Genomic DNA, 72,089 nt, shown 5'->3' with positions numbered 1-72,089 from the left:
GACATCACACACATCCATGCCCGAGGCAGGATTCGAACCTGCGTCCGTAGCCGTCGCGTGGTTCCAGATTGTAGCGCCTAGAACCGCTCGGCCACTGCGGCCGGCAACTGTCGGTAGTAATTCATCGGTCATATGGAGACGTCAGTATAGATGACGCTTTGGGGGCTTTCCGAGAGAAATGCTATATGGAGTGGGGCATCAGGCTGCTCTCTCTCACTTTTCACTCGCCATAATTGACAACATAAACCCAATATTACTAAAGGAACGGAAGAATATTGTGGTCCTAGTGTCGAAGAATTAATTCGAGACGCATTTGTTGTGAAATCCAAGAGTCGAAAAAACGATCCCCTCTCGAATAAGCTTTTTCTTCGCTGAAACCACCACGTAGTGATAAGAATGAAAGATAAACAGAGAAATGCTGGGATGGTAATGGGCGTCAGAAGGAGCAATATTGTTATGCTACTCTGTCTGTACATCGAAGAATCAATGATCAACACAGACTCACAAGTGGGATAAAAGTTCAAGGAGGAAGTCAATCAATGATTCGCAGGTGACATAGATATCCACATTGAAAGTGGGAAAGAATTACACCATCTGTAGAATGAAAAGAAGAGTCTACAGAGCTCAGAAAATGGATTGCAAGCAAACTAATGAAAGGTGAAAGTATAGAGGAGCTTCAGATATGAAATTAGTGGCAAACGTTTCAAAATTAATGGAAAAGGGTGAGGGAGGGTGGCAGGAAGTTATGAAGATAGATGCAAATCAAGGTTCGCTTGTATCAAACACAGGCCTACATTTGAGAAAAATGTTTCTAAAATTTACGTCAGCATCATACCATAGTACGGAAGTCGTTCGAGGGCTGCGGGAAGACAGGAACAGAAGCTTTGGGAAGCATTGTTACATAATAATGGTATGGATTAGGTGGGTAATGCGAAGGTGCTGAATACGATTGTAGAGAAAGCTTTCCGCCCCAAGAGAAGAATAAAGGATAGGACACATGCAAGGGTATCGAGGAGTAATGAATTTCGTAATGGGGAAAATGAGAAGGATGGTTGGGTTGGAGTATGTCGAGAGGGATACGGAGATCGATTTTTGAATAGGGTAGGCAGGTTCTAATGGAGGTAGAAATGCTGTGGTTTACATAGATGAAACGTCTTTGCACAAAAGGAACTAGAGTGCGGAAGCATAAAAGAAATCAATTTGCAGAAGTACATCGAACTACCTCCAGACGTATTACAACAACAAAAAAATATAAAATTAGAAGGTTCGAGGAGATGTGCAGGTGTGCAATGTTCAACGCTCACAGCAAGAGGGACGTACAATGTGTACGTATCGTACTGCACACTGTACGGGAGATCAATACACGGCCGCTCTTTTCACGTATGAACATCGTTGTAAATTGAAAGATTGGTTCAGACGACGTCTATTTTGGCGATATCTGAGAACCTGTCATTCCATACAAAACGTCTGAGAACTAGTGAAGAGTTGTTTTGAAACATATCTTTGACACATTTGGTGGTACGTAGTTAATGCCGAAATCTTAATGTGTTACTACTTGGGGCCTTACTTGCACAGTAGAGGTATAATCAGTATTTGATGTACAAATATGTATTTGTGCCAACGCATGGTGATTTCACCGTATACGCCGTATCAGATATTAATTGAACTGTTTAGACTTAATATCATTCAAGGGGTCACAAAAATAAATTACTTCAAGCAGCTTTCTAGAGTTAAAAGACGAGCACAAACATACTCACTGTGAAAATTTATTTCCTCTGTAAATTTCCACACTAATCTACGACGGTAATCACGCATCCACCTGAGACATGGCACCTGAACTAGTTAAAGCTATAACGAAATTGTACCACAGAAGAACGAAGTATCGTGTTGCTGTAAATTTTTTTTGTATACCATGTACCTGTTACGTTCGCTGCGGCTAAATGAGTCATGCAGAAACAAAGTATTTTCTAGTATTAAGAAGAGATCGTACAAATTGTTTTCAACTTGACGTAACAAGAGCTGCAAGGTGTTTAGTTTTTGCATTTAATTTTTAAGTAGGTTAATTAAAAATGTTGACTCAAAGCAAACGTCGGTATTTCATTTCACGTATTTAATTTCATTCCTCGTATTTAAAACGAATTCAAAAAGCGTTGGAAAGAAATAGGAATCACGTGTATGAACAACACTAACTAGAAGAAAGGCAAGCTTTATGTGAAATGAGCTAAACATTAAGGAACGTCTGAAGTGATACAGACAACGATTTAAATGTATAGATGACATTATGGAAGGTCTTAAGTGTAGTAATTATTCGGAGGTGCGATAGGTGGAAGACGGTACGAAACCAGTGAATCCACTAATTATAAGCAAATAAGAAAAGTTTATTTTCGATTTTTTGCTGCGTCACATGTTTTGTGTATTATTTTTATTAAAAAATTCTTATAGTATACAATGCAATGCTTCTACTAATGGCTGTTAAAATAAGTGGATTTCTTTCACATGATTCTACAACGTTCCCTTAGTTCAGTTAAATTCGATGCAATGAACGACAGTTGTGAGTCCAGTCTTGGCATGTCAGTCACTAAATGCAATTCCCAAGCTTAAGGCCCAATCCTATACGCAGTTTTTTAATCTGTCCGAGAGTTTCGGAAACACGTAAATTCTTCTGTAGAATGAAAGATTGATTTTAGGAACATTTAAAATTGTTCACTAGGCCTATTTTTAATTTTTTAAGAAATGAGGTAGGTGTCTGACGTGATACATTAGATTAATATGTTTTGTAACTAACAGTGGATAGCGTAGTGGATTAGGTCTGAATAGCGATTCGGTGTTGTGACGATAGATAGCTGTATGTGAAATTCCAGTCGTCAATAATAATAATAATAAAAATAAAGAAGGACGCGGAAATAGATATAAAACTGTGGAAACTTAGTTTAGGAATGTGCTAACAACTTGACGATGTGCTAACAACTTCACGGCATAGACATACGAATGTATATGTCATCATCATAACATAACTGCTAACAGCCATTTAGTGTAGCAACAGCAAGCAGCCCCTTCAAAAATAACGAGGCACAACGGTGTGACAAACAGTGCACCTAAATACTCATTCCGAATTCTGCAGCTGTCAGTAAGGCCAAAACATTGTTTATCAGTTCCTCAGAATGATCAGATCTTAAAATTCAATACATCTTATGACAATTATGAAATTGTAATAACAAAAAAAACTCCTTAATGATGTATATAACATAGGAAATCCTCACATTAATATATACTAAATCTCTTTTTATTAAAAAGAGATTTTTTGAGGGTCAGGTCAGTGCCGTCAAATTTATAGTTTACACATATCAAAAAAAGTTCCGGAACCTCTACAGAAAATTGGAATAGATTCAACATAAACATCAGTTTGGGGAGCAAAATAACTGACGATGGTCGAAGTAGAGAGGATATAAAATGTAGACTGGCAATGGGAAGGAAAGCGTTTCTGAAGAAGAGAAGGGATTTAAATGTCAGGAGGTCGTTTCTGAAAGTATTTGTATGGAGTGTAGCCATGTATGGAAGTGAAACATGAACGATAAATAGTTTGGACAAGAAGAGAATAGAAGCTTTTGAAATGTGGTGCTACAGAAGAATGCTGAAGATTAGATGGGTACATCACATAACTAATGAGGAGGTATTGAATAGGATTGGGGAGAAGAGAAATTTGTGGCACAACTTGACTAGTAGAAGGGATCGGTTGGTAGGACACGTTCTGAGGCATCAAGGGATCACCAATTTAGTATTGGAGGGCAGCGTGGAGGGTAAAAATCGTAGAGTGAGACCAAGAGATGAATACACTAAGCAGATTCAGAAGGATTTAGGTTGCAGTAGTTACTGGGAGATGAAGCAGCTGGCACAGGATAGAGTAGCATGGAGAGCTGCATCAAACCAGTGTCAGGACTGAAGACCAAAACAACAACAACAACAAACATCAATTGCGTCATTTTTATTGCTCATGAAAACCACACATTGCATGTTGTACCACCATACTGCGAGACCTTCAGAGGTGGTGCTCCAGATTACTGCACACACTGGTACCTCTAATATACAGTAACACGTCCTCTTGCACTGATGCGTGCCTGCATTCGTCGTTGCATACTATCGACAAGTTCATTAAGGCACTGTTGGTCCAGATTGGCCAACTCCTCAATGGCGGTTCGGCGTAGATCCCTCAGAGTGGTTGGTGGGTCACGTCGTCCATAAACAGTCCGTTTCAATCTATACCAGCCAAGTCCGATAGGGTACATGTCTGGAGAACATACTGGCCACTCTAGTCGAGCGATGTCGTTATCCTGAAGGAAGTAATTCACAAGATATGTACGATGGGGCGCGAATTGTCATCCATGAAGATGAATGCCTCGCCAATATGCTGCCGATATGTTTGCATTATCGGTCTGAGGATGGCATTCACGTATAGTACAGCTGTTACAGCGCCTTGCAGGACCACCAGCGGCATACGTGAACCCCACATAATGCCATCCCAAAAACCGCAGGGAACCTCCACCTTGCTGCAAACACGTCTCTGACGACTGTCTGGTTGAAGGGATATGCGACACTCATCGTGAAGAGAATTTGATGCCACTCCTAAGAGGTCCATTCGGCATGTTGTTGTGCCCATCTGTACGACGCTGCATGGTGTCGTGTTTGCAAAGATGGACCTCGCTATGGACGTCGGAAATGAAGTGCATCCTGCAGCCTATTGAGCACGGTTTGAGTCGTAACACGACGTCCTTTGGCTGCACGAAAAGCATTATTCAACAAGGTGGCGTTGCTGTCATGGTTCCTCCGAGCCATAATCCGTAGGTAGCGGTCATCCACTGCTTTAGTAGCCCTAGGGAGGCCTGAGCGAAGTTCCTGTCACTCTGTATCTCCTCCATGTCCGGAAAACATCACTTTGGTTCACTCCGAGACACCTGTACACTTCACTTGTTGAGAGCCCTTTCTGACACACAGTAACAATGCTGACGCGGTCGAACCGCGGTATTGACCGTCTAGGCGTGGTTGAACTAGAGACAACATGAGCCGTGTATTCCTTCCTGGTGGAATGACTGGAACTGATCGGGTGTCGGTCCCTCTCCGTCTTATAGGCGATATTCATGCATGGTTGTTTACATCTTTGGGCAGGTTTAGAGACATCTCTGAAGAGTCAAAGGGTCTGTGTCTGTGGTACAATATCCACGGTCAACGTCTATATTTAGTTCTGGGAACCAGGCTGATGGAAAACTTTTTTTGATGTGTGTATAAAAATAACAGTACACTGATTCAAAGTATTTCTTGATCTAGGAGGTACCTTGTATCCGAATAGGAAATTCTCCAAACGTTCTCAGTAGGGTTGTGATCCTGGCGACCTTGCTGGAGAAGTTAGGGTTTGGCAAGCACGTATGCAAGCAGTAGAAAATTTCGCCATGTGAGAAAGGTCAATATCTTACTGAAATATATCTCCACGATTGCTTGCTATGAGGGGACGCAAAAAAGGGTTTAGATTATCATCGATGAAACGCTGTGCTGTAAGTGTACCACATATGACAACTAAAGGGGTTCTGCTACGAAATAAAATGGCACCGCACACCATCACCGTTGATTGTCGAGCCGTATAGTGGGTGACAGTCAGGCTGGGATCCCACCGATGTCCGACGCCCCTCCAGACACGTCTTAATTCTTCATAGAGAGATTCATCACTGAAGTCAATTCTCCTCCAGTCAGTTACATTCCAGGCAACGATGACCATCGGAGACGTGTCTGGAGACGCTCGGGACGGCAGTGGGGTATGAACCTGTCACCCGTCATACGGCCTGAAGACCCAGAGTGATGTTCACGGATGCCATTTCATTTTACAGCAGGGCCCCTTTGGTTGCTAGAAGCAACACTTTTACAGCGCGTCGACGATGTTCTCCGCCAAGTTTTGTTGTCCTAATTGGCGAAGCATCCACGGGTTTTCACTAAAGCCAACATAATTATCTTGAGAGATTCAACAGTTGTTCTGATATTTAAGATGAAGTTTATGTTGTGGTCTTCAGTCAAAAGGCTGGTTGAATGCAACCCTCGATGCTACTCTACCTTATGCAAGCCTCTTCATCTCCGAATAACAACTAGAATCTACAACCTTCTGAACATACTGTATTCATCTCTTGAACTCTCACTACAATTTTTACCTACCACACATCTCTCCAGTGATAAATTGGTACCCTTTGATGTCTCAGAATGTGTACAACCAACCGATCCCTTCTGCTAGTCAAGTTGTGTAACAAATTCGTCTTCTCTCCAGTTCTGTTCAGTATCTCCTCTTTAGTTAGGTGGTCCACTCATTTAACCTTCAGTATTCCACTGCAGCACCAAATACCGAAAACTTCTATTCTCTTCTTATCTGAATTGTTTATCGTTCATGTTTTACTTCCATAAATGGCTACACTCCATACAAATACTTCCAGGAAAGACTCAAATTTATACTCAATGTTAAGAAATTTCCCTTCTTCAGAAACGCTTTTCTTGCCATCATCAGTCTACATTTTATATCCTCTGTACTTCGAACATCGGTAATTTTGCTGCCCAAATAGCAAAACTCAAAAAATGTGTGTGAAATCTTATGGGACTTAACTGCTAAGGTCATCTGTCCCTAAGCTTACACACTACTTAACCTAAATTATCCCAAGGACAAACACAAACACCCATGGCCGAGGGAGGGCTCGAACCTCCGCTGGGATCAGTCACACAGTCCATGACTGCAGAGCAAAACTCATATACTACTTTAAGTGTCCCATTGCGTAATCTAATTCCCTCGACATTATCGGATTTAATTCCACTTCGTTCCATTAGCCTCGGTTTGTTTTGTTGTTCATCGTATATCCTCCTTTCAAGACACTGTACATCCCGTTCAACTGCTCTTCCCAAGTCCTTTGCTGTCTCTGACATTATTACAATGTCTTTAGTAAACCTCAAACTTTTTATTTCTTCTCCCTGGACTTTAATTCCTGCACGAATTTTTTCTTTTGTTTCATTTACTGCTTGCTCATGATACCGATTGAATAACATCTGGGATAGACTACAACCCTGTCTCATTTCCTTCCCAACCATTGCGTCCTTTTCTTGCCCCTCGGCTCTTACAACTGCCATCTGGTTTCCGTACAAATTGCAAAAAGCCCTTTTCCCCTCTATTTTGCCCTTGCCACATTCACAATTCGAAATATAGAATTCTAGTCAACACTGTCAAAAACTTTCTCTATGTCTACAAAAGCTATAAACGTAGGTTTACCTTTCCTTAACCTGTCTTCTACTAGAAGTCATGTAGCTAATATTGTCTCGCGTGCTCCTACATTTCTCCAGAATCCAAACTGATTTTCCCCGAGGTCTGTTCCTAACAGTTTTTCAGTTTGTCTATAAAGAATTTGTGTTAGTGTTCTGCAATTGTGACTTATTAAACTGATAGCTCGGTAAGTTTCACATCCGTCAGCACCTGCTTTCTTTGGAATTGGTATTCTTATGTTATTCTTGAAGACTGACGGTATTTCATCTGTCTCCTACATCTTGATCACCAGATTGAAGAGTTTTGTCATGGGTGGCTCTCGCAAGCCTATCAGAAGTTCTAATGGAATGTTGTCTATTCCGAGGGCCTTGTTTTCACTTAGATCTTTCAGTGCTCTGTTAAAATCTTCATGTAGTATCATATCTCCCGTCTCATATTCATCTACGTCCTCAAGTACATATCCCTTGTATAGACCCTCTACATACTCCTTCCAACATTTTGCTGCCCCTTCTTTGCTTAGGACTGATTTTCCACCTGATCTCTTAATATTCATGGAGGTGGTTCTCTTTTCTCCAAAGGTCTCTTTCATTTTCCTTAGGCGGTACTTACCTTACCCCTAGTGATATTGCTTCTACATCCTTACATTTGTCCTCTAAGCATTTCTGCTTAGCCACTTTGCACTCCCTGTCTGTCTTATTTTTGAGACGTCTGTATTTCCTTTCGTCTGCTCCAGTGTACTGCAGTTTCGTATTTTCTCATCATTTAAATACTATATCTCTTGTGTCACCCAAGGATTTCTACTAACACTTGATTCTCTGCTGTATTCAGTATTTCATCTCTCAAAGATACCCGTTTTTCTTCTACTGCATTTCTTTCCCCTGTTCTTCTCACAATCATTCCCTAATGCTATCTCTGAGACTCTCTACAACCTCTGGTTCTTTCACTTTATCCAGGTGCCATGTCCTTAAGTTCCTACATTTTGCAGTTTCTTCCCTCTTAATCTACAGTTCATAACTAATAAATTGTGGTCAAGATCCACATCTGCCCCTGGAAATCGTGTTACAATTTAAAAACTGTTCCTAAATCTGTGAGTAACCGTTATATAATCAGTCTGGAACATTCCGTCTCTAGGTTTCTTCCACGTGTAGAACCTTCTTCAATGATTCTTAAACCAAGTGGTGTTAGCTATGATTCAATTATGTTATGTGTAAAATTCTACCAGGCCTTATCCTCTTACCTTCCTTTCCCCCAGTCTGTATTCACCTTTTCCTTCTCTTCCTTTTCCAACTATTCAATGCCAGTCCTCCATGACTATTAAATTTTCGTGTCCCTTAACTGTATGAATAATTTCTTTTATCTCATCAAATATTTCTTCAATCTCTTCATCAGCTGCAGAGTTAGTTGACGTATAAACTTGTACTACTGTGATGGGTGTGGGCTTCATCTCAATCTTGGCTACAATAATGCGTTCACTTTTCTGTTTGTAGTAACTTATTCGCGTTTCTGTTTTTTATTTGTTATTAAACCTACTCCTACATTACCCCTATTTGATTTTGTATTTATAATCCTATATTCACCTGACCAGAGGTCCTGCTCCTCCTGCCACAGAACTTAACTAATTCCCACTATATGTAACCTTTTTTTTAAAGTTTATGTCTTACCTGCCCGATTAAGGGATCTGACATTCCACGCTCCTATCCGTAGAGCGCCAGTTATGTTTCTCCTGATAATGACGTCCTCCTGAGTACCACCCGTAGATCTGAATGGGGGACTGGTTTACCTCTAGAATATTTTCCTCCAGATGATGTAATCATCATTTGACTATATATCAGAGCTGCATGCCCTCGGGAGAAATTACAGCTGAGTTTCCTCTGGCTTTCAGCCATTCGCAGAACCAGCACAGCAAGAGAATTTGCCTGATGCTACAAGGCCAGTTCAGTAAGTCATCCATTGTGTTGCCCCTGAAACTGTCGCTCTGCAGGAACCGCACACTTGTCTGGCCACTCAACAGGTAGCCCTCCGTTGTGGTTGCACCTATGGTACGGCTATCTATATCGCTGAGGCACGCAGCTCTCCCCACCAACGGCAAGATTCATGGTTCGCTGGAGGGATTTACGGTAATATTCAGTTATTATTCGGTGTAAATTACACATTTGACTTAAATTAATCGTTTCCATCACTCCATCTTGTCTATTCAGAACCACATATGAGAGAAGGTACTAATTAAAAGCTGCCAACTGAGAGGGGACAATAAATGAAAATTATCTTAAACATCTTGGGTTTACATCCCAACAAGCTAATACCATACGTGACAGATTTTAATGTTTGTCTTCGTGCTTGCCAAACCCTACTTTAGGCAGCAAGGTCTCCAGATCTCTTCCAAATTGCGAACGTTTGGAGCATTATGGGCATCCCAACAACCTTTGGATTCTGACCATTTACGCGTCAGTTGTACAGAATTTGGCACGATATCTCTCAGTTGGAGATCCAGCAACTCTGTCAATTAGTGCCAAGTCGAATAACAGCTTGCATAAGGGACGGAGAGGGAAAAACGAGTATTTGACTTGCTGAATTTGTGAAGTTCTTTTTCTTGAGTAAATCACCCAATTATTCTGAAACTGCTTTTTGTCTGTATATTGTATATGTGTGTCATACCTACAGACCTCCATCCCAGTGGGATAATTTTTTTGTGATGCGCCATTGTTTATCTTTTTTCATCTTACAGTGTATTATTATTAATCAAAAAAAATATTTTTTTGCTTAAATGAGGACACAGGTTTTTAGACAAAATTAGTGTATACGTTGATTAAAAATTATTTCATTTTGAAAGGCACCATGGTACCGGTACAAAAGTGGAAAGTATTAGATTTCAATCCGTCGCGTCAAACAGTTCAGGTACTTAGGTCTGTGTAATGCAAACAGCCAGGATATCCTTTCTTCAATGAGTGGCAGTCGCGCAAGCTATGCAAGAGAAACATCCGTGAAGTTTGGAAGATTGGGGAGAGAGAGAGGTACTGGCAGAACTGAAGCTGTGATGGCAGGTCATAAATCATGCCTAGACAGTTCATTCGGTATTTACCGGCAAAAGGCAAAGGTTCCAGGTATGAGCCCTTATCCGGCACACAGATTTAATTCGGCAGGAAGCGTCCACTCCATTGCAGACTGAAAATTGAATAGCATCGATAGAGAATGCTACTGGTAGCCACTGGAAATGCTAGCGTCAGAAGATAGTTAAGAATCAGTTTAGATGGTTTCATAAGTGACACAAGCCTTGAACAAACAAGCAGGGTTTTTATAAATTAGTTATACAACTTACAGAAATGTTTAATACAGTACTGAATGCAGCATATCTTCATATTTTGTTACCGTCCAACACAGTTAGCTCCCTACGCTACCTCTTGGTGGCATGAATCTGCTATTCCAACAGTATAACGGTGCAGAGCATACGCAGTATTGTTTATGGTTTCACGAATCCAGATCCATTATTACAGTTCAGTAACAGTTTAGGACTAAATATCGTAAGCCATCACCTCAAAGACAAGCTGTAATTAATTGGTACAAACGTTGCACCGAAACTGGATGTGTATGACGTAGAACGCCTGGTCAGGGTCCGCCTTCAGTTTCTGATGCAGCAATTGAACAAGTTCAGCAGTCTTCCATTCATAGTCCGGGTAAATCAATGATATGCATCAGCTAAGATTTGAATATTTATAATGTTACAGTTTCTCTTCTTCTGGGAAACGTTGCCACCATATATCAAGATTTGATTCATAGGATGTGGGAGGAATTTAATTGCAGATGAAATATTTGTCGTGATATATATATATATATATATATATTGACAAATGTATGGGAAATCATATCTGAGAACAGCTTGACCGATATGATTGACTTCATTTTGTTGTGTTTCTAATTGTCAGGACAAGGTTTGTGTGAAAGTAAATTATTGGAAAATCCACCGAAAAAATCGGAACTTGAAATCAGTTGTAAAACATCTTCACTTGAGAACTGCTCGACCGATTTGTTCGATTTTTTGTTGTGTTCAAAATAATGGGTAATAATGTAAATGAAAAGACAAACTGACAGTTATACATACAGTATAATATAGAAATACAAATGTAATACACAAAGGAGAAATGTTGTTACTGAAAATCTAAATTATATCTTGATCGATTTACTACAAATTTTTATTCGACACTGTAACTAACATTCAGACCGACAAAGTCAGATAGGCTATAAATTTATATAATACACGTAGTATATACATATGTATGTAATATATACAGGACAATGGTTTTACAATAAATCTTTAAAAGTTCATTGATAGGTGTCATGAATAATTTTGGTATATGAATTTTTTGTGTCTGAATCGATCGTGAGCGAGCAGCGATGCTGTAAGGTGTATCGCAGAAGCTAAGCTAACATCTTTGAGAGCAGACCACGTTTAACTTTGGTTGAGACAGGAGTCGAAGTTCAGGTGTGTTGGAATTAGGCTGACAATGCTAACCAGTGTTAGCGACGAATCTATGGAAATACTATGATTCAAATTTAATGTCTCAGTTTATCTTTTTGTCCATTCAACATGATTACTAAACTGATTTGTGAAGGAAGAAATCTAATGGAATGTCAGGTAAATACAGTAATTATGTTACTTTTTTCACTACTGCTGCGCCATTGAATTGACTTGGTTATTCTACTGAAAGTTGTTAGACGTAAGAGACAGGAAACTGTATTGTTTGGATCATTAGAAGGTCATCAAATTGAAAACCTGCCTTGAGCACTTGTTCTCTCTCTCTCTCTCATATATATATATATATATATATATATATATATATATATATAATTTATGCGCATATTTCATTTTCTTGCCAACCTTTCTCTTACAATTCTTTTTAATGGATGATGCAACTAAGTATGTTCGATTTTTCGGTTTGCAATTAACAGATAACTCTGCACTGTTCGAGTTTCTCTATGTAGATACAGTAATTTACAGCTTTAGCATATCGGCGTGCAAGACAGAGCAGTACCGCAACGCGTTACCCAGATTTGCGCAAAATTGAGATAAGGAGAAAAGATTATGATTTTTTTATTTGTTCAATCGGGGCCAACTTACGTTATTCAGATTTGTGATGAAATTTTGCAAGGCTGATTACTCTAGGTTTCTTGTCCAAGTTAATAATTCAGGCAGTTCATACCTTTCAAAATTCTGACAATATCAAATACTTCCCTTGTCATTTGACAGTTACTTTTTCAGTGCAGCTTGGCTTTCAAATTACCGCACTAGAAGTTTCATTACGACAATTCATTTATTAACACAGTTCAGGCATATAATGAGACACAGTATAATTCAGGCAATCTTTTTATTTGTTTGAAGATAACTTTCATCATGATCGATTTACTTGCAATCTTTAACGATACTCTAATGAACGTTCTGACAGATACATGATATATATTTTTTAAATATATTACATATTTAAACACAGATGTAATATATAAAGGGAAAATACTGTCAGCAAAAACCTAAAAATGATCTTGATAGATTCACTTCAGATTTTTACACGATACTCTAACTGAACTTTCAGACGGAAATGGACATGGCGAAGGAGGAGGAGGACAGAGAGAGGAGCTCGGAGGCAATGCACAGAGAGATGAGAGGAGGAAGAGATTTATGGTGCTACTGAACATTCAGACGGAAACGGACATATAGAGGGTGGAGGAGGAAATAGGTGGAGGAGAGAGGAGGGAAGAGGTTATACACAGAGAGATGGTTGAGGGAATGGAGGCGATGTACCAAGAAAGAGGGGGGGGGGGTGGATGAGAAGATGGGAAGAGAGAGGGGAAGGCAAAATATTTATAATGTATATGCAGTTCCCATAAATGTTTAGCAATTCCAAAACATTGCCGGTTTCAATAGTTCGTAATTAAAACTTGAAGATTTACTGCATTTAGTGCTGTAACAATCCTTTCTGTAAGTTATTTAGCTGTTTCGGATTTAAAGGCTATATTTGTATAAATAACTTATAAACGCCCTGTATTTTTACTACATGGATACTAAAATGAGTTCAGACGCGGAAGATACACCTTCAGGGTATTTAATTACTTGCATTTATGACAACCGTTCGTCCCAAAGAACCCCAGTGCCATCGGTAGAGAAACTGTAGTATGTGGAGTAAAAACTGAGATTGACAAAGGACTTGGAAGAATGTCGGTCGCACGCTGTCAAAGAGTCATTCCGGTATTCGTCTTAAGATATTTTAGGAAATCCGGGGAAAGTTCAGTCTGGATGGCAGGACGGATATTTGAATCTCTGTTCCCTACAGTATTAGCCCACGTTCTTTATCTAAAGCACGGTTTCCGCTGATGATACTATCGTTTCCATGGCAGACCTTATAGGAAATACTTACATTACCGGTCGGAAGTTTTCGATCAACCATGGAAAATGTTATGAATTTTATTTCAGTTTACAAACACATGGCCCAAACCAAACAGACCAACAAAATAAATATTTTCATGCTCCATCATTAAACGCTATACAATATGGTTTAGATTTTAGCCTCTTCTAAGTGTCCATCCTTTGCCATCAGAACATTTGCGAAAGCTCTTGGCAGGTACTGCAATCCAACCCGTCTGAAAATTATTCCACAGCCCTTCGACACCAAATGACCGCATTTTCTGCTCTCGCTGTCAACTTCAGCCAATAAAAGTGCAATGGATTCTAAGTTAGGTGAATGACTTGGCTAAATCATATTCATCAGTTCCCCACATTCCTCTTTTCTATTAACATATCCTCTGCACAATTTAGAAGCGTGTTTGGGACCGTTGCCCTGTTGAACAACAAACCCACGGTAAATTAGTCCATTGCCATATGGAACTGCAGTGTTGATCAGTATCCTGTGATATCCTTCCTTCTTTAATGTGCCATTAAACCTCGTAAACCGCCGACTTGACGAACCACAATGCTTCGCCACACCAAGACCAATCCTCCACGAAGACGTCGAACCAACATTCGACGAAGGCTTCCAGATCCTTCAATCTTAGGTCCCAACGTGAATAACACCTTGTACCGTTGCTCTACGCTCCAGTTATTAAGCTCTGTTCTCATCTCAATGGTTTTACCTTATTTTTCACCTAATAAATCTTTTTCGACCTCTATATATCCCTTTAAACCCTGGTCAAGGAGATGGCGTTGCACTGTTGAGACAGAGATTGGATCTGCTCCCGTATTACACTCCTGGAAATGGAAAAAAGAACACATTGACACCGGAGTGTCAGACCCACCATACTTGCTTCGGACACTGCGAGACGGCTGTACAAGCAATGATCACACGCACGGCACAGCGGACACACCAGGAACCGCGGTGTTGGCCGTCGAATGGCGCTAGCTGCGCAGCATTTGTGCACCGCCGCCGTCAGTGTCAGCCAGTTTGCCGTGGCATACGGAGCTCCATCGCAGTCTTTAACACTGGTAGCATGCCGCGACAGCGTGGACGTGAACCGTATGTGCAGTTGACGGACTTTGAGCGAGGGCGTATAGTGGGCATGCGGGAGGCCGGGTGGACGTACCGCCGAATTGCTCAACACGTGGGGCGTGAGGTCTCCACAGTACATCGATGTTGTCGCCAGTGGTCGGCGGAAGGTGCACGTGCCCGTCGACCTGGGACCGGACCGCAGCGACGCACGGATGCACGCCAAGACCGTAGGATCCTACGCAGTGCCGTAGGGGACCGCACCGCCACTTCCCAGCAAATTAGGGACACTGTTGCTCCTGGGGTATCGGCGAGGACCATTCGCAACCGTCTCCATGAAGCTGGGTTACGGCCCGCACACCGTTAGGCCGTCTTCCGCTCACGCCCCAACATCGTGCAGCCCGCCTCCAGTGGTGTCGCGACAGGCGTGAATGGAGGGACGAATGGAGACGTGTCGTCTTCAGCGATGAGAGTCGCTTCTGCCTTGGTGCCAATGATGGTCGTATGCGTGTTTGGCGCCGTGCAGGTGAGCGCCACAATCAGGACTGCATACGACCGAGGCACACAGGGCCAACACCCGGCATCATGGTGTGGGGAGCGATCTCCTACACTGGTCGTACACCACTGGTGATCGTCGAGGGGACACTGAATAGTGCACGGTACATCCAAACCGTCATCGAACCCATCGTTCTACCATTCCTAGACCGGCAAGGGAACTTGCTGTTCCAACAGGACAATGCACGTCCGCATGTATCCCGTGCTAGCCAACGTGCTCTAGAAGGTGTAAGTCAACTACCCTGGCCAGCAAGATCTCCGGATCTGTCCCCCATTGAGCACGTTTGGGACTGGATGAAGCGTCGTCTCACGTGGTCTGCACGTCCAGCACGAACGCTGGTCCAACTGAGGCGCCAGGTGGAAATGGCATGGCAAGCCGTTCCACAGGACTACATCCAGCATCTCTACGATCGTCTCCATGGGAGAATAGCAGCCTGCATTGCTGCGAAAGGTGGATATACACTGTACTAGTGCCGACATTGTGCATGCTCTGTTGCCTGTGTCTATGTGCCTGTGGTTCTGTCAATGTGATCATGTGATGTATCTGACCCCAGGAATGTGTCAATAAAGTTTCCCCTTCCTGGGACAATGAATTCACGGTGTTCTTATTTCAATTTCCAGGAGTGTATTTATTTTAATTGCAATACGAGTTCTCTCAATTTTACTCTGTACACATTTGGGCTGATCTTCCGTGTATGATATTACTCGGTATCTTCTAGATCGTGACACACTTGCAATGGCCCTAGTTTGCTTCAACCGCTGCCACATATACACCACTACAAATGACGCTACGCTAACTTTTGTTGCTATTGTCCTACTAGAATAGCAGTTCTCACGCTGGGCTACAAATACAGCAAATTTTATATTCCAATCTCCTGCTCCCGTCCCTTTAGAAGATAATATGGTATGAATGTGATGATGTATCCAGACCACTGCCAGATGCTTGCAGTGTGCTGTAAACTAGTGCGAACTAAATGCTCCATAGACAGCTGAAGGTATGAGGTCCATTGGAAAGGAACCGTCTTAGGTAGAGACACGTCAGTGTTGTCGTAGACACTCATCACTGTCCCTCTAGCCGAACAACTAGGCGCGTAGTCCTTACATGTATACTGTACCCTTGTTTTATTATCAGAAAGGAGATATGATAGAATATTTAAAACGAAATCCTCGTTTTGACCAGAAATCCATAGTTATGATAGGCGGTCGAAAACTTTTGACCGGTTGTGTACAGCGAGTAATTGCCAGTGTCGTGGATCTGAAACGGCTGTGCAGCCATTAATGAGTGGTCAAGACACCATCATTGCCTAGCCATTTCGTGGACTAAAGATGAATATCATAATACCTGAAATGGGGAAATCCCTTCGCTGTAGGCACTATATTATGTAATATGAACTCCATGTGGGGTCGCAAAAATAGCTATGGTTCACTTGTGGGATATCCACAGCTGGAACACCGTTCCGTACAGATACTGATGAAACTGGATTGTAAAATAGGTGAGAATCCACAGCTTCCATCTTGGCTTGGAAATTACTGAGTATTGTGATGGTTTGTTTCCTTGCGGAGAGAGGGATTGATGTTTAAGAGGCGCTATTCTAGAGTTGCGATTTGGCTGACCTTATTGCAGTAAACGACGCGACAGTTGCCAGGACAAGAGAACGGCCGCCGTCAAGTGTGCTAAACGATCTGTCGATAGCAGCCGGTGCTTCAGTTTTACGTAAGCTGCGCTACAGCGGTACCACCACCTTCCAGACAAGTTGCCTATCTCCAGCAGCTGATGTGAAGGGGCCATTGTAATATCCACCACTATATTTTATTCAGAATCATATTCGCAACAGCGTTATGTGTGGAATGCGAATGAACATTCTCGTGATATTAATAAAAAGACTTCACCATAATAAGATAACAAATAATTATTGTCAATAACATAATTTAATATTCTGTAAGAAACTATATCTCAAGCAATACCCTTGGAAAAAGATAATGAAATCTCCATATTTTGTTATCTATGATTCTTCTAGAATAATTCTTCTTGTTGTTTGAACTGTCGTACTCATCGGATGTGATTGATGTCTCGTAGCGCAGAGGTGCGTAACAAACTGTATTATGTTGTTAAGTAATAGATGAAAAATAAGAGTTTCTGTGTCACTGAAATGAATCCACTTTGTTTGGACATTTATTTTACTATGATTCTCGTCCTATATAAATGTTAAGTTTTCTGATCAGCTACAATGGAGCGCAGCCATTAGCGCTATTGATCTACAGCACTGTTATTTCGTAACAACTTTTATGAAATATTTTGACAGGAAAAGAGTCATTAGTGTTGTGTGCGTGTGGTACTGTGTGACAGAATTGTTCATTTTGCTTAAAGAAAAGTATTGCCACCTCGAATAACGGTAGCGATAAATTCGCGTTAATAATCTGTAACTAGTAAAGAGACTATTATACAACTGTACTGAAAATTACTAACAATCATTACTCTTGTTTAGTTCAGATTACTTATCATACATTTAACTTGTTTGCTGGTTATATATGATTACTTTTGTACATGAACTTAGTGCCGTTTAGACTGCTTGACAGACAACATTGCTTCAGGTTCCCAGGTGGATATTTCTTTAACAAAACAACGATCATTAGCCGGGAAAAGCAGTGTTAAACAAAATCTCATTTTACATGAATAATAAGTAAATAGTTTTATTGTAATCTTGCTGAAATTGTACAACAGGCAATCAAACCATACACGCCATATTGTGACGGCATGCTTGAAGAATTGCATGTGCTCTATAACTGTCGCCGAAAGAAGCGGAATATGTCATGGTGTTCACAAGTCGACAAATGTTTTACTGCTTTCACGTAAGAGGCATTTTTCGAGACACCGAAATTTCGCAGGATATGGATAAAAATTTATCGGTAAACTTGCTGGGCCAAATTCGGACAAAAATCCAAGCGTTTGATGACTGCCTCCATAATCGTCTAACAGCTATATCTGACTGTTGTGATACTGGCGAGACTGCTACTTTTAAACTGTTGGCCAGATTACATTATAGTGACGTCATCGGGGCCAACGAGACGTAAGGGCATTGCAACGAACTTGTGACGTCACATTAGTCGGCTTCTTCGTCACACTTCGCGAACGCTCGGCTCCGTACAGGGCCCACGGGTAGTATATATATATGTAACTGAAAAGGCACCCACTAAAAGTTTTTAATTTCTCGTGTGGTATCGAGAGCGTACATGAATTTAAATCAATAATCAACAATTATTAAACACCTCTGAAATAGTTTCTTGTTCCCCGCCGGAGAGGGCTGCTGACACTCATAAGTCCTGCAATGTCACGTGCTGTGACGTATGCGCCGCGGCATGTCTTTGTCATGGGCCTCGGACATCATGGAATTGGCGCGGACTGTGTTGACGCCCTGTAGGTCCACAGATTATTTGCATTCTATCCAGCGTTGCTTGCAGGGCCATCGCTCTCACAGAGGGGTCAGCTATGATAAGAGTTCCCCTGTGTGCACTCTTCCGTGTATTGATAAGTGTATAACCGGTTTCCCAAACAGTCAACGGATCAGACTGGTGTTTCCCCCAACCACGAAAATTAAGGAAAAGGCGTGAACTCTTAATGGTAGTCTCAGCCTGACAATGCCGGGGATTTGTAATAGGCAGTAGTGACGTGAGTCACTCTACAAGGACGGTATCCGAGAAGGATGTCAAATTGATTCCATATTTATAGACTTCCAGAGGGCTTTGATACCTTTCCTCATAATCAAACTGCATGTCTATCGAGTATCAAGAGTGGTACTACTGGATTCGTGATTTCGCGTCGGAAAGGTAAGAGTTCGTAGTAACCCGAGCAGAAGTCATCGAGTAAAGCGGAACTGATATCTGGCGTTCCCCAAGGAAGTGTTGTAGGCCCACTACGGTTCCTAATCTATATAAATAATCTAGGAGACAATTCTGGAGCCCTCTTAGATTATTTTCAGGTGACGCTGTCATTTACCGTCATCAGAAAATCAAAATCAATATCAAAATAATTAAGGACGATTTCTGAGGAGTATGAATAATGGCAGATGACTTTAAATAAGGGAATCGTCACCAACGTGAGTACTAACTGCAATCCGTTAAATTTCGCTTACACGATAAATGACATAAATGTAAAGGCCGTAAGTCGATCTTAATATTTGTACATTACGATAACGAACAACTTAAATTGGGACGATGAGAAAGACAAAGTTGTGGCGAAAGCAAGATAAACACCTAGTTTTACTGGCAGACCGCTTAAAACATGCAACAGTTCTACTAAAGAGACTGCCAACACTAGCTTGTCCGTACAAAGCTAGGGTACTGCTGTGCGATATAGGATCCTTACTGAGCAGGCCTAGTGCGAGATAAAGAAAAAGCCCAAAGAGGAGCACCTCATTTTGCATTTTCGCGAAAAAAGGGACACACTGTCACTGATATGATAACTGAGTTAGGGTGGAAATCATTAATAAAAAGGTGTTTCTCGTTGCCGCGTGCTCTTTTCACGATCTTTACATCATATAAGTCAGTACTCGGAGTGCGAAAATACCTTACCGACGCTAACCTTCATAGGGGTTAATTATCATCTTAGTAAAATAAGAGAATGGACAGCTAGCGCGCTTGCATCTAAGTGTTCATTTGTCCCAAGCGCCGCTCCAGAATGGAACGATACAGAAATAGAATAGAAACATGAATCCTCTGTCAGGCACTTAAGTATGCATTTATGTAGATGTAGGAGTAGATGAAGAAAGAGAACAGAGGAAGGCTTCTCGTAGCTTACCGCTCCATGGCGCTGCAAGCGACGTTCGATAGAGGCTAGGAAGTAAATGTCACCATTCGATTATGGCCGACTGTTCGATGACAGCTAGTACACACTAACCGTGAAGACGACGCTATTACGAGAAAGACTGTCGTAAACTGTGCTAGTACCATCGCCGAAGTCAACAAGCACACGAGCGAGCTATCAACGACGCCAGCGTCGTGCATCAGCAAGAGCTTACGGCGCGTACACGGAGCCGGGGTGGCTACAGACAGCAGCGTGCAGCGATGTGGGGCGTTTTGCGTCTGTCATTATGTACTGCAGCAGTACGATATAAGAGGTGCCAGCATTTTTGTGTAGGAAAGGGCTTGCGCCACGTCTATAGCTGTTCTGATCATCGTGATACGTGTCTTACCAAAACATGTGATTCATCTAGTCATGCATAATTTTTGGACTGGAAGAACTGATCTTTTTTCGTGTAAAGTCAGTTGTTTATTATCAGCTGTGTTGAACTGGTGGATATGTTGTTGAGTGTAAGGTGTGATTCAAAATGGGCGTCTGAACGTTTCGTGTTATCTGAAAGCAAGAGCTGTTGTATCAGTTATTTTGTATTTATCATCACGTCAGTTTTAGACGGAATTTGGCATCTAGGGTTACGGAAAGCTTCTTGGATAAGTCTATTTTTTGATTCAATAAAATTTTTCTGGGTATGTGACTGCACTGTCAATGTGTACAATTTCCGACGTTTCGGTCACTACTGCGACTGGCCGAAACAACGAAACAACGGACAATGCTGTCATAGACCCAGAAGTATTTTATTGACTGTGACAATAGTCGCAGAGGCCTACGGTTGTATTTTTAGTCTATTTTGTTGAAAATTAAAGGCAGCTAAATTAAACTTCTTACAGCCTTTAAATTTCTGCAGTTGACGGAAGCTGTCAAAAGTTCATAGTGCTTAAAAGGCACGACGATACTATGGTAAATTCTTTCTTCTATTAACTGTGTTCAGTCCAATCGTCGTTTATGAAATTGCAACCAAAGCTATTTGTCTATAATCTTAACAGTTTAATTTTTATAGTGTTTGAAGATTTTAATGTTTTTTAGAATTTTGCCATATGATGACATGATGGAGACAGTGGCTGTTCTTTGAAGATAACTTGAACAAATCTGCATTTGCAGCCCATATTGCTGAAGAAAACTATTCAGTGGGAAACATTGAGAACAACTAAAAATTTTACATCTAACAGAAAAAGGAGCCACTATGAATATATTGGAAGAAATAGAAATACACACACACAAAAACAATACCCCAGACTATATCCTTAATGAACAAACAGAGTTAGCTAACACCCCTTTCCTGTAAAATTTCCAAAAATTATTTTCCAACCTTATATTCCAACCAATATTAGTACGCATATCTGCAGATCAAGTGAAACGTCCCCTTAGAACAATTTCTGAATTACTGTCATGATGAACCTCTTACACTATTTGCTTTTCAAACAGCTGAGCAAAACTGAACGTACTCAAACATTCGCTAAAGTGACACACAATATTTTTAGCGCAACGGAATCTGACTTTCAATAATCCCTACAAAAGAATGGCCCTGACTAACATTAACCTATACGTTTCACAAATCACTTACCTCACAAAAATCTTCGTTACCAAGCCACTGCAATACAGCGAGCGCCACTACTGCCAGCTAAATAAAAGATTCAAACTACTGAAGGGACTAACTACTGATATGCATAGTTGGCAAATGAAAGATTTTGATAGAGAACAAACGATGTATTTAACTTAATAGTGTTCAAAAGTCATTATATATATATATATATATATATATATATATATATATATATATATATATATATATATATATTTATTTATTTACTGTCTCCGTCCAGATCATCCGCTCTCAAAACTCCGCCATCTCACTCCCCACATCCACCACTGCTGGCGGCTCACCTGCAACTGCGCAACGCTATGCGCTGTTAACATCCACCTGCCCAACGCTACAGTGGCGAGTATTACAACAATGCAAACTAGCCACAGACTGCACACAGCACAGCCAGTGTTTTCATGCAGAGCGCTACGTAACGTTGCCAATAAGAAAACATAAACAGCCTACTTACACAAGTACCAAATTTATATGTAACTATAATTCTCATGACGTTAAATGTAGTTAAATAATGTACTACTTTACATATACATTACTTAAAAAAACCAACTTTATAATTAATTAATGTAACAGCATCAACTCAAAAAAAATCAATGTCTCTGTACTAGTGTAAAAGGCATTTCAGTTGCGTGAGTGAATATATGATCCTTTCCAAACATAGGACATCTTCAAATGTAGCGATATATCATAGCATCTTTGATACTCATGTGTTTGTAAGCTCTTTGTATGTATCAAAAGATGTGGTGCGTCATAGAAATCTTCTCAATGACAAATCTTAAGTGTTCAGCGAGAAAAATTTACGTGTGCAACAATAAGAATGCAGTGGTAACGTATTCACATCTGTTTGGCGAATGTTATGAAAACAAACACTCCAGCCCGACATTTCAGGACAATTAATCTGTAAAAAACACACCAAATGTGATAAGGAAAGCGTATAAACCGTATGAAGATGAATCACAACGATTCGAAACCGGTAACGGTACCCTTGAATAAAGGAACTGACAGTAAATTTGTGGCTGCTTGCTGTCCCAACACGATCAACATTTATCTTTAATGTTTTTGTTGGTTTTAATGCTAGCGTATTCAGTAAACACCTTTATGAATTACACATATAACTAAATGACCACATCAAAATTTTGTATTTTCGAAAGACAACTGGGATCGTGAATAACTTACATGTAACTGTGGAAGCTGTGAACAGGCATTTTCTTGGAAAATAAATGTGTATTTTTCAGGAAATGTTATTCTTAGTGGGCAAATACACCAACTTCCTCTACTTCCTAATTAACCCGTCCTTTACCACTGCTCGACACATTTCCATGGAATACGGTATGTGTAAATTATAGCTTCATAAACATGAAAATTATGAAGTGTTCGTGCAGCAGGAGGGCCAACGTTTTTTATTTTATTGTTTAATTATAGAGCTGGGGTAGTATATTCGCTTCTTTTGACGAGTAGGATAAAAACTGTTGTTAAAACACGATGCATCGGATCCGTAGAAGAACATTGATTCAACACTGGGTCTAATGGCGATGCGGTTCAAAAACTATTCTTCGCAGTTTTGGATACTATCGCAAGTACTACTTAAATAAGATAGGACAAATAATAAATACAAATGTTAAGCATAAAGCGTATGCTCATCTATTGTTTGCTCTAAGTCGATCGCAAATACTCTTATAGATTCGTCTTCTTTCCGTTATGGAATTTGTAGTCCGTTGCTCAGAGTTATCTAATTTCATTGGACCGTATGAGCTGCGTTCGGAATTATTGTCTTCCGAGACTGAAACGTGGTAATATTTCCTTATGGCTCTTATATGTAGTTGATAAAAATGGGACATTTTGAGATATTTGCCATTGTCCTATTGATCGAAGTTCGAAAGTCTACGTAACGCGATGGAACTCATACATTTGTTTTTAATACGAACACGTGAACTTCATTATCTGCCTTCTTGTAGACCAGTAATTTGATAAATTACTAGTGCACAAGAGGCTCGGCGATTTTCAGGTCACCTCTAGACAACCGTTTCTTACCAACTTATCCATTCCTTGTGAGACAACTATGTTCTCTTTGCTGCCATAAAGGAAATGAGCCATTTATCCCATACGGATGTCTTCTGCTGTAACTCCAAGAGGGAAGCTAGGCCAGAGATGAAGTGGGCACATGTGGCTGATCGTCGCAGGGGTACAAGAAAACATTCGACACGAAGACCGCCTGCCCAAGCAAACTAATTAATTTCAAAACACGGTATGCTATTGCACAAATATTGCTAACGTCAGCTTAAAAATCAGTGGAGTTCATTAAAAATTATAGTGAAACGTGTGAAAAACTGCTTTCGCTCCAGAAGTCAGACGTCCTTCCACTTCAGAGGATGAGAGCACGACTCACCTTCGTCCTTCATCATTCCTGGGAATGCAGAGCAGACATCATTTTGAAATAACTAGACATATTCAGATGGGTATTGGTGACACATCACGTGAAGGAGTAGTAACAGTAAAATACCTAGGAATAATCATCTAAAGCAGCCTCACTCATTATTCATTGTTTTTCAGGCTGGTATAAAAAATTCAGTATTAAAGTGCAACCATGCTACTCGAACGCTCTGTTATTTATTTTCTGCAGCAGTTCAAATAACGCAGGACAAAAATACCAATGTAAGGATTCTTCTGTTGTCAGCTTGTCGCAGGGACGCAATGACTTGATTTGTCTTCTGGTTCATTTCGGCTCATGGAACATGATGTTTTGTTTAAATCATGGTTTCTGTCGCTCTTTATACACACTCTTTTCCACGAGAAATGAACAAGCTCCTATTTGACTGTACTTCTGATGGACCACGTCCTTGTTCCAAACATTTGCGCTTCTTAAAGTACCTGTAGAGTACCGATGCAAATGCACATTTTTTTTTGCAATATGTCATTATAACGACTGTCAATAATTTGTACGTTCTTAGGTCTATAACCAGTAACACTGTGCTCCCAGAACTTCCATCTAGGTAGCTGAATGAATGCAGACAGTCTTCACACACACAGTCACCATTTCTTTATTTTTTGGGTCACCTGTCCTCAGTCTGGTCGGATGCGGGCTACCTAGACTTCCTCTCCCGTGTTCGACTCCTCATACTGAAACGCTACAATTCTCATCAAAATTACCATGCATCATTTACATCGACACATGAAAGTACGAGTGGAAGATGACTGCCACTTTTATGTTGATTAACTAAATGTATCATGAGTGTGTCATGTCGATGACACAGTATTGAGTGTGCCATGCAAATTTTGCATTGGAGAGACGGCACCAAAAGCCTTCTGGAAGGAAGATGGGAAATGTAAGTGATTTATTTCAGTTTATTTCCTTTATTTCTCACATAATGTGCGACTGTGGTTGTATGAGTGTTTGGGTAGGTAGAATTAAACGCAACGTGGTGCCACTGGAAGGGAAAATAGAGCGAGAACTACAACGATGGTTTGATTTTCAAATGGCAACAAAAACTTCTCACTCCCCCGGAAACTTTATGTTACTCTGAGCATGACAAAGGCACTCCTTGCGTGACGAGGACGGTAAACATTAATGAAACTTCTCCCCACCTGCTGAGTTGCTTCGGAAGTCAGAGGTAGGCCCTTGTATGAGGGAGGACAAAAAGCAGGACCACCTGGTGCAGAATCAATGGCGTGTTCGAATTCTAACGAAAATTCCTCCCCAACCACTCCGTAGAGAGAGCTAGATTTTGACCTGAGAGACAGACGTAGGATGAGAGAGAGACAGAAAAACGTGTGTCTTATAAGGCCCTCGGCTGGTGTGTTTCAAATCCACCGGTCTTCTCTTCCCCATGTTCCTGTGGCCGAGCGCCATTATGGAAAAGACGGGGAAGACGAAGTGTGAGAGAGAGAGACGGACGCAGAGTTGTAAGCCTTGTAATGATTGGACGTTTCAAAATCTAATGGGCTTTACCCTCCCCCTTTCGAAGCGAAGTTAACTCTCACGAAAGGGCTGGGATGGCGAACGAGAGTGATAGGTATAGATTCAGATGAGAATAGAAAATCTTATGTCAGGTGGGGAAGATTAGTACTGGTCTCTTTCAAATTTAAAGAACTGTGATTTCCCCCACTCCTAAGAACCGCTTCATGACCAGACTGAGTTTTACTCACATGTTTCATTCAAAACTTGGATTCTATCAGGGTAGTCAGGATGTCTGTTTCCGCCAAGCCGTATTATTTCCTCCCACTCACCAGTGTTTGAGATAGTAGGCGGTAACTAGAAGAGAAGCACGACTCTCGATGTGAGTCTGTAAGTTACGTGAGAGAACAACCATTTTCCCTCTCTTACGTAACAACCTCGTCATTTCTTCCACACGTGAGTGTAATACAATTATCTACAAAATTAATATGTTAGAGCATGGGTGGCCACGAATTGGTCCCCGACTGTACCGTGGCAAGAGTACAGTAGCGCTCAGCCTGGGTGGTACATTTCCCCATCTGCCATGCCACGCTGTCTGATCACGAGGATAGAGAAGAACTGCGATCGCGCCGCATTTAAATGGCAACGCAGTCGCACTACATACCACTTGGTTTTATTTGATTTTATATTTCACAATTTCTCAACAACGTATATCAAAGACAAAATAAATTATCAGTATCGTTTAATCATTTTTGACACTGAAAATATAATACGATTTTTATGTGGTACAAATTGTCAGCATGCGGAGAGACGCAGACAATTTCACTCAGGCTGCAAACCTAATCGTGACTTATTAAGCTTCATAGTCGAAAAAAGTCTTTCACGCACGTATGATGGTCAAATTACTGTGGCACTTTGATGCGCATCAGCGAGACGTGGAAACTCTACCAGACGAAAGCAGTGTAGATGTTCCGGACAGTTTTAACGTTAAAGGGATTTGTTTTTAAAATGGAAATTACCTTTCAGATCAGTCAGTTTCATCTGACCAAGCACACAGGCGCCTTCAGATGAAACGGTCTCGAATACAGCTCCAAAACTTTTAGATGAATATCTTTATAATTCTTTCAAGGCCACAATGAATTCTACAAACCTCACGTTTTCTTTAACGCTAGTGAGCTTATGGAACTTGACTGTGTTTGTAAGAATGTGCCCCTTCCACAACTTGAATTCTTTTTAAATGCATTCCCATAAAATCATAAAGAAGTTGTTCCTCACCTCCCAGTGTCTTACTGTCGGCAGGGTGCAGTCAAATCCACTTAAGATGCAAAGTCTGCAATCCACTTTGGATATTTCAATTTTCGTTACTGCACCCCTTTTAAATCGAAAACTCATTCCAGGCATGCCCCTTGACTTAACGAATATACGGTGCAGTAATCTATGAAGTATCCATACTGTTTTTTCAGTCCATTAGGATACAATATCAACTGGAATAATGCGAGCGTCTTCAGACATTTTGCTGGTCGTACCACAGATTTCTTCACGTGCTGCATGCCAGAAAATTTAAGTCAAAGTGCTTTTACAGATCACTGTGGCCGAGGAGTTCTAGGCGCATCAGTCTGGAACCGCGCCATCGCTACGGTCACAGGTCATCTTCCGGTCTTACACATTTCTTTGTAGTAAATCATGTTCATTTTATGCTGACCTCATGCAAAGATGTCACGTGGATATAACGCAGCACATTACAAACGTCTGTCATCGCTAAAATATTTAAAAGCATATAGAACCTGGTCCAAAAGGCCAAGTCCACATACATATTGGTTTTTAACAATTAAAACAGGCTTGTTTTTAACGATTAAAACAGATCTCCCTTCAGTATTCTCATAACGAAAAAATTCAATCTCGGAATCACTGTCTCAGGACAGTTCGGAGATAAGGTCCGTGAGGTGGAATGAGAAGAGTCCATTCTGCACTTTTGTGCTTGGGAGCATAGCACCAGCAACAGTCAGGCTGGCGCCTAACTAACTGAGGGTGTTAACCCCTGCTAAGAAGCACTAAGAGCAGCTATCATTGACTAATGTAAATAAATTATGGAGTGGGAGAGTGGTGCTCGTCTGTGCATATCTGGAGGAGGCCTGACAGGCTGGAACATGAAACAGGACGGGCAGTGGGAGGCAGATGTTGCCTGAGCTCCAAACTCAAAATCCCTCCTCTTGATTAGCTATATTAATTTTTAGCGTGGAAGGGAGAGTGATGCCTTATTATAACGTATATGATTGGTCGGTACTCGCAAGGTCCACTGTCACTGACGATCAAAACCATTTATTATTCACATTCACAGAGAAAGAGTAAAAAATCAGATTGTGCCATGAGTGCTCAGTAGAGAACACCTTGATCCAAGGATGCAGGGCGACTTCGACACCAGGTACTGAGGGGAAGTAGTCTTCGATGGATGACAAATGACTTAGAATTTTGCTGCTGCCACAGCAGCCGCTCACTGCCCCTACTAGCTCTAAATATGGTAAGCAACGGCAGCTTCGTGAACTGAGTTGCAGGTGGCATGCGAAGCCTTCAAATTATTGTAAGGACTACCACTGCCAAGTATAAATGCGCTTATTAGAAACCACAGATTCAATATGCGCTCAATCAAGGTAGTAGAAGTGTATCTTTCTCTGGTTCGTTCTTCTAATTGATAAATAATCGGCAGTCACTGTGCAACTGTTTCTGCCACTTGTGAAATTTGATTTAATTTGAATCCTACAGGGCTTTGTAGTGACCACTTGTTTCGTTCAGGGATTAGATGAAGTCGCTATTTTTACCATCTTTGTGAGTTCCAGCATCTATGTTTCATGTATGTTTGGCCCCATCTGTTTAACTAATCCAGTTCGCTAAGTTATCCATTGTGCGACACCTGTAATTAAATTCACACGATCCCATGGAAAGCGGTCCGTTTACTGGTACCGTCACCCAGCGCAGGTCGTTCTGATATCCACGTTTACCTGTCGATTGCTCAGCTGTAACTTCAAAATATGATTGTAGCATTCACTCAAAATTTTCACAGTTATGTATTGTCCAAAGTGTTTCTCTTACTTCTCTACTCTCATACCACCCATGGAAGTTATTCCTTAACATATTATGTACTATCATCCTGTTCCTCCTCTTTATCAGTCTTTTCCATATTTTTTTCTCGCAGGGTTGCACCCGTGGTCTATAGCTAGCGTCTTTGGTTAGTAATCAAAACTTCCTCGGTCCTGTGTTTGAAATCTGTCTCCTCTTAAATTTTGGTTAATAATCAGAATTAGTGGCCGAAGACTTCCGGCATTAGAAATTACCCACATTCTGCCAAAGGCCTTGACAAAGAGAGCGGATGATCTGACAGGGTTTCAAGGAAATCTCTTGTCCTTGGGGAGGGAAACTGCCCCCAAAGGCGGAAGAATCAGCGATGATCAACGGCATGAGGATGGAAAAGGCAATGGAAACCACTGCATTAAGGACACATTATGTGTATTCACCGGACATGTACTTAAAAAAGTGTCATAATAATTTCTCCATGAGCAAAAGATAGCCCCCCATTCGTATCTCCGGGAGGGGACTGCCAAGGCGGGAAGGGGGGGGGGGGGAGTGACCGTGAGAAAAAGATTTGAATAACCAACGAAACGGTAACATTGTACGAGTCGGGACTTAGAATGTTACAGAAGCTAGAAAATCTGAAGAGAGACATGCAAAGGCTCAATCTAGATATGGTAGTGATCAGTGAAGTGAAATGGAAAGAACACAAGGATTTCTGGTCAGATGAGTGTAGGGTAGTGTCAACAGCAGCAGAAAATGGTGTAACAGGAGTAGGATTCGTTATGAATAGGAATGTAGGGCAGAGAGTGTGTTTCTCTGAACAGTTCAGATCAGTGGTAGGTTTGTTCTTATTAGGATCGACAGCAAACCAACATCGACAACGATAGTTCAAGTATACATGCCGACGTCGCAAACTAAAGATGAAGAGATAGACAAAGTAAATGAGGATATTGAACGGGTAATACAGTGCGTAAGGGGAGCGAAAATCTAATCGACATGAGGAACTGGATTGTAGTTTTAGGGGAAGGAGTGGAAGAAAAGGTTACAGGAGAATATGAGTGTGGGACAAGGAATCAGAAGAGGAGAAGGTCTACTTGGAAAAAGCCGAGTCATACGGGAAGGTTTCACTTACATTACGTCACGGTCAGAAAGATATTCCGATATCAGATACTGGATTATAAGGCGTACCCAAGAGCCAAAATACACTTGGATCACAACGAAACAGTGATGAAGAGTAGACTGAAGTTTAAGACGTACTTCCAGCATGCTGGAGTAACTTGGGTAAGCAACCTCTCTTAATAAATACAACGAAAAACCAGTACAAGTTCCAAATATTTTTTTTTTTCATTACAAGGATAGTTTAGGGCTAAGCCCCAATAACAAATCAACATAACAAAGTCGAAAATGGCATTTCCAAACATGTCAATAAAATGTGTAATATACATTCACAGTGCATATCCGTATGCACTGTGAATGTGAATTACACATTTTGTTGACGTCTTCGGAAATCCCACTTTCGATTTCGTTATGTTGATTTGAAAATCAGCCGCGGCCCGAAACTAGTCATCGAACAAAAAATAAAATATCTGCAACTTGGACTGATTTTTCGTTCTATTGGAGTCTACGAGATTAGTCAGGAAGAAGGAATACGCAAGGAAGTTGGTTAGTACTAAGAAATGTTGAGATGCACTTGAAGTCTTCTAAGGCTGTAGACACTGCAATAAGGAATGACACAGCAGGTTGGAGAGGAACGGACATCTCTAAAAAGAGTCATCACAGATGTTGGAAAGAAAAACGTAGGTACAAAGAAAAAACCATGAGCAGCAGAATAAATATTTCAGTCGATCGATGTAACAGGGAAGTACAAAAATGTTCAGGAAATTCAGGAATATAAAAATACAAGTCGTTGAGGAATGAAATCAATAGGCGAAATGGCTGCATGAAAAATGTGAACGAAATCTAAAAAGAAACGATTGTCGGAAGGACTGACTCAGTATGCAAGAGAGTCAAAATAACCGTAGATGAAATTAAAATCAAGGACGACAACATTAGTACAGCAACACGAATTCCACTGTTAAATGCAGAGGAGAGAGCGAATAGGTGGGAAGACTACAATGAAAACAGACTACTTTGAAAACCTCTATGAGGGAGAAGATTATTCTGATGTGATAGAAATCGATTTAGGAGAGATATGGGAGCCAGTGTTAGAAAATAAGAGAGCATTGGAGGACTTAAGATCAAATAAGGCAGAACGGATTGATAAGATTTCATCAGAATTTCTAAAACAATTGGGTGATGTGGTAACAAAATGACTAGTCATGTTGGTGAGTGGAATGTATGAGTCTGGCAACAGACCATCCGACTTTCGGAAAGTTATCATCCACACAATTCCGGGGACTATAAGAGCTGAAAAGTGCGAGAATTACCGCACAATCAGCTTAACAGTTTATGCATACGAGTTTCTGAAAAGAATTAGATACAGAATAATGGAAAAGAAAATTTAGGATGTGCTAGATAACAATCAGTTTGGCTTTAGAAAGGGTAAAGGCACTAGAGAAGCAATCCTGACGTCGCGGTTTATAATGTGAGCAAGACTAAAGAAAACTCAAGACACGTTCATAGGATATGTTGACCTGGAAAAAGCGTTCATCAAGGTTAAATGGTGTAACGAGTTCTAAATTCTGAGAAAAATAGAGGTAAGCTATAGGGAGAGACGGGTAATATGCAGGAGCCAAGAGGGAATAATAAGTGTGGACGACCAAGAACGAAGTGCTCGGATAAAAATGGTGTAAGACAGGAATGTAGTATTTCGCCCCTACTGTTCAATGTGTACATAGAAGATGCAATGTTGTAAATGAAAGTTTCAGAAGTGGAATTAAAATCCAATATGAAAGGATGTCAGTGATATGAATCGCTGATGAAATTCTATACTGAGTGACAGTGAAAAAGAATTACATAACCTGCTGAATAGGATGAAGGGTCTGATGAGTACAGAATATGGACTGAGAGTAAATCGAATAAAGAAGAAAGCAATGAGAATTAGCAGAAATGGGAACATCAGAGTTGATGATCATAAAGTAGATGAAATAAGGAAATCTTGTACCTTGGCAGGAAAATAACCATTGACGGAGACAGCAAGGGGGTATCAAAAGCAGTTTAGCACTGGCAGAAACGGCGTTCCGGGCCAAGAGAAGTCTGCTAGTATCACACATATGCCTTACTTTGAGGAAGAAATTTCTGAGGATGTACGTTTAGAGCACAGCAGTGTATGATAGTGAAACATGAACTGTGGGAAAATCAGAACCTAAGAGAATCGAACCATTTGACATGCGGCGCCACAGATGAATGTTTAAAATTATGTGGACTGATAAGGTAAGGAATGAGGTTCTGCACATAATCCGAGAGCAAAAGATTATCTGGAAAACACTGACAAAGTGAAGGGACAGGACGAAAGGACATCTGTTAGGACATGAGAGAATGACTTCCATGGTACTAGAGGGAGCGGTAGAGGACAAAAACTGTAGAGGAAGACAGAGATATGGAATACATACAGCAAATAATTGAGGACTTAGGTTGCAAGTGCTACTCCGAGATGGAAAGAATGGCACAGCTTTGTCTAGATCGATAAATCCTATGAATTTGTCTTCATTTTTCTAAAGACTTGCTTCCGTCATCAAGTGCAACGTCAGTACTGCATCACTCATGTCTTTGTTTCCGAAAGCCAAACTGATCATCGCTTAAAATATCCACAATTTTCATTACCATTCTTCCGTATATCGTAATTGCCAACAACGTAGGTGTATGAGCTGTTAAAATGATTGTGTGATAATTCTCGTACTTATTTACTTTTGCTTTCTTCGGAATTCCGTGCTTGATATTCCACCGAAGGCCTCTTCTCATTGCTTGTACACATCAACTTGAATAGTCGTTTATTTGCCATTTACGCAATGATTTTATGACGTTCGAAGGAATCTTATTTGACTACAAGTCTTCCAAAGCTCTGTCCGACTGTGACTTGTATTACTGTATTCGTGTCTGTTCCTGAGAGTTTTTGTACATGCTTATTTCGTCGATGAGTTGAAGTATTTATTTTGGTATCCACGGTTTCTTCGCAATTACGTACTTTATACCTGTGAGTCTGTGACCGACTTCTGTGACTGCCATTTTTAGAGATGTCCACTCCCCTTCAACTGAATTGCCTACTTTGGTCTTCCTCATCGTAATACCCACATCGTTAGCGAAAAAAATTAATATACCTGGTGTTTCAAGAAGAAAGAATAGGTTTCAATTATTTATCACAGACAAACTACAAAAGATAAAAACACATTGTGCATGTCACTTGATAGAGGAAGATTCAAACTTTTGACATAGCTGCGTTGTTGTTTGTTTGTAGCAACACGTGCACTACACCACAAGAGATACCATTTTGTGAGCTGGATTTTGCACGAAGTCAATCCACTGTTCGAGTGCAACGTGCATTCCGCTATCGATTCAGCAAGAATCTGCCTCTGCACAAGCAGATTTATGACTGGCATACAAAATTCTTGGAAGTTAGTTGAATATGCAAAGGAGGAGTGCTGGTCGGCAAAACACACGTCGGGCGTATCCAAGATGCGTCCACACGGAACCCTCGGAAGTCCACAAGACGGGCAGGCCAGGAACTTCAACTTCCTCAGACGATGGTACGTCGTCTTCTGAAACGATGCCTGCATACGAAGCCCTACAAGTGGCCGTTACTGCAGCAGTTGCATCTCGGCGACCGTAACAGAAGATACGAATTTCGCGTTCCATTTCTCCAGAATAAGGCAGAGGACACTTTCTCCAAAAATGGAGGGAATATATAAAATGGTTTTACGAGAGAAGTAGACTTCGAGACAATAACAGAAAAATAAAATGTAGGTGAAGATGATATGGCAAACATTTGTAAGACAAGAGAGTTAGACAGAGCACTGGCAGTCTATACGAGGCACCTGGAGTAGACTACATTCCCTCAGAATTATTGAGATCCTTAGGATAATCCGAGCACTTCGTCTTAGTCTTATACTCAATAAGCAAGATGTATGATAAAGGCGAAAAACTCTGAGGCATAAAGAAGACTGTAATAATTCCTATTCCAAAGAACGCGTATGATTACAGGTGCGAATATTATCGACCAGTTAGCTTAATAAACTTTGGTGGCAAAATACGTACCCAGATTATTTACAGAAGACTGGAAAGACTGGCACAACCTGATGTTTGGGCAGATCAGTTTCGATTCTGGAAAAATCTGGGAACTTTCGAAGAAATACTGGTCCTGTGATTTACCTTAGACTTTCAGTTGGAGAAATTCAAACCTATAGTATCTGTAGACTTGGAGAAAGACTTTTAGAGTTTGAATGGAATGCACCTTTTTAAATTCTGGCGGTAGCACAGATGAAATAAACGGAGAGAAATTTAATGTATGACTTGTGCGGTAAGCAGACTCTAGTTATATGAATCTAAACACATGAAAAGGAAGCTGCAGGTGAGAAGAGGTCAAGGCTTGAGTCCAGTAAGCAGGTTCAAATGAATCTAGGTTGCAGTAATCATGCAGAAATGAAGAGGTTCACAGAGGCTGGACCAGGGTGGAGAGCTGCGTCAAACCAGTGTTCAGACCAAACGTCACAACAACAACTTTTCCTGCGTAGTTTACTATCAACGTACCAAATGTTACAAGTGTATGTGCCAATATTTGTACTGACTCAGCGAAGTGTACTGAACAACATTAAATCGGTATTTACTTAATATGCGACCGAATAACAATAGCTGTTATTAGAAGCACGTTTGTCGGTCGGTCAGTACCCCGAAGCACGCATGGCCCAAGCAAGCTATTAATGTTTATATTCCCCTGGGCAGCAGATCAGGTTTTAAAATGTGAATAAATGGACGCAAAATGGATAGCCTACGCTTACGGGCAAAGTCCAATTCGCGGTGTAGTTACGACTGCGCAGAATTCATGAGATATCTCTGCCTCGTGATTACTGGGTGTTGCATGATGTCCTTAGGTTAGTTAGGTTTAAGTAGTTCTAAGTTGTAGGGGACTGATGACCATAGATGTTAAGTCCCATGGTGCTCAGAGCCATTTGAACCAATTCATGAGATAGTAAATTATGTGATTTGTCTGCGGGTCTGCCTCGTGATGACTGGGTGTTGTGTGATGTCCTTAGGTTAGTTAGGTTTAAGTAGTTCTAAGTTCTAGGGGACTGATGACCATAGATGTTAAGGCCCATAGTGCTCAGAGCCATTTGAACCACTTTTTTTTTGTCTGCGGGAAGACTATTAGACACAGAGAAAAAACAACCAACACACTCAAATTGGTACATATTGTGGTGCCAGTTATTACAATATCTGTATCTGTAAACCTAACACCCGTTATTTTCAGTTGAGTAGTTAAAGAAGGCAGGAAAAATTTGTTTCTCAGGATCACAGTTTCTCAACTTGTTTAACATTAAGGGTGCTCAAAAGTAGAGGTATGAAACAACAGATACGGTATAACTGGAGTTTGTATTCAAAAGCAATTACCAGAGGGCTGAGAACCACTATCCCACTGTTTCACGAGCCGAACATTTCCTGTTCCCAGAATTCGTGTGGTTGTGACCCTAGTCAGTCCTTCACAGTGTCCTTCAGATCGTTGTCCGGACTTAAGCACTTCCTTTCGAGATGATCTTTGGTGTATCAAACAGACGTAAGCCGCAGAGCGACATCTTGAGGCTATAAGGCGAATGCTCAATCTACTCCCACTTGAACTTGGCCATTACACATTGTGTGATCTTGGAGACATTTTGATGTGCTTTGTCACGGAGTGGAATCACTCTCTCCTTGACAGCCCAGGCCATTTGCTCTTGATGAACTGTCGTACGCTATGGAGTGTCTCTCAACACTTCACCGTTAATTGTTATTCGTCCTCGACAAAGTCGATGAGTATCTGATCTCGGACATCGAAAAACGTGGTTAGCGTCACCTTGCCAGCTGAGGGCACAGATTTTAATTCTTTAGGGGGAGATGACGACACATGCTTGCTTTGCTTTTCTCGTTCTCTAGTTAGAGCAGAGTCAGGGGCTTTTCAGCAAATTACCAGGCGATCTCGTAGTGGGGCAGAGGCAGTCCCAATTGAGAATATTTGGGAGGAGGTTTCCAGTTACAGCATTTGCCTTACACCCAACGAAAGCCTCCCCAGAAAATCTTAGCAGAACCGGGAATGGGTAATATTTTAATTTCGTTATAGGACAATATTTGTTTTAGCTTATACACAGTAAGGATTACTTGCTTGAAGTCTGTAATGTACTTTTGTCGTTGTTGCTGTTCCGTTTTTGTTTTTGTTTTTGTTCCTACTTTTCGTTCTCAAGGCAGCGCAGACTGTTCGACTAATGACCCATATGGAATCAGGAAGTTTCCAGGCAGATACGGAGCTGGCTGTTACTCTGGTGGAGGCAGTCACCATTGGGTTGGTTCAAATGGCTCTGAGCACTATGGGACTTAACTGCCGTGGTCATCAGTCCCCTAGAACTTAGAACTACTTAAACCTAACTAACCTAAGGACATCACACACATCCATGCCCGAGGCAGGATTCGAACCTGCGACGTAGCAGTCGCGCGGTTCCGGTCTGAGCTCCTAGAACCGCTAGACCACCGCGGCCGGCAGTCACCATTGGGAATATTTGTGAAAACCTCACTGTAACCTTCGTCAGAATCAGGGAACAGACATTTTTTTTAATTTGATCTGGGATACTATCGCCGTTCTGGAAGAACGATGACGCAACTGTAAAATTCGACAATTCGACTTCATTGCTTACGTCATCTCATAAATAGGTAGCGCATACAGTGAAACATCGTCAGAACTGTTGTTATACGTAGTGCCACTAGAGGCAGTTGTGTCTTTGTGGAAATATCGAATGTTGTGACTTACTTTGGGAAGAACGTCGTTACAACGGTCAGTGGTGTTTTTGATTTTGGTGAGGGAAGTAACGTATCCAATGAAACAACGATGCAAGTGTTGAAGAGTGCGAATTTACTTGGTGAAAGATGAGCAGAAGAATCATTTGCATAAAACGTTTCTGATACACACTTTGGGAAAAACGGAAAGGCAAACCCGTACTTTTATCGAAGAGGAAATGATACAGATATGGGACATGTTGAAAAGGGCGCAACATGGAAAATATCGTAAGACTGATCCAGAAGTCTTGCAGTCACTACATACACTACATGCAGTCCATACATACATTGTTCTCACAATCGGTTGTTAAGAAATCGCGTAAAGTCAGTTTCCTGTAATGAAAGTCACAATGTAAGGAGTGTCATAACAAGAGAATTCATCGATGGTGGCTTATCCATAGCAGAAATGCGCAGAAATTACTCTACAGCGAGATCTTCTACTAACCTTCCAGCTGCGAATTACGACGCCATGCGCATATATTCAATTGCGAATGTACTATCGGATTTTTTGTGCCAAAAAAGGATTATTGTGAAACTTACAAAAAAGTTTCAGACGGAGAGAAAGCAAAGCCACAACACTCACTTCAAGAACATTACGGAGGACAAGGATGGAGTCGCATAGAGAAAAATATAGACATGCAGTTGGCTCAAAATGACGAAATACAACTAGTGATTTACGGCTTATGAGTGCCAACGAGAAAAACATCTGCCTTCTCCTACAAGTCGAGGCTCAACTGTTACAATTTCACAGTAAGTGTCCATACATACATTGTTCTCACAATCGGTTGTTAATCTCGAACTCTTTTTTTTCTTTTTCTCGTGGGTGACCGAGATTGGAAACGACAAATATATCTGCTTTTCTTCGCATGAGGGAAGTGGAATTGGAAACAGAGGCATGGTAGAGATAATAACTTTTGTCTTACAATATCTAGAAGAGCTATCTAACAAACTTCTGGCCCGAATGTGTTTTAATCCGACTGTTGTAGAGGACAACAGAAGTACAGGTAAATGCCAAAAACTTACAACGTGATTCGTAGAAATCGTATAACAAAACGTTCCTGTTGTAAAGATCACATTGATCAAAGTTTTCATTTTATATTACAGATAAGTGACTGCAATGTATTTGTACGTGGTTGAACGGCTGGATATTTGGTCCATTATGCACAACGGAATGGACAGTGTCTTGGAAGGAGGATATAAGATGAACATCAACAAAAGCAAAACGAGGATAATGGAATGTAGTCGAATTAAGTCGGGTGATGCTGAGGAAATTAGATTAGGAAATGAGACACTTAAAGTAGACGGAGTTTTGCTATTTGGGGAGCAAAATAACTGATGATGGTCGAAGTAGAGAGGATATAAAATGTAGAGTGGCAATGGCAAGGAAAGCGTTTCTGAAGAAGAGAAATTTTTTAACATCGAGTATTGATTTAAGTGTTCATCGAAGAAGCGGGTTTTTCGCTTCCCACACGTTCACCCAGTTTTCTGAATCTCCCACGAAGAATGCATTGAGATGAGCGTTTGACATGAATAATCGTCATTTTCAACCTGCTGGCTTGGAAGTCCATGATTCAGGAGACAATGCTGAATTCACCCAGATTGAAGGGAAAGTTTGAATTTCGCCATCGTGATGATTCTGTTAGCATGGTTGTCATATGTAACATAAACATTGAGCTGAAGACAGTTAGAATTTTGTCTCTTCCCTCAGAGCTAGAAAATAATGATTTAGTACAGGTTCTTTCAAATTATGGCCAGGTTAAAAACACTAACTTGAAAAAGTGGCAACGTTATTATAGCGTAAGGCCAGCGCAGATATTCATAAAGCTTGGCATCCCCTTCCACACGACCGTACCGTGACAGAGCCCTGCATGTCACGTGTGTAACAAGCCGGGTGTGGTTTTTTTTGTTTTTTTTGAACGATCTACAACAGTGTACCAGACAACTGCCGTTAATGTACAGGATGGCAGTAACGTCATACCAATGGATCGTACAGGACAACAGCTGATCTCATTTGAGGACGACACTCCTTTAATTAAAGAGACTACAAAAGCGTCACTGGATCAACAGATAGGAGGATTATCATTTCCAACCTGCAACTACTACAAAAGATAGTGCCCCCGAAACGACAGTGGAAGATTATCTCATTCCAGACGACCCTCAGAAGAACAAAAAGCGTCCACTGGAAAAGGAAAGTTCGAACTCAGAAGAAAAGGATGGTAGAAAACCATCACAGACCCCAAGCAAGCAAAAGTCTGATAAAGCACAGGATTTACTGACCGAATTTGAGTTGAAAGCAGAAAATGAAGTGGAAGTTGTGGTACATCAGTCACGTCAATCAGATGTAACAGACTACCTAAGCCTAACCCCACAAGAAAGTAAACAACAATTGATAGACGAAAGAACACAACAGGCTGCAGTGCAGCAACGGCTAACTGGGACTTCAACTGTTATAAATGAAAACAAAAACAGCAAGCAAGGAAGCAAAGCAAAACACGCTTTGAAAAATACTCTTAGAGTCACTGACGAAGCAGCTGAACAAATGATACTGATATTCCCTTCGAGCAAGTAATAGTCTTCGAAAAGATATGTTTCTTTTCGACATGTAATGTCTATAACAGTATTGCCTGTGGTGAGAGAGGTTGCTTTATTTTAACCAGATGCTAGGCAGCCGCAAAACGCGCGGTAAGTTCTGTGCTGCGGTTGAAATTAAAATACATACATGAATGGTAAAAGTGGACTGTATTTGTAGACTACACTGAGAAACACAGTTGCAGAAGCGTGCGCGCTGCTTGGCGGTCATGGCCCCTCTCCCTGGTCCCAGCGAGTTCGGCCGTGCATTGTGTGGACTGGCGAGCAGAAAAAAATCCTTACCTGCAGCGAGCGTCCGTTCGCTGCTGCACCCTCGTGGCACGTTGCACCAATATAGAACACCAGAAATGGATTAGAATTAGAGGATGTAGAAAAACAGCCGGGAGAACGAACTGTCACAGGCGTTTTGGACGGGATAGCCCTTTTAAATCACAACGATATTTCTGAATCAAATGACAGAGCTGCAAGGGAAAAGTTTTTCAGCGACGACATCTGTATTTCCTGAGACAGGCAAAAGGTGACATCGCAACCGCAGAAGATATTAATTGCATTTTAAGCGTGATAGATTCAAAAGGCACATCACTCTTCTACGGTACCCTGAAAAATATGATTCGAGGTGTGAAGGTAAAAGATACACCGACAGTTGAGCGACTTGCCATTGCACGTACACACTACATGTATGTCTCAGCAGTAGCAGCACCAAGGCTAGATATAATCTATACCCCAACGTCAGTAACTGTCCGAGATCACTATGTAGTCCCCATCAGCTTTGTTCCCGGGTTCGATTCCCGGCGGGGTCAGGGATTTTCTCTGCCTCGTGATGACTGGGTGTTGTGTGCTGTCCTTAGGTTAGTTAGGTTTAAGTAGTTCTAAGTTCTAGGGGACTGATGACCATGGATGTTAAGTCCCATAGTGCTCAGAGCCATTTGGTGGTAGGAGCCCCATCAGCTTTTCTGATTATAGTCCGCAGCTCGTGGTCGTGCGGTAGCATTCTCGCTTTCCTCGCCCGGGTTCCCGGGTTCGATTCCCGGCGGGGTCAGGGATTTTTTCTGCCTCGTGATGTTTTTAGGTTAGTTAGGTTTAAGTAGTTCTAAGTTCTAGGGGACTGATGACCATAGATGTTAAGTCCCATAGTGCTCAGGGCCATTTGAACCATTTTGAACCGATTATCACTCTGTAATTGTTAAAGCAAAAGGTCTACGTCGTCCCTAAATAGTTAGCAGACGATACGGGAAATTCAGTTGCAGCTTGCTCCTCACAACGTGGGTAATTATGTATGGAGCACAGCCATCCGATCCCCTTAAAACAGCACAGCTACTACAAAATTGTACGTCACATCTAACAAACGAAAGTATCACTTTCTTGTCAGAACCAATATCTGAAGAAGATATTGAAGTTGATGTCAAAAGTATGCCAAAACGTGGGAGCCCAGGAGTAGACGGTATTCCCGATGAATTTTACAAAATTATCTGCTGAGTTATTAAAAACGAATTCATGGAAGTAATGAATAAGAAACAGGAATGCAGAATTAACGTACTCGTTCCTAAGAAATAGATCCTTCGATAAATAATGGATTTCAGGCCGCTAACATTGTTGCGCGCAGAATCGAAGACAATTTTTCGTGCCATGGCAGCAGGATCAAAGCAAAGTGTTCCAGACATCATCGGACCGGAACAGACGCGCAACATACGTAAAAAATAATTATAGGGGGAAACTGCTCCTTGAGAGGTATATGGAAGAATCAGGAATCCAAGGCGTGTGCTACAGCATTTCAGATTTCCTCAAGCAACACTAGATTTACTGCTACCAAACCGGTACCAAATGTTTTCCAAGGAGGAAACCAATTCATGGAGGCATTCTTGGTTCAACGTTGGACAGAGTTGTCCTTTATCAATGATAATATTTATTGTCTCATTAGAACCTTTAATTCGTACAGCCCGCACTTCAGTACAAGGATTACGTGTTGGTGCACAATGATTGACTGTAAATCCCTACGATAGTGATGTTACCATTATAATTACACAACCACAAGACACCGCAAAAGTGTCAGAAATAATGGATGATTATAAAGAAGCAGCAGGGGCAACGGAAACAATGGTAACACACGGCTACTGTGGTTAAATGAAGTGATCACCCCATGTCACACCCCTTCTCCGAATGTGTTGAAATGGAAGTGCTTGGACTGAAATCAAGGGAAAATCTAAACTAGTTAATTGACGCCAAATAAAAAGGATTTGTAGAAAAAATAAGAGGTGCCCTGATAACCAACAGTACAAGAAAAGTAAACATTGTTCAAAGGAATGAATGTGTAAGCATACTGGCCTTATTGAACCTGTGATATGTTTCACAGATCATCCCCATCGACAGAAAATGTATCGCACAAATTAAAGAGTACATTGGCTGGCTTATTTGGAAACATGTGTTGTTTCGGTTAGCCAGAGATCAACTGACGAAACCACTTAACGAAGGCAGCCTAGCATCAACAGATATTGAGGCAAAATTCTTCAAAAATGGTTCAAATGCCTCTGAGCACTATGGGACTTAACTTCTGAGGTCATCAGTCCCCTATAACGTAGAAGTACTTAAACCTAACTAACCTAAGGACATCACACACATCCATGCCTGAGGCAGGATTAGAACCTGCGAACGTAGCGGTTGCGCGGTTCCAGACTGTAGCGCCTAGAACCGCTCGGCCACAACGGCCGGCGAGGTAAAATGTTCAACTCTTATAGTGATAAATCTCATACGTACTCTCATATTGCCAGCTAGTAAGTCGGACTTACTACAGGCGCGTTGGGATATTGCGACAGAAAATAGAGATGATAGAAGGATGCCAAAAAATAATTCGTGCATTTCAAACTGCAACATACGTGTAAGAGAAGACTCATACCAAAGATTCTATGGGACAAAGAAAATAATCGAGACTACTGGGAAAAAATCTCCTTCTCGCCCAGCATATTAAATAAAACACTGAAGACGCTGGGCAAATTTTGTAGACAGATCCTTAAGTTCAAAGTGCGCTCAGCAGCTTACATGTTTGTAAGCGATTTGATCTCGACAGCTGTGCGACGCCACAGAATAAAACCAACTAGTCATCCGTAAGCCAGTGCCGTGGAATGGTTCACAGTGTCATTCACCGAACGGCAGGTTACTCTATAATAATAGGTTTATGGAAATTAGTAAAGCTTAAATCAGCAAGTTTGGTTTCCACCACTGTTGACGAAATAAACATATTTTCACGGAGGTATTCCTAGTCCAACGTTCTGTCCGACACGGTTGTTCTTTATCAATGATAATTTTATCATCTCTTTAGAACCACTAATCTGCACAGTCCGCAACTCTTTACAAGGATTACGTATTGCACAACGATCCACTGTAAATGCCAGAGTTTTTAACAACGAAGACAAGAACGCTCACATTGCGGCGCGACACGTTACTTTTTACCGGGCTGCCAGTGTCCAGCAATGTTCATTTGCCTAGCTAAAACCTGTATTAGAAAATACTACTGTCTATTGCAGATCGCAACATACATAGAATTGTCCGGTAAACGGGATTGGCTAGCTACTGAAATAAAAGTTTTAACTTGGTAATGTAAATTTTCATGTGTATTTTTACGATAAAGATCACAGTTAATACTGCCAAGTCCGTACTAAGTGGCAACACAATGTAACGTTCACACGCACACCACAATCACACACGTAGCCAGTTTATGGTATTTACTCCCGTTACCGAAGTTAATAGAGTTCACCGGATCGTTTAGTTATGAAAATGCTCGCTCAAATGTTGTGCACTCTGCTCCACACGTAATACCTGTTCCAGTCTTAGATCGCACAACACGCCACGCGGTTTTAACTAACATTCAAAAGCAATAATTTTGGTATTCCGTCCGAAATTACACACGACTCCCACTATACCGTTCACTTAAATACACTTTGTACTACTTCGTGAACTCGTAATTAAATTTTTCCGCGATTTTACAGTACTTTCGTCGGAGCTGCTTTCAATGAGATGTTACTAGTTCGAACCCTCAGCTCCGACCCCTCTAAATCACACCAAAGGCTTTGTTCCCAGCATAGATTGGCGCGAGACAGCATTTTTCTGATTGGCTGATATCACAAACAGCAAATCAGGTTGCAGTATTTTCCCGCGCTAACCCACAATTTACTTCAATGACCAATCATAGTAAATCTTTCCTCCCATGGCAATTGCTAAATAAATAAATTTAGAAAAATATCAAATATAAAATTACTCCTTCTGAAATTACCGATTAATTTGTGTTCTACTCACGATTTATTAGTACCATAAACTGATTGCACATTTAACTATAGTAAATCCCCTATAAAGTTTAACTGGTACTTCGTGAATAAACAAAACAATTTTCATTTACTTCTGTTCTTCTTCACTCATACAACACTCACACTGCTAATTACTACACATATAAAACAATTATAATTATGCAAATACATTAAATATTAATCAAACATAACTTTAGAACATTGTTTTGACCACGACTGCTAGCACTGTCCGTCAACTGCTGACGTCTGCCGCCTACTAGTACAACTACGTGCAGCTCTGTAACTCAGGTCCATGTCACCTGGTGACATCTGTCGATGACACATGCCTATAACGATATCGTCGTAACAAGTGACAAGAGCGATGCGAAGGCGCTACGCCTCATCATGGTCCATATATTGTTTTATGAGCTACACCTTCAAAGAGAGAGGAGAGTCTATATATGACCTTGAACAACACTTCAAGACTGAAAAACCAGAAATCCTGAACAACAAATTTTTACATCTAATTGAAATGTTGTATTTAAAGTCAAAGTTTTATGAAGGGCGAATCTCCTTAGATGCTTCGAAGTTTTAAATTTTTTGATCTTTATCGAAATGACTTTGATCATTATTTTTATTCAGTTAATTGGTTCAAATTTATTTTTCTTATTTCTGTTCCTTTGTCATGTGAATTTAATCATTATATTAAATTTTTCGCTTCCTCTCATTTCTAATTCTCATCATCTGTTTTCCTGCGGGAATTTTTGGTCGCCGGATTTTAATGATTGCCATGTCCACTCATGTTCAGAAAAAACAGAACACCTTGAGGGACTAGAGTCAGGTCGTTCATATTCACAGGGTATATACATTAGTATGTTCTGCATAAATGATTACGATCTGAACCATGCTCGAGGTCAACACCTATATTGCGGCGCAACAACACCAACAAGTAAAATGTGCCTGTGGCTTCCTTGTTGCTATAAACAGAAGGTAATAGGATCAGTGTGACTCTACCACACGTGAAGGATGCCTCGCAGACGTATGCGCGAACCATACCGTCAAATCAATGAGCTTGAAACAGGGGGCATTATTGACACGAGAGAATGTGATGCATCCATCCGGGAAAATGCTGCTCGTGTAGGCAAAGTGTTTCAGTAATATTACGGGTGTGTTCCGAATGGTTCAACGAAGGCCGTAGAAGACGACGAGATGGGTCAGGTCATACCACTCAGACCACCCTCTGAGAAGATCGACACCTCATCCGAATTGCATGGCATGGTAGATCTGTGTGCTGCTTGGCTCTGGCGCAACAGTGGAACACATTGTACGCTATCAGGGATGACTGTACGTCGCCGTTTATAGCGGCCTGGGTTACGTGCGCGTCGTACACTTCTCCGTCTAGCTTTGATGAATGTGCAGAAACATGCTAGACGCAGTGGTGTATGGAACTACGTCACTAGGATCAGGAATGGCATCAGATACTGTTTTCGAACGAATACAAATTCTGTTGGTTTGAAAATAATGGCTGCATTTTGGTTCGCCGCATGCAGGTAGAGTGGCATCACAATGACTGCATTCGCTCAAGACCTACAGCATCAACTCAACGCCTTATGGCGTAGGGTGCCATTGGTACAACCACAAATCACAGGTGGTGCGTTTTCAGGGCATTGTGACCAGTGTGACTTACGTGAAAGACATCCTGCTATCGGCAGCCGTACCATTTCTGCACAACACCCCATACGCCATTTTTCAGCATGACAATGTTCAACCACATGTTGCTGCATGAACATGTGCCTTCTTGGTTTCACAGGATGCTAGCCTTTTGCCCTGGCCTGCCATACCACCATTCTTGTCGCCGATCGAAAATATATGAGATATCGCAGAATGACGGGTGCAGTGCTGTGACCTAGTGCCAAACGCCACTGATGAACTTGGGAACCAGGTGAATGCTGCATGAATGGTCATGCCACAGAACACGAATCGTGCCTTACACACGTCGATGCCATCACCCATGAAACAAGCTATCAGGGCCGATGGCACACCCTGTGGCTACTAGGTAACAGAACACATGCTGAGCCGCGGTTTCTGAAATGCTAATCATTTCCTTAAAATATACTAATGTAAATGTCCCGTGAATATGAACGTCCCATCTCTAGTCGTTCAAGGTGTCCTATATTTTCGTCCATGGTACTGCAGTCATTATTTATATCCCCGGTTTTGCTTGAATTTCGCTGTGCTTATAATCCCTTCTTTCATTTAAATTTTCATCTGCGTCATTTTGCACATTGTGTAACAAGCACATATGTTTTAAATGTTTGTATGATTAATAAAATCCAAGGAAATGTACATCTTGTGACTAAAATCACATCTTTTACACCACCTTACATATACACATAAAAAAGGTTTACATCACCTCGGTCCCGAGAGTTCCGGAACCTGTACAGAAAATTGGAACAGAGATCAACATAAACATCATTTCCGCCATTTTTATTGCTCATGAAAACCACACGTTTCATGTTGCACCACCATACAGCGAGACCTTCAGAGATGGTGATCCAGATTACTGTACACACCAGTACCTCTAATACCTAGTAGGATGCATACCCGTATTCATCGTGGCATACTATCTACAAGTTCATCAAGGCACTGTTATTTCAGATTGTCCTACTTCTCAACGACGATTCGGTGTAGATCCCTCAGAGTGGTTGGTGGGTCACGTCGTCCATAAACAGCCCTTTAATCTATCCCAAAAAAATGGTTCAAATGGCTCTGAGCACTATGGGACTTAACTTCTGAGGTCATCAGTCTTCTAGAACTTAGAACTACTTAAATCTAACTAACCTAAGGGCATTACACACATCCATGGCCGAGTCAGGATTCGAACCTGCGACCGTAGAGGTCGCGCGGTTCCAGACGGTAGCGCCTAGAACCGCTGGGCCACACCGGCCGGCAATCTATCCCAGGCATGTCCGATAGGGTTCATGTCTGGAGAACATGCTAGCCACTCTAGTCGGGCAATGTCGTTATCCTGAAGGAAGTCATTCACAATATATGGACGATGGGGACGCCAATTGTCGTCCATGAAGACAAATGTCTCGGCAATATGCTGCTGATATGGATGAAGGATGGCATTCACGTGTCGTACAGCCATTACGGTACCTTCCACGACCGCCAGCGGCGTACGTCGGCCCCACATAATGCCACCACAAAACAGCAGGGGACCTCCACCCTGCTGCACTCAATGGACAGTGTGTCTAACGCATTCAGCCTAATCGGGTAGCCTCCAAACATGTCTTCGACGATTGTACGGTTGAAGGCTTATGCACTGCTCATGCATGGTTGTTTACATCTTTGGGCAGGTGTTCTGATATCTCTGAACAGTCAAAAGGACTGTGTCCGTGATACAGTAACCACAGTCAACGTCTATCTTTTGGATTTCAGAGATATGGGGTGATGCAAAACGTTTTCTGATGTTTGTATAAATAGATTATTTCGTCTTTTGTTTTTTAATCCATGGATTGGTATTTTCAAATGTTTAAATATTATGATTGATAAACAAAATTATTTGATAATTAATTTCACATGCAGGAAGATGCAAATGGAAAACGAATGAAGGAAATTAAAAATGAGAGCAATTGAATAAGTTAATTTCTGCTACTGAAATGATGTTACAAGGAAATAGAAATTATAAAATTACATTTAAAACAATTAACTGAATGAATATAATCATCAAAATCATTTCCATAGAGATTTCAAAGCACTTAACGGGATGCTAATCCACAAACTTTTGCATATGAAGCAAGTACCACAACGGTTACCCAGTTTCTGAAACATTATTACTTCGAAGCTGTAGAGCACAACACAAACCTTCGATTTTTTTTTTCGTTTGTTACTCGTAAACGATAGCCCACCGGGATGAATGGCTACAGGATGTAACCTACATCTTCATATAGATGTTTTCAAAAAGTTGATACCACTGCTGGGACCTTGTCTTTGTAAGTACTAACTAGCAGTCTGATATTATTATAACACTCTGTTTCGCACTTATATTCGCTTCTTGATTAAACAATTACGTCGTTCAAGTCGTGGGGTTCTACCTATCACACTCCACTGAAATACAGTATGACATCAAAGTTACTGCTGTATCCTTTTTTAATTATGTCTCCATCTCTCTCGCTGACTACTGTAACCTAAGTCCTCTCTGCCGCCCTTTCGGATTCACACCAGATACTAGATGTAAAGAATTGATATCCTTTGGGTGTGCTCATTAACGTCTTTCCTAGCAGGTATTATGTTTCGTACCAAAAATAAACTTATAAATATACAGGTTATTTCAAAATGTACGCTACAACTTCAATGTGTTAAAGCACCCGAAACAATTAAGATTTTGTTTAGCTTATGTGACAGACAGACTCACACAGTTTAGTTTGTCCGTATTCCAATTTGTCGTGAATGAAGCGTAAAGACAACGGTTCAAGAAAAGGCGCAGTGTGTGGAAGCATCATTCTGGAAGATCTGGAACAAGAGAAGCAGAAGCTGCAAATCCCTAGAACGACAGTGTGCCGAATAGATATTTGCCTATACTGACGGTAGCTGTTGCAGGCACTGAAACCAGACGACCAGTCACAATGTATGAAATTCGCTGTGGACGTTCTTCACCGTCTGAGGAGGACAGAAATTTTGTAAAAAGACTAGAATTTTCTGACGAAGCAGCATTCTACGTGTGCGTTAAGGTAAACAAATAAATGCATGTAGGGAGCAACCAATGTACAAAATCTAACGGAAGAGCTACGTGAGAGACCGAAAGTGAATGTGTGGTGTTGTTTGCTGGTTGACTGCACTATGGGATCATTTAAAAAGATAAGAAAATAAAACAGTTAATTCTAACAGTTGCCTCGATAAGCTGAAACTGTTTGCGTTAACACGACTGGCTGAAAACCGAGGAACAATCCTTTACGAAGAAGATGGTGCACCGACACAGCGAGTGCTGACTGTACATGATGTTGGAGACCATGTGTTGCCAGGTCGCTGGATTTCGAGGGGTGGTCGAGTTCCCTGGCCTTCTAGATCACCTGATGGACTTTTCCTATGGGGGGTACGTCAAGGACAGAGTCTACCAAACTTGTCAAGCACATCAATGATTCAGAGAACAGAATCAATGCTGCCGTTACCGTAGTCGATGTGAATATCTTGCGCCGAGTGTGGACAGAACGTGAATACAAACTAAATATTATCCGTGCCACCAAAGGCGCACACGATGAAATTGACTGACTGGCATAAAAACTTTGCGAGATAGTGTTGCACGTAAGCCAAATATGGTGTGAATATCTTAAATTATTTTGGATGCTGTAACACATCGCAATTATACCGCGCTTTTTGAGACATTCTGTATTTCGCATTAGTATTCGTACACAGCAAAATTTCATGAATTTAGACGAAATAGGCATAGATAACTTGAAGTTTGCAGCTAGTCTGCTGCCAGCAACTACTGAGAGATAAAAGAGGAAGGAAAACCGTGTCTGTTCAAATAAACTCTTCTGGGATTTTCCGTTATTCATTTACGGAAGCGGTATAAATCTAAATCAGGATTGCAGGACGAACATAACCGTACACCTCCCAAAAAGGTTTCGGTGCCACTTCTCTGACTAAGACACAGAAGCTCGATGGAAAGTGGATGGGGAGCGCTTTGAAATTTCGTCTGTTGTAGCCAGTAAAAAGACTCCATGCAGCAAACGTTGCTCAACTGGCCCATCCGCCGAACGTAAAGGGAAGAGGCATTACTATGAAATATTGAAAGAGCTCAATAAACGCCCTGCTTTTTAGCTATATTTTGGTGGCAATCAACATACGTAAGTGTGAGTTGCATTCCTAATTCGTGCCGGTTGCACACTGACTCTGATTACATTCAACAAGTGTATCGTTAGTTTGCTGCCTGCGCTCAATTCTCTGGAGTCTGTTGCCTGATGAGAAGTCATCCTACCATTCAGAAATGAGCAAGGAGCGTACTCAGCGCACTGGTAGAGTATTTGTGAAATGGGACAGGCGGTCTGCAATTAAACCTGCGGGAGAGCCCTTCGATCGAACGCCAGAGTAGCAGATGAAAGCTCCCTGCTGCAATCGACATTTTTCGTTGTAATCTGAAAACGATTAATGGTAGGAGCGTTCGTGAATTATATTTTCCAAGCTTCAAAGGTGCAGTTAGTTATAAATAGCTTTACAAAGCCTGTAGGTTCTTAGAGACAAGAGATTACTTTAATTGTTGGTTGCTAAATGCTACAAATGATACAAAGTACGCAGTGATGGAAATGATCATAATGGTAGAAAATCTGTTAATGCACAATCAAGGACCACGTCCCACAAAAAGTAGCTCTGAAGGAAGTGTGCAATCAGTCACATGTGTACTACGCCTGGGGTGTCGCTAGCCATTCGAGAGCATTTCACAGGAGAGAATTTCCTAGCACGTCATATAATACCAAACTTACATTTTAGACTAATCTGAAACGTGAATAACCTATGTCAAAACACAATTTTCTAAATAAGTACGCCAGCTGCTGTGGCCGAGCGATTCTAACCGCTTCAGTCCGGAACCTCGCTGCTGCTAGGGTCGCAGGTTCTATCCTGCCTCGGGCATGGATGTGTGTGAATGTCCTTAGGTTATTTAGGTTTAAGAAGTTCTAAGTCTAGGCGACTGATGACCTCAGATGTTAAGTTCCATAGCGCTTAGACCCATTTGAACATTTGATAAATAAGTACTTCCCTCGTTTGGTAGGTAACTGAGGTTCTAATAGAATCACATTTGTTGGCTTTGACAGCTCACAATCCGCCAGTCGCCTTCCAAATAAGTTAGATCGAGTAAATTAAGCTAAGTGGTAAGACAATGGAATCGCAATTTGGAGAATGGCGTTCTTGTGCTCGTCTGGCCATCTGTACTTAGGTTGCCCGTCATTTCCCTGAAGGGGTTAAAGAAAATGTGAGAATAATTCCTTTTAATAGGAAACCAATGAATTCATCACGTTACTAGCTTATGCGCTGTCTCTAATGGCCATGTCGTTAACAGAAAGCTAATTCTCTTTCTTTTGCATCACAGCAGAGCCATCTCTGTGCGCTACATTGTGAGACATACTCTCTAGTGCCCAAAGAACTCTTTAGCTGGGATCAAGTTAAGTTAGAATTCTTATTTTGTGAACAAAATACGGAATCTGAACGAAATGCCTGGACAGACGCAGTTTCAGTGAATTTGTAGAGTTTTATTAACTAGATTGAGACTGCTAATATACTGACTGTATATGATTAACAAGTTTGTTTAGATATTGCACCATCGCCATCGGTCCGATATTTCCAGAAATATTCAACCCTTTTCCTCTCTCGGGCAGAAGAATTAGTTTCTAGAATCGTCAACCAGCCTTAAAGAGTTACGCAGAGGCGCAGAGAACTGAAAATTATCGGTCATTATGTAAGTTCTGTAGAAGATTACTTAATGAAGTTTCCTGAACGGCAAAGACAAGGTGCTAAAGAAGAAAAACCTAGAATCTAAATGCATTAAGTGATCGCCTTAGTCATGGACTGACAACTGAATTACATAACCAGACTCTCAAGGTAAATACAGAATAAATGTTGTACGTGTTACATATATCTGTTTAGAACAGGGGAGGCCAGGACCTCACGTCCTGGGCCGTGCCCTGACACAGTGATCTGATTCGCTGCACGTTTCCCCCGCTGCCATGCCACGCTGTGTTTATTGGTGAGGGGGGAGGGGGGGCAGAGTGGACACAGAGCGCAAACAAAACAAATTTTCACTACGATTTAAACACTTTTGGCGCACTGAAGACATAGTTTTTATCTGGTACAAACTGTCGGCACACACAGATGCAAACATTTTCACAGATTTCGGTAATGAAGTTTCAACGTAATCGTGACCTCTTTAGTGTCATAATCGAAAAAGGTTTTTTGCACCAATATGTTGACTGACACATTGTAGCACTTTTGCAATCTTGTTATGGCGACTTGGGAACACTACCTGAGGAAGGCAATTGTAAACGTTCTGGACAGTTTTAACGTAAAAGAATTTGCCACTAAAACGGTAATTACCTCGCATATCAGATATGTCTGCAGATGCACAGGGGCGCTTTCAACTGGAACGGCTTAACGTCTCGAAAACAGCTGGAAAACAGATGTGAAATTGACGCTGTCCTCAAAATGTTTAGGAAACTATCTCTGTAATTTCTTCAAGGCCACGATAAATTCTTCAAACACCGCGTTTTCTTAAACGGCAGTGAGCTTAGGAACTGGACTGTGTTTGTCAAAATGTGTCCCTTCTACAACGCTTGTTCGATTTAAGCACTCATCAAATTGGGAAGAAGTGGTTCCTCACCTTGCAATGTGCAATCAGGTCCTCTTAAATGCGAGGTCTGGAATCCATTCCAGGTGTTCTAATCTTTGTTACTGTTACTCCTTTTTTCCTTCATAAATTCAACAATAGCCAGTTTTAAATCGAAAAATACACTCCTGGAAATTGAAATAAGAACACCGTGAATTCATTGTCCCAGGAAGGGGAAACTTTATTGACACATTCCTGGGGTCAGATACATCACATGATCACACTGACAGAACCACAGGCACATAGACACAGGCAACAGAGCATGCACAATGTCGGCACTAGTACAGTGTATACCCACCTTTCGCAGCAATGCAGGCTGCTATTCTCCCATGGAGACGATCGTAGAGATGGTGGATGTAGTCCTGTGGAACGGCTTGCCATGCCATTTCCACCTGGCGCCTCAGTTGGACCAGCGTTCGTGCTGGACGTGCAGACCGCGTGAGACGACGCTTCATCCAGTCCCAAACATGCTCAATGGAGGACAGATCCGGAGATCTTGCTGGCGAGGGTAGTTGACTTACACCTTCTAGAGCACGTTGGGTGGCACGGGATACATGCGGACGTGCATTGTCCTGTTGGAACAGCAAACAGCAAGTTCCCTTGCCGGTCTAGGAATGGTAGAACGATGGGTTCGATGACGGTTTGGATGTACCGTGCACTATTCAGTGTCCCCTCGACGATCACCAGTGGTGTACGGCCAGTGTAGGAGATCGCTCCCCACACCATGATGCCGGGTGTTGGCCCTGTGTGCCTCGGTCGTATGCAGTCCTGATTGTGGCGCTCACCTGCACGGCGCCAAACACGCATACGACCATCATTGGCACCAAGGCAGAAGCGACTCTCATCGCTGAAGACGACACGTCTCCATTCGTCCCTCCATTCACGCCTGTCGCGACACCACTGGAGGCGGGCTGCACGATGTTGGGGCGTGAGCGGAAGACGGCCTAACGGTGTGCGGGACCGTAGCCCAGCTTGGTCCTCGCCGATACCCCAGGAGCAATAGTGTCCCTAATTGGCTGGGAAGTGGCGGTGCGGTCCCCTACGGCACTGCGTAGGATCCTACGGTCTTGGCGTGCATCCGTGCGTCGCTGCGGTCCGGTCCCAGGTCGACGGGCACGTGCACCTTCCGCCGACCACTGGCGACAACATCGATGTACTGTGGAGACCTCACGCCCCACGTGTTGAGCAATTCGGCGGTACGTCCACCCAGCCTCCCGCATGCCCACTATACGCCCTCGCTCAAAGTCCGTCAACTGCACATACGGTTCACGTCCACGCTGTCGCGGCATGCTACCAGTGTTAAAGACTGCGATGGAGCTCCGTATGCCACGGCAAACTGGCTGACACTGACGGCGGCGGTGCACAAATGCTGCACAGCTAGCGCCATTCGACGGTCAACACCGCGGTTCCTGGTGTGTCCGCTGTGCCGTGCGTGTGATCATTGCTTGTACAGCCCTCTCACAGTGTCCGGAGCAAGTATGGTGGGTCTGACACACCGGTGTCAATGTGTTTTTTTTTCCATTTCCAGGAGTGTAGTTCCAGGCTTCCCCCTTTACTTAACCAGAATACGTTGCGGTGACATATAGTCTCTATACTCTTCGTTCAATTGCATCGAGCCGCGGGGTTCTAGGCGCCATGCACGGATTGGCCACTCCCGCCAGAGGTTCGAGTCCTCCCGCGGGCGTGGGTGTGTCTGCTCTTCTTAGTGTAAGTTAGTTTAAGTTCGTTTAAGTAGTGTGTAAGTCTAGGGACAGATGACATCAGCAGTTTGGTGACTTAGGAATTCAAACACACACAATTTCATCGAAAACAGTCGCAAATGACAGTGAAATTGCGACGCATACAATACCAGAAAGAATCCAATCTGAAGATCGCTGTAATTCTTTGCTTTTTCAGTGTCAGATACACCTTGACATTTTTCTGCTTGGTATTGAATATCGTTTCCTAGAAAATTTACAGTACCCGTCACATATGTATCAGCAAAATATATATATTGAGAATTCTCATGCCCCTATTCAGCCATTCCCGTTCATTTTTAAAGGTTTGTAACGATAGGTCGCTGATTGCCTCTTTTTGTGCAAACAGCCACTGGACTAGTCAACGTTCTTCACATCACGAACGAATATCGAAAGGTAAACAGCACTGACACTACGATTCTGTCGAACTGAAGAGAGTTGTGCCGGCAGGTAAATGCCACACGGCAATTCTGAATAAAACGCCGCGGTGGACTGACTACTTCCGGGAAGGAACTAGCAAAGACAAAAAAGGCGGTACCTTGGTCGGTCCATGGCCCACACAGTTGCCCCGTCTAAGGTTTGTCACGCCGTGGCCTGTTAAGAGTGACACAACAACGTCGGGTACAGTAATTGAATCAGTGAAAACGGTTCACTGTAAGTCGCAAGAGCTACGGGTGAACATACGAATAGAGATCAGACCGATTATTTTTAAACTACACCATCTAATGACAGAACGTTTTAAGCCTCATTGGGAAGAAGTAGTTGTCACACGCGAGTTTCTCTCAAAGCATAATGGTAATCAGCTAGACAAAACTTATGACGTGAACGTAAAAATGTTAAGTTAGCGTCAGGAAGATTCCTTCTGACCATAAGCGGATGTTTGGTATAGAATTTGAGAGTAGATCTTCTCCAATATGCGTTCAGGTGAAAAACTTTCACTTTCGGAAGTGGGAATTCATTCACGTAGATTTGAGGCCACTACGTATTGATGTTAATAGACATTTAATCTGACGTCTCTTATGTAGTACCAGTTACATGGAAATTTGGGAATACATTCATATAACTGATTGCTGATCTGCAAACACGTGCTTCTAGAAAACCAGTGAACCTCCAGGTGCTTGGAGAATTTTACAACGTTCACTACAGAGTTTTAATGGACAGACGTTCAATACACAGTTATTCAGCACTTACCGATCGTTTTTCACTGCCAATCACTGCAGTATACTGTATTTTGGGGAAACCAGTCCCACACAAAAATTTTCTTTCCTATATTTCTGTACATATCGACTCCTTTCTAAAGAAAACGTCACATCACTGTTTGATTTCTGTATCATGAATGTGTGCTTTAGTCTAATAGGTGAATTTAAGCTCTGTAATTTTGTTAGGGCGCATGAGGCAGATGAATATCGACAGCTGAAAGTGAACCGAGATGGCAGAAGTCTAAAGATGGATGGACAGGACATATTGATATATTAGTGGGAAAGAGGTGGTACTTTCGCCGAAATAAGCTATTTTCTTTGTGGTAATAGTCGGACGACGTAAAATGGAAAAGACAGTAAGTAGTAATGAGAAAGCTGAAGCAGTTTTGCAGTGCAGAGACGAGCAAAAAGAGAACGTTGACGGACGCATATCAAGCCGTCATTGTTGCTAGGACTTACCAAATTTTAGAAAGAGACAACAACATTTGAAATTATCAACGGAGAAGACACAAAAGAGAAGACTGCAACAGAGAAAACTCAAGAAACAAAATCCAAGATAAAAGATTTATCAATAAGAGTTACCAGGAAGACATCCTCCGAGCAAAGTTTTAAACTGTCCGAAGCAAGGGGGTTATAAGCAGTTTTCTTCGCGAAAGCACAAATATTTTTTATATCTGCGGAGACTGTGAGCAAAGGACACAAAAGTATTATTTCGTCTAAGAAAAGGAGTGAGACTGTAAACTACAACTGAGGTATGGATCCTACTATAAAAAGTGACTTTTATCGTTCTTTTGTGTTTGAGAGGAAGACTGCTCATTAATTAACTATTGACAAATTATTTTCCAAGAGGGCAAAAGCACAAGTTTTTGAAAGATGACGATTTAAATGAAGCTACGCCACACCACCCAAATACTTCGTAAAGTGGACGTCCACTATCATGCTAAAAGGCTGTGTTTAGATATCAACCCTCCATTTCCCATTACAATACGATATCTAAAGAAATTTGAAAGGTTTTGTCGAGCACATGGTGGTGAGGTGCGGCAGTTGGAGGTTTTACCATTTTTGCTATTAATTTTTTCATTTACGGGATAGCTCATTGACATCTTAGCAGCTTCCTGCGGCCGGCCGGGGTGGCCGAGTGGTTCTAGGAGCTACAGTCTGGAACCGCGCGACCGCTGCGGTCGCAGGTTCGAATCCTGCCTCGGGCATGGTTGTGTGTGATGTCCTTAGGTTAGTTAGGTTTAAGTAGTTCTAAGTTCTAGGGAACTGATGACCTCAGAAGTTAGGTCCAATAGCGCTCAGATCCATTTGAACCATTTTTGAGCCTCCTGTGGGCTGACGCACCACAGCTCACATGACTCATTTACTGCAGCAATTACATCTCAAGTGAGGCAGGGAGAAATCGTATTGATACTTCTTTGAGGTATCCATTGTCTTTGACACATCAGTGCATAGTGACAAGTAATCATAAAAGTGCAGAATGAATCTTTTATTATAACTATAAGAGGACGCTGAAGCTGAATCAGTTATTTCAGAGTAATAATAACAAATTTCAATATACATAAAACATATCGCGGTTGAGAATACAAAAAGACATCAGCTCTACAATGGAATGACGAAAGTGAAAATTACTGCTGGACCTGGGCTCGAATCCATAATTCCCTCTTTACGCGAGTTGTCGCATTAACCGCCTTGGTTATCTATGTAAGACGCACAGCCATGCCCCGACTTACATATGTCGTCGGTCTCGTCACAACCTGCAATCATGTATATTATGTAATTCATAGGACAATTTAATTGAAAGTCGTTGCTTGGTATCAGCGAATACATACGATAATGAAGTTCCTGGTTTGTTAACAAGTATGGTGCAATGTTCTTCCGGGCATTCCGTCAATTTAGGAACCTTTGATTTAAGAATCGGATACTGTTCACTGTTTCCAGAATGAGATTCTCACTCTGCAGCGGAATGTGCCCCGATATGAAACTTCCTGGCAGATTAAAACTGTGTGCCAGACCGAGACTCGAACTCGGGACCTTTGCCTTTCGCGGTCAGGTGCTCCACCACCTGAGCTACCCAAGCACGACTCACGACCCCTCATCACAGCATCAATTCTTCCAGTACCTCGTCTCCTACCTTCCAAACTTCACAAAGCTCTCCTGCGGACCTTGCAGAACTAGCGCTCCTGAAAGAAAGGACATTGCGGCGACATGGGTTAGCCACAGAATGTGGGATGTTTCCAGAATGAGGGTTTCACTATGCAGCGGAGTGTGCGCTGATACGAAACTTGCTGGCAGAGTAAAACTGTGTGCCGGACCGAGACTCGAACTCCGGACCTTTGCATTTCGCGGACAAGTGCCCTCCTTCTGGAATCATCCCCCAGACTGTGGCTAAGCCATGCCTCCACTATATCCTTACTTCCAGGAGTGCTAGCCCAGAAAGGTTCGCAGAAGAGCTTCTGTGAAGTTTGGAAGGTAGTAGACGAAGTACTGGCAAAATTGAAGCTTTGAGGACGAGTAGTGAGTCGTACATAGGTAGCTCAGTTGGCAGAACACTTGCTCGCGAAAGGCATAGGTCCCGAATTCGAGTCTCGCTCCAGCACACAGTTTTAATCTGCAAGTAAGTTTCAGTTCACTGTTTATTCACACCTTGAATGTTTTTTATGCTGTGTTACCTGAGAGGAGGGTTCGAATGCCTTCCACACTGGGAATACACAGCAAGTTGTGCAATTTGCCATAGCATGAAATGAAATGGCTCCGAGCACCATTGAACTTAACATCTGAGGTCATCACTGTTGTATAGCTAGAGAAGGCCGAAATGCACGCGTTAAACTCAAGCAGTCTGGCGTGAGGTCTGAAACACGATACGTAATGAATGCTATAAAGATAAGTACGTAGCTTTTGGAATACTTAACTTTAATCCACATTTGTAGAACATCTCACTTGATGATACAATAATAGACTCGCAATATAAATGGAATATGGCGCCTAGCTAGGTTGAATGTGTATTTCAGTTTTATTAGGTCTCTCCACATTCGTTCCTTTTAATGTGTGTCAGGGCGCTGATGACCTCGATGTTGAGCGCCCATAAACCCCAACACACACACACACACACACACACACACACACACACACACACACACACACACTTGCTAGGTCGTAGCAATTGTAGCTGAAGGCTATGCTAACTATCGTCTCGGCAAATGAGAGCGTAATTCTCAGTGAACCATGGCTAGAAACGTCGGCTGTACAACTGGGACGAGTGCTAGTACGTCTCTCAAGACCTGCCGTGTGGTGGTGCTCGGTCTGCAATTACTGACAGTGGCGACACGCGGGCCGCGGGCCGCGGGCCGCGGCCGATTTAAAAGCTACCACCTAGCAAGTGTGGTGTCAGGCGGTGACACCACAATCACTCCCGTAGAACTTAGTACTACTTAAACCTAACTAACCTAAGGACAACACTCACATCCATGCCCGAGGCAGGATTCGAACCTGCGACCGTAGCCGTCGCGCGGTTCCAGACTGAAGCGCCTAGAACCGCTAGGCCACTCCGGCCGGCTGCCATAGCATACCAAAAAATATTTCGTAACGTTGAAATCACAGTTGTAAACCACTGAGGTGCATTGTGCGAAACGGGTGCTCTATGAACTTGAAACATTTGCAGAAGAAGTTGATAAGCTTTATGATTGCGCCATTTCTCCACGCGTGTTTCATTAAGGTGATTACGGCTTAAAACGCGTCCGGGAAAATATGTGTGGTATATATGTTCTGCACAAGAACTCTATAAACCCAAGAACGGGCTTTGGATAATTAAGAACGGCGTGCCTACATCCCACGTACCTGGTTTTCCTGCAGGGGTTCCTCTCCTTCCTTGTACTGCTTGCTTCGATGTGTCCCGTAATAATTATTATCTAACAGGGTGCGGAACCACTCACACAAACAATGGCAACTTATTCTGATAGGCTTTAGTATATTCTGTAAAACATGCACACAAGGTTGGGCTGCACTGTTCACAGTAATAATCCAAAGTAACGTCCATATCATTTTACAACATGGTGCTGGGAAGTCCTTGTAGTTTATTTCAATAAGGTTTGATCCTTTCTACATGGATAACATGTTCCAGAATATGATTTTATCTTTTCCAAATTTTGGCTTTTTTAAATTTGTCGTCACACCTATCTTTTCGAAGACCGTATGCACCACTTCAATTAATTTCACATGCTTCTCTCAGTTTTGGGTCGTGATTAAAGTATCATCTACATATGAAGGGCTTATTTCAATAGTGGTGCAAGTCCATTTTTGTTCCTTTTGAGCTACAGCGTCCTAAAGTTAAATAAGCGCTGAAAAATCTGCAGTTGAGATACCAGAAATATTCAAGCATATGGCTTCTTGCTAGAGATGAAACTTTCATTCTGTTTGTTTAGATCATTAATTTCAGAAGCTTTATAGGCAGAAAAGTGGAGGTAATGGACTTGTACCACTGTTGAAATAAGCCCTTCATATGTGGTCATGTGGTCACGTTTTTAAGGAACTATTTACTAAGAACCTTGTCCAATGATCTTACAAAGGCTAAGTTGGAGATATCCAGATCAAACGGTAATACACAGTACTGGCAGCACATTCCTCCATACAGGAATGTTGTGTATTCATATTGTCTGGAGTAATTGTACAGGAGCACCTGCCGATACCCCGACCTCATATGGACGCTACTAAACACTTTCACCTGATGAAACTTGTGGAGTAATTCCCACTGTGAAATTATTATTTTGTTCAATGTGCACACATCCAGTACTATACTGTGATCACCATTCTACTTTTCTACCCCAAATAATAGGTAATTGTATTGGCTGGTTGACCTTTCGAGAATTTTCACTATTAAAATCTTCTGTATTTCCTCCTCCATTCACTCATGTTTGGACTCCAAGAGCGCATATGGCCGTATGTAAAATGGTTCATGTTGTCTCATCATTCCACCTTGTTTATTACCAATGCCTCACTCGAGACACTGCTACAGCTGCCAGATAGGTTCATTAATGTGCCCAGCGCTTGAGATCTGAAAATATAAATTGCAATAATGTCGAGTGTAATGGAACTGAGGAGAATGGGGTGGGGGAGTGATCACTGCTGGGTTGGGTAGAGGAGTAAAAAATGAAGGCAGCCATATGTTGTGAATGTTCTTCATTGTTAACCATAAATAGACATAGTATAGGGTGCCATCAGTAAACAGACTACAGGCGATGAGCACTGAACCCGCTGCACAGGCACACCAGTGCAGACGCACCACTGCAAGCGCTTCTCAAAGATGCAACCAGGAAGTTAGTGTCTTTGGTTACCAGTGCATTCCTAGAGGAAGCTATTGCTGAATTAGCATGGCTGGACAGCGTCCCAGCTTGGGTGGGTGGAACAATGTAAGCTGGTGGCCAACAGGTGATGGCGGTGACGTCTAGACAACGAATCTTAGATTGATGGCTACAACGCCGAGTTTAGAGGCGCTGGGCCACAGCCACGTGGACATGGGACCCCCTATTTTTGTACCTCTAACCTTGAGGTAACAACAGGATCCCTCAATATCCCTAACTGTCGGTCTTTTGGAGACGGCAGCAGAGTTGGTTGTTAGGCAGTCAGGCAGCAGGTTTTAATTCACAATCCAGCTATATAAATGTGTAGTGGCGACCTCTGCCGCCGAATGTATCAGGATGACCAAATGTAGCAGGAAGACACCAAATGTAGTGGTTGGAGCCAGGAGGTGCTGTATTTAAACTCGGATTGAACTTTCCAAGTTATTTATTGTTTTTTTAGCTGCAGTGCCATCGTTCCTTTTGGTCTGCGTCACAGGGCCCTGCAATGCTGAGGAAGCACCCCAGCGGCCTGTGTAATGCAATGCTGTGTCGAGTCGGCCTTGCCCAGCTGCAGAGTTCCGAGTACGTCAGGATGGCTGTGCTGCTCCGCCAGGAGCTGCCAGCTCGCAGTCGTGGCTCGAGTCGCGGTACCAACAACTGCCCGCAATCCGGCGTCCAAATCTGTAGCCCTCACCTTGGGAAGTCTCTGGCGTGTGTAGGGGTCTGAGACGACTGCCTGCGGTAGCGAGCTACCTCGACATCTACATACATACTCCACAATCCACATTACGGTGCGGGGCGGAGGGTACCTCGTACCACAACTAGCATCTTCTCCCCCTGTTCTATTCGCAAACAGAACGAGGGAAAAATGACTGCCTATATGCCTCTGTACGAACCTTAATCTCTCTTGTCTTATCTTTGTGGTCTTTCCGCGAAATATAAGTTACCGGCAGTAAAATTGTACTGCAGTCAGCCTCAAATGCTGGTTCTCTAACTTTCCTCAGTATCGATTCACGAAAAGAGCGCCTCCTTTCCTCCAGAGACTCCTACCCGAGTTCCTGAAGCATTTTCGTAAGCAGCTGAAGAGTGGCCCACCGCTGGATGGCTGCGGACCCCATGTCGGCCTCAGAGGGTTGAACCAACGACCCGCCGTGGGCTGGGACGCTGGTGCCCCATCTGTTGCTGCGTGTAGCCCAGTGGTGTGATACGCCCCGCTGTCCAGGAGAGCTTCCACACTTTAATGAATCTCGTTAGAAAACTGGCCTCTGTTTTGCTAATGCACCACTCCGAGTCACGTGCGCACAACACTTGGATTGCGCCAGGGTGCCCCTTCTGCCCGTAATTTGCGACATGCAAACCACTGCATTTACTCTTTTCAGTGCTTCGACGGCCCTGTGGTATGCAGGTCAGCGTAACTTACTGTCAACAGGCCTGCGCCAGGCTGTAACTTGTGCGCTAAAGAATGTTGCACCAAATCTAAGTTTCCCTATCCAGGCGATAGCAGCATCACCTGGCGAGGAACAACCGCTGGTCAGACACACATACAGAGAGAATTTATTATCAGTTAGCGTGCTGTCCAAATGCAGAATGAGGAGGGCACACAACCTATCTGAGTTTTACTGAGGGCAGATTGTGATACTGAACGACTTGTCGGGTGTTCGAGGCGTACTGTGGTGAGTGACTTCAACACACAGTGAAACCGATGTGAAACCACGTCCCAAGGTCGTGGGGTAGGGCGACCACCCCTCATTACAGATGTCGGACATCATAAGCTGGACAGACTGGTAAAATAAGGTGGCAGAAAAATGAAGGGAAACTATCATCAGACTTTAATGCTGGGCAGAATGTAGTGTGTCCAAACACACAGCGCACTGAACACTCCTTACGACATGCCTCCGCAGCTGAGGGCCAATGTATGTGCCAATGTTAATACCATGACATTGGCAACTACGACTAATATGGGCACATGACCATTCGCACTGGACATTGGCACAGTGGCAGATTGTTGCATGGTCTGACGAATCTCTATACATCACAATGAAGGGTGGGCACGAATCTGTCGTCTTCCAGAATAACAGTTCTTTGATACCTGGTGTGCTGTGGCGCCATTAAGTTAATAAACTCTGGCACCACTAGCTCAAGGATAGTATCGAATATCCCTCTTGCAGCCCTGTTGCCAATATCTATGAAGAAGAGTTGGTATCTGCGGGTTGTGTCCACAGAAACTCTTTGCTTGCCGATATATATATATATATATATATATATATATATATATATATATATATATATATATATATATACGGGTTACTGGCCCGAGTGAGGGGTCACCAAGTTTGGGGATTGGTGGTAGCGTCGCGACAAGAAGCGGTCACGAGGTATGAGCAGCCAAAGCCACGACCTATGCAAAGAGGGCCTGTGCAGAGTAAGGGTACCGAAGTACTTCACGGGGATCAGCGTCGACTACAAGCAACAGACCAACATCCCGTTGGTTGGTTGGCAACAGTAGTGTCGAACCACCGCTGGTGGCCTGGTTGCCCCCTTCTACCTGGCTGCCATCAGCAACACTCAGTAACCGCTGCGACGCACCATGGATCCATGGAACTGCTTGCTGATAAAGGGGAGTAACATTCAGTAATCCTCGTGGTGATTGGTGTCACTGTCTGCCCGACCCCCTAATTATTTTTTGGTTTGTACTCGACTCTCAGAGTTTTGATAGTTCGCCTCTTTGGTCGTAAAGATAGACCGTAGTATTGTACCAGACACTAGTTGTTATTTGAAGATTTATTCTGATATTATATTGCCCTTCCTTTCTAGTTTATACCCGATGATTAATGTTTTAATGAATCATCTCCTGGTCGGAAATACAGTCGGAACAATTCTACCAAGGCAGAGGTTGCTGTTAAACAAACAGGGGTCTTGTGGTTGGATTTAGATGTTAACCGGTTGCTGCTGTGGCCGAGCGGTTCTAGGCGCCTCCTGCCTCGGGCTTGGATGTGTGTGATGTCCTTAGGTTAATTAGGGTTAAGTAGTTTCAAGTCTAGGGGACTGATCAGCTAAGATGTTAAGTCCCATAGTGCTTAGAGCCATTTGAACCATTTGTTAACCCGTTCAATTCCTTGGTTGTAATTGCAATTGAGACAATTTGAACTACCCGTTGTACTTAGCTGTGTGTTCTTGTCTTTGAAATTCAGTGTCGTTATTGGTAAATTTTTAAGTCTTGTGATTCCGCCGAGTGAGTTCTTTTGTGATAAGTGCTCATTCGTAATGTTTTAAAACATTCTTTCAGAGCGGCCTTCATAACTGACAAGCAGATTAACTTTTGACGGGGAAATGGAAATGAGCGTTTGGCGTCATTGGCCGGGAGGCCCCTTGCGGGGCAGGTCCGGCCGCCTTGGTGCAGGTCTTATTACATTCGACGCCACACTGGGCGACCTGCGCGCCGGATGGGGATCAAATGATGGTGAAGACTACACAACACTCAGTCCCTGAGTGGAGAAAATCTCCGACACAACCGGGAATCGAACCCGAGCCCGCAGGGCGGCAATCCGTCACTCTGACCACTCAGCTGTCGGGGCGCACACTTATGACATATTAACAGCCAACTGTCACCAGGGCTGTAGTCAGAATAAGATTGTCAAAAGGGGCTGGTTAGGATCCAGTCACGCCTTGGTTGCTGATTGAAATGAAAAGGTTGCTCGCTCTGAAGCAAGGCTTATCATTGTCATAATTAATTCCTAATTTGTTGAACCCTTAAGCATAGGTGCGCATCTTAACCCAGAACCTTTCGACATACAGTTTCCAAATTAAAAATAAAATTTACGTCATCTGTTGAAGACTCCCGTCATCAATATTACTTGTATGTTTTCATGTTTTCCAGGACATTTAATAAGAGAAACTGTGTCTAACGCGGTAGTAAACACAGCTGTTTCACCCGATAACGGGCAGGCTGCAGGTCCGGACCCTTGTAATTATTGTCATATTGTTCTCGTTCTGATTTCTTTTGTAAAAGCTTATTCATTTCAAAAATCTGTTAATTTGTAAAGAAAACAAATTTATATATTGTTAAATAAACAGTTTCTGTGAAACGAAAGTTACATTGTTGGGTCCTCCTTTACACGTCTGCCTTAATACCAGTAAATACCATGTCTCACCTGGACTGTGGGACGGAAACAAGCTGGTGACGGCTCCATTATGCTCTGGGAAATACTCACTTGGTCATCCATAGGGCCAGTGGAGCTCGTGCAATGCACCATGACCGCCAAGGAGTATGATACACTTGGTAGACCATGTTTTAAGAGGAAGCGCTACAGTAGAGAGCAACTACTTTTAAATTACGTATTTCAAATTGTGATTCACTGGATGATACGCACATGTACTAGACAGAGTCAACTCCCACATCGGATATAGATAATATGTGATTCTACGTGAGTATGCTTCATTAAAATGGTTTGTAAAAATTTCCTGTGTTTTGCTTATTGTAACGATACCACCTCTGTTTCAAACAGAGTGTCATATTGGTTAATAGGTACAACACCTTCTGAAGAAGACAATTTTAAAACTGTCGAAATCATGGTCAACGTATAACAAACCTGTATTTTGTTTCTTGTTAGCTGTTATTTCCAATCCGTCATAGATTTTTCTATTGAATATAATGCCACGTAGTAGCAATGGGTCTACACTGTTTCAGTTAATGTCAGGAAGAAAAGTAAACATTCTACTAGTCCTACCGGAAGAGAAAGATACTCTTGGGTGTAATTATCATTATTAGGTATATCAGCTGTGAACTAGAACTCCAGAGGTCCACCTAATAGCGCGAGGAAGGATAAAAGGAGCGAAACAAATCAGTGAGGCTCACTATGACGATATGTAGAATCCAAGAATATTTAGGACATGAGGATTTTTTTCTGTGATTAGATAGTAAGGGATCATTCTAAGATTGGGGAAAAAAGTAAACATTCCACTAGTTCTACCGGAAGAGAAAAATACTGTTGGGTGTAATCACGATTAGTAGGTATATCAGCTGTGAACTCCAGAGGTCCAGCTAATAGCGCGAGGAAGGATAAAAGAAGCGAAACAAATCAGTAAGGCTCATTGTGACACTATGTAGAATCCAAGAATATTTAGGACATGAGAATTTTTTTCTGTGATTAGATAGTAAGGGATCATTCTAAGATGTGTATACTCAATTCTGAGTACCATACAAAGTAATTGTAGCTTATCTAACCAATGTGATTGTTAAGATGCTTAGGAATAAGCAGATGAATGTACATGCAAACCGGTTGAAGCCTAATTATTAAACGACAAGAAAAATTGTAGAGAGACACTAGGCATGGAAAATCGTGGCCTATGTGAACATGAGAACACTTAACATAGAGCAGTCTAAGTAGGAAACAAGGCACTCCAACAGGGCAGAGAAAGATTAATCAAACTGAGTATCAGTAGAACAGAATGTTATCTTTTAAGTAATGAAGATGCTGTATCGTGTGGGCTTAATCGCACGTTAAACTACATTACTGGCCATTAAAATTGCTGCACCAAGAAGAAATGCAGATGACAAACGGGTATTCTTTGGACAAATACAGTATACTAGAACTGACATGCGATTACATTTTCACGCAGTTTGGGTGCATAGATTACTGAGAAATCAGTACCAAGAACAACCACCTCTGGCCATAATAACGGCCTTGATACGCGTGGGCATTATACAGAGCTTGGATGGCTTGTACAGGTACAGCTGCCCATGCAGCTGAAACATTATACCACAGTTCATCAAGAGTAGTGACTCGCGTATTGTGACGAACCAGTTGCTCGGCCACCATTGACTAGACGTTTTCAGTCGGCGAGAGATCTGGAGAATGTGCTGGCCAGGGCAGCAGTCGAACATTTTCTGTATCCAGAAAGGCCCGTACAGGACCTGCTACATACGGTCGTGCATTATCCTGCTGAAATGTAGGGTTTCGCAGGGATCGAATGAAGGGTAGAGCCACGGGTTGTAACACATCTGAAATGTAACGTCCACTGTTCAAATTGCCGTCAATGTGAACACGAGGTGACCGAGACGTGTAACCAATGGCACCCCAGACCATCCCGCGGGGTGATACGCCAATATGGCGATGACGAATACACGCTTCTAATGTGCGTTCACCGCGATGTCGCCAAACACGGATGCATCCATCATGATACTGTAAACAGAACCTGGATTCATCCGAAAAAATGACGTTTTGCCATTCGAGTACACCATCGCAGGCGTTCCTGTCTGTGATGCAGAGTCAAGGGTAACCACAGCCATGGTCTCCGAGCTGATAGTCCATGTTGCTGCAAACGTCGTCGAACTGTTCGTGCAGATGGTTGTTGTCCTGCAAATGTCCTCATTTCTTGACTCAGGGATCGAGACGTGGTTGCAGCAAAGCTAACTTTCCCTGTCCAAGCGATAGCAGCATCACCTGGCGAGGAACAACTGCTGGTCAGACACACATACACGGAGAATTTAGTATCAGTTAGCGTGCTGTCAAAATGCAGAATGAGGAGGGCACACAATCTATCTGAGTTTGACTGAGGGCTGATTGTGATGGCCCAGAGGCTTGGCATGGGCATTTCGGAATCTCGATACTGAACGACTTGTCGGGTGTTCGAGGCGTATTGTGGTGAGTGACTTCAACACACAGTGAAACCGATGTGAAACCACGTCCCAAGGTCGCGGGGTAAGGCGACCACCCCTCATTACAGATGTCGGACATCATAAGCTGGACAGAAGGGAAACTATCATCAGACTTTAATGCTGGGCAGAATGTAGTGTGTCCAAGCATACAGCGCACTGAACACTCCTTACGACAGGCCTCCGCAGCTGAGGACCGATGAATGTGTCAATGTTAATACCATGACATTGGCAACTACGACTAATATGGGCACATGACCATTCGTACTGGACATTGGCACAGTGGCAGAGTGTTGCATGGTCTGATGAATCTCGATAGATTACAATGAAGGGTGGGCATGAATCTGTCGTCTTCCAGGATAACAGTTCTTTGATGCCTGGCTACAGCCATGGGGAGAAATGCCTGTCATTTCGACTGCTAGTGATACGAGGCCGTTTGGATCCAGCACGGCGTTCCATATTACCCTACTGAAGCCACCGACTCCATATTCTCCTAACAGTCATTGGATCTCGACCAACGCGAGCAGCAATGTCACGATACGATAAACCGCAATCGCGGTAGGCCACAATCAAACCATTATCAAAGTCGGGAACGTGAAGGTATGCATTTGTCCTCCTTACACGAGGCATCAGAACAACGTTTCACCAGGCAACGCCGGCCAACTGCTGTTTGTGTATGAGAAATCGGCTTGAAAATTTCCTGATGTCAGCACGTTGTAGGTGTCGCCACCGGCGCTAACTTTGTGTGAACGCTCTGAAAAGCTAATCATCTACATTTCACAGCATCTTTTTCCTGACGGTTAAATTTCGAGTCTGTAGCACGTCATCTTCGTGGTGTAGCAATTTTAATGACCAGTATTGTATGTAGCAACTAATGAGAAAATATCAAAGAACGGTATTAATACGTTAGGACAGGTCATGACGTATTCACTAAAAGCCACGGACGCAGTACTAAAGAGAAATGTTGCATTGATCAATAAACATATGATTCAGTTAGCCTCACTATTTAAAGAACTGAGTGCTGGCAAGAGAGTACGAGCAATTAGTGTCATCAAGTGTATTCACAACGCAGGTCTTAGTGGCCGAGCGGTTCTAGGCACTTAAGTCCGGAGCCGTGCTACTATTGGGGTCGCAGGTTCGAATCCTGCCTCGGGCATGGAATGTGTGTGATGCCCTTATGTTAGTTAGGTTTAAGTGGTTCTAAGTTCTAGGAGACTGATGACCTCAGTCCCATAGTCCTCAGAGCCACTTTTGAACTAGTGACAAATTGTGTACGTGCCCATGAATTATTTCAAGTGGAGGGGGGGTGGGTGGGGGTAGGGAGAGATCTCATAGCTGCTAGATAGAAATAACTTTATTAAGTAATAACGTTAAGGCAACGCATAGTCGTCGGGTTGGGAACAAACGAAAATACATGAGACGTAACTGTCAGTACACTGCCACTGCACTCACTGCCACGGCCTCTCCCGGGCAAGAACATATCTATATACAGTAGCAGTAAAGGTGTTCAGACGGTCGAGGCAAACACTGTAGCAAGGCCACCTATGTTTGAGAATCATTCCAACTAAGATTCGATGTTTTCAACAATTAGGGAAGAGTCGGAGGAAAATAATGATAGCAGAGAAATTCGTGCAAGGGCCCTGAAAAATCAGTATATAAGTTTATAGCTCAGAGAGCCATGTCAGTTACTATCAAGAAGCAGTCGTAGCGAAGAAGTTAGTAGTCGTTACCAGGAGTCGATGCTGCAGTACTACACATGTAAGTAGCACACATAGCAGAGTTGTCGGGAGAGCACCACTGCTAAGCCTGGAAGCCACTACAGAGTGTCTTTTTGATGCTGCTAGGTAAGGCCCCAAGAAGTCGGTACACATTCTGGGGGGGTGGGGGGGTAACTAAGGTTTCGATAAGCATCCAGGAACTGTTAATCGAGTTTTCTGGCTGTTATGGAAGACGCAAGCACTGTAGAGTTAGTCTCTAGTAACAACAAGCAGTTTCTGATGATTTCTGTCTGGCAGTTTATAGGGAGGAACAAGCGTTGTCCGGCATTTGCCTACAACTGTGGTTCGGGTATTTGGTTGAGTAATGTCGGAACGAGTTAAAGTAAAGCGTTCGTCTCTGAGAGCGAAAGGTTGACCTCAGGAAACCGGGAGCTGCTAGAGAGGCCTAACGTGCAGAGTGGTATGGCGTATTCACTGATTTACAAATATATGCAGCCACTTATGGAAACCCCCATGAATAAGGTTAAATTTTTGAGAAAATAACTTTCTTTTCGTTTGAATCCTTAACTGTTTGCATCTTTGTTCACCCCACATCTTATCATTTCCGTTCCAGAATCACTTGTGCTAAGCAGCCTAATAGACTTTTCCCTTTTATTCTGTTAAAGGTAGGTGGGAAAGTTTATTTTAAGGAGAAATTTCAATCGGAGCTCCAAAGGTTCATTAAAAATTTTGACATCTGTAAGTCTTTTTCAGTGTAATGCCATTTAAGAAGCACTAGTATTATTTCCTATCCATATGACATTTTGTAGGAAGTACTTGGCAAACAGCTGTATTTTGAATATTTTGAACCGATTTTGTTAAGGCACTACCGATTTCGTGACTTAGAGAAATCATCAGGTATATACAAATATTAAAACATGATAAAGAACCTGGCGAAAAATACAGAGGGCCCTTCTTTGTTAGAACCCTAACGTCCGTAGGTCAGATAGTGAATGAATAAAAAGCTGGACGAGGGAAAATATTTTCATATCAGAAAGTCAGCACAACGCAGATCCACCGAGGTGAATCGCAGCAACCACTGGCTGCACTGCATACCGGAGCGACATACCTCGTTTCACGGTGGAATTTATTGGCGACACATAGACATTGAGTTTGAATGGTGTACTGCCAGGAGGACAAATAATTCTGCATACTTAAACGAGAGTCTATCCATGAGTAAATAGGACTGTAGTTTCATGTTAACTTTTGTTGTTATGCACGATCTAGTATGGTCCGGTAAACTAGACCAACATTTCTCAGCTCGTGGACAACGACTTCAATTAATGTTTCTTCTGCTATGTTTACCAGACAGAATCAGAATTGATTCAATAGATTGCAAGTACCACTGCGGCCGCTTTTGGTGACGTCATGCCTTCCGTGTGTGTAGCCCTACACGTGACACCGTTCCATTAGCAACATTACTGCCGATAATAAATGATGTTCACTGGCAGTACTGTAAACAATTAAATGTTGCTCTTACGCAACAGGTTGCATTATAGTGTTAATCTTTTCTGATTTTTAGTTCTGTTAATGTTTTATAAAAATTTTTCGGTCCGCTCGATACCAGTGTGCATCTACGTTATTTTATGAGAATAATTTTCACAGATATTAACTCAAGATATTTTTTTACATCTGTTGGTCAAGAAACATTAAATTAAGCACTTGGTTCTAGTATGAATGTTCTTATAAGGAGTATGCGCTACGGTGTGAAGTGTACCTCGTCCAATAAGGTTGTCATTTTATTAAGTTTACTGCACATTCGTGGTGACATGTAAGTCCTGCTTTGGATGGCCATAGAGCAAGGAAGTGTGCGAATTGGTTCCATGCTGCGTAATTTCTTGCAGCGCCAAACGCTATTATTAGTCTCTTTTCAGATGATCATTATCTGATGGATAACTTCTGTTTAGTGGCTGAAATTAATGTGAAATCCTGTGGTGGCAACAGCATAGCTAGAAACCATTGTCTATTGTTGTTCAGAGTAGCCCAGTGGAACTTTGTTTATGACGTATTGTCAACTGGCCAACCATTCACGTAATGAAAAGAAATTTTCATTAAATGTATTGTTACGTAATGCACCTTGTTAACTGACTGCTTACATTAATTCTGTGTTTTACCTTTTTGTCTGCTGCATGAAGTTAATTAGTAAGCTGTGAAAGTGTCACATTGAACTCATTTCACGCAGAACTCGCACCGCACCATCCTATGGTATAACATAACTCTATATTTCCTTCGTAAAAATGTAAACGATTATAGTATAATGTTACTAATCTAGCTGCCCTCAGATAAATATCTTAAGGCGATGAATCATCAGAGAGAAGATTAGAATTGAGAACTATCCTAGTCTATTAACATGTCACCCAAACAAAAATTGTCCCGCTCTTGCTTTCTAAGCATACAATTTGACTAACATCAAAGAAATTGGTATTTGCCATGTGTCATGGAGCATCAATAAAGAATTTCTCTGAGTACATAACGATGTTGCAATAGCTTGTATGGAACGATAAATCACCACATGGTCAGAAACAGATTAAAAGAGCACTTGTGCAACATTAAGTCGGATTTTCTAATCGCACACGAAAGAATAAAGAGCAATTTTTGGCATCAGTAGACCAAACTTCATATCACATCCCAGAAGGTACTACGTCTGACATGAAGTCCGAAACATTATAGACGTAACAAAAGTGAACAAGATTTTAAAATCAACCTTTGTGAACATCTTCCTTGCGGGATCACCTTCCGTATTTTAAATCTGCTGAAGACATAACAGACACAGATTCTTCGCCAAGTATAAGAAAAAACCTGACGCAGTAAAATCAGCGAAAAGAAATTTAACTGTCACATATTTGTTTTGCTTTTGTAATCCTTATTAGCAGTCTTAAATGAACATATACCACTCTCTACTTTAATGCAGTGTGTAGTGATTCTATAAAAGGTTGCAGAATAATCAATTTATTTTTAATGAAATTTTAAAAAAAATTCAGTTTTAGAAAAAAATGTGATTCCAAAATCTGATTTGAAAACACAATGAAAAACAATTTAAATATCACCTTACAGTCATAACAGATGGATTCAAAAGTTTTGAAATGCAGCGTAGTGTAATTTGGCGTTAACAGTCAGCTGACCCACGAAACACATACGTGGATGGAGGCGAAAATCATCATTCAAAGGGACAAAACAGTTGCAAAAGATGAAACAAAATCGAATACATAACAGATAAAAACATCTAAATATAAACTACATAGTAGTAAACTCATTCTTGAAAGTTAATATTTTCGTCTGTCCAACACACGGTAAAATCTCTGCGATAGAACTTGATACCGTCTGTTCAGGATCCATTCACCCCAAGTCTCAAGATGTGGCCATTTGATATGGTGGTATATGTAACATACACTGATTTATATTCTTGGCACGAGAGATAACCACACATTAAAATTCACTAGATTAAAAGTATTATAGATGGCAACACCCAGGACGTCTGAATAACTGACAGCAATCTTCTCTCCAACTTTAGC

The sequence above is a fragment of the Schistocerca cancellata genome, chromosome 1, assembly GCF_023864275.1.
Source record: "Schistocerca cancellata isolate TAMUIC-IGC-003103 chromosome 1, iqSchCanc2.1, whole genome shotgun sequence".
NCBI lineage: Eukaryota > Metazoa > Arthropoda > Insecta > Orthoptera > Acrididae > Schistocerca > Schistocerca cancellata.
This window is presented reverse-complemented; position numbering follows the sequence as displayed.